Genomic DNA, 60,948 nt, shown 5'->3' with positions numbered 1-60,948 from the left:
TCAGATGGCACACTCAAGTACTCCAATGGCACAACCTGGATTATCTAGAGGCAATGCAGTTCATTGGAGATTGCGATACAGCAGAGGAGTACAGAAAGGGCTTTGAAACGTTCCAAATGTCCGGATATTTCAACACAGCCAACATTAAGGTACGTCTGGCAAAGAGGAGAAGCGGCAGCAGCCCAAAAGGCAACAGGACCCTTGCGCCAGCCGGGAATCGAACCCGGGTCGCAAGAATGGGAATCTTGCATGATACCCCTACACCACTGGCACACAGAGTGGCCATGGTTTATGCCTCCTAATAAAGGGATGAGTCTGAAAACCAGACCACAATCTGTTTTCAAAGGACAAGAGAGAATGACATGAAACATTCCCAGAAAGGGAATCCAGAGCTAACAATTGGGGAGAATGCACAGAAGCAAAACGACTTGACCATTATGGAAATAAGCAGCATGAAAAAGAACAGTCTATTTTCAAGTTGCAGATGGCACACTCAAGTAGTCCAATGGCATAACCTGGATTATGTGCAGGCAAAGCAGTTCAATGGAGATTGCGATAGAGCAGAGGAGTACAGAAAGGGCTTTGAAACGTTCCAAATGTCCGGATATTTCAACACAGCCAACATTAAGGTACGTCTGGCAAAGAGAAGAAGCGGCAGCAGCCCAAAAGGGAACCAGACCCTTGCGCCAGCCAGGAATCGAACGCGGGTCGCAAGAAGAGGAATCTAACATGATACCCCAACACCATTAGCACACACCAAGGGCAATTTTTATGTCTCCTAATAAAGGGATGAGCCTGAAAACCAGACCACAATCTGTTGACAAAGGACTAGAGAGAATGACATAAAACATTCCCAGAAAGGGAATCCATGGCTAACAATTGGGGAGAATGCACAGAAGCAAAACGACTTGACCATTATGGAAATAAGCAACATAAAAAAGAACAGTCTATTTTCAAGTTGCAGATGGCACACTTAAGTAATCCAATGGCACAACCTGGATTATGTACAGGCAAAGCAGTTCATTGGAGATTGCGATAGAGCAGAGGAGTACAGAAAGGGCTTTGAAACGTTCCAAATGTCCGGATATTTCAACACAGCCAACATTAAGGTACGTCTGGCAAAGAGAAGAAGCGGCAGCAGCCCAAAAGGGAACAGGACCCTTGCGCCAGCCCGGAATCGAACGCAGGTCGCAAGAAGGGGAATCTAACATGATACCCCAACACCACTAGCACACACCAGGGGCAATTTTTATGCCTCCTAATAATGGGATGAGCCTGAAAACCAGACCACAATCTGTTGACAAAGGACTAGAGAGAATGACATAAAACATTCCCAGAAAGGGAATCCATAGCTAACAATTGGGGAGAATGCACAGAAGCAAAACGACTTGACCATTATGGAAATAAGCAACATAAAAAAGAACAGTCTATTTTCAAGTTGCAGATGGCACACTCAAGTAATCCAATGGCACAACCTGGATTATGTCCAGGCAAAGCAGTTGATTGGAGATTGCGATAGAGCAGAGGAGTACAGAAAGGGCTTTGAAACGTTCCAAATGTCCGGATATTTCAACACAGCCAACATTAAGGTACGTCTGGCAAAGAGAAGAAGCGGCAGCAGCCCAAAAGGGAACAGGACCCTTGCGCCAGCCTGGAATCGAACGCAGGTCGCAAGAAGGGGAATCTAACATGATACCCCAACACCACTAGCACACACCAAGGGCAATTTTTATGCCTCCTAATAATGGGATGAGTCTGAAAACCAGACCACAATCTGTTGACAAAGGACTCGAGAGAATGACATAAAACATTCCCAGAAAGGGAATCCATAGCTAACAATTGGGGAAAATGCACAGAAGCAAAACGACTTGACCATTATGGAAATAAGCAGCATGAAAAAGAACAGTCTATTTTCAAGTTGCAGATGGCACACTCAAGTAGTCCAATGGCATAACCTGGATTATGTGCAGGCAAAGCAGTTCATTGGAGATTGCGATAGAGCAGAGAAGTACAGAAAGGGCTTTGAAACGTTCCAAATGTCCGGATATTTCAACACAGCCAACATTAAGGTACGTCTGGCAAAGAGAAGAAGCGGCAGCAGCCCAAAAGGGAACCAGACCCTTGCGCCAGCCAGGAATCGAACGCGGGTCGCAAGAAGAGGAATCTAACATGATACCCCAACACCATTAGCACACACCAAGGGCAATTTTTATGCCTCCTAATAAAGGGATGAGCCTGAAAACCAGACCACAATCTGTTGACAAAGGACTAGAGAGAATGACATAAAACATTCCCAGAAAGGGAATCCATGGCTAACAATTGGGGAGAATGCACAGAAGCAAAACGACTTGACCATTATGGAAATAAGCAACATAAAAAAGAACAGTCTATTTTCAAGTTGCAGATGGCACACTTAAGTAATCCAATGGCACAACCTGGATTATGTACAGGCAAAGCAGTTCATTGGAGATTGCGATAGAGCAGAGGAGTACAGAAAGGGCTTTGAAACGTTCCAAATGTCCGGATATTTCAACACAGCCAACATTAAGGTACGTCTGGCAAAGAGAAGAAGCGGCAGCAGCCCAAAAGGGAACAGGACCCTTGCGCCAGCCCGGAATCGAACGCAGGTCGCAAGAAGGGGAATCTAACATGATACCCCAACACCACTAGCACACACCAAGGGCAATTTTTATGCCTCCTAATAATGGGATGAGCCTGAAAACCAGACCACAATCTGTTGACAAAGGACTAGAGAGAATGACATAAAACATTCCCAGAAAGGGAATCCATAGCTAACAATTGGGGAGAATGCACAGAAGCAAAACGACTTGACCATTATGGAAATAAGCAACATAAAAAAGAACAGTCTATTTTCAAGTTGCAGATGGCACACTCAAGTAATCCAATGGCACAACCTGGATTATGTCCAGGCAAAGCAGTTGATTGGAGATTGCGATAGAGCAGAGGAGTACAGAAAGGGCTTTGAAACGTTCCAAATGTCCGGATATTTCAACACAGCCAACATTAAGGTACGTCTGGCAAAGAGAAGAAGCGGCAGCAGCCCAAAAGGGAACAGGACCCTTGCGCCAGCCCGGAATCGAACGCAGGTCGCAAGAAGGGGAATCTAACATGATACCCCAACACCACTAGCACACACCAAGGGCAATTTTTATGCCTCCTAATAATGGGATGAGCCTGAAAACCAGACCACAATCTGTTGACAAAGGACTAGAGAGAATGACATAAAACATTCCCAGAAAGGGAATCCAGAGCTAACAATTGGGGAAAATGCACAGAAGCAAAACGACTTGACCATTATGGAAATAAGCAGCATGAAAAAGAACAGTCTATTTTCAAGTTGCAGATGGCACACTCAAGTAGTCCAATGGCATAACCTGGATTATGTGCAGGCAAAGCAGTTCAATGGAGATTGCGATAGAGCAGAGGAGTACAGAAAGGGCTTTGAAACGTTCCAAATGTCCGGATATTTCAACACAGCCAACATTAAGGTACGTCTGGCAAAGAGAAGAAGCGGCAGCAGCCCAAAAGGGAACCAGACCCTTGCGCCAGCCAGGAATCGAACGCGGGTCGCAAGAAGAGGAATCTAACATGATACCCCAACACCATTAGCACACACCAAGGGCAATTTTTATGTCTCCTAATAAAGGGATGAGCCTGAAAACCAGACCACAATCTGTTGACAAAGGACTAGAGAGAATGACATAAAACATTCCCAGAAAGGGAATCCATGGCTAACAATTGGGGAGAATGCACAGAAGCAAAACGACTTGACCATTATGGAAATAAGCAACATAAAAAAGAACAGTCTATTTTCAAGTTGCAGATGGCACACTTAAGTAATCCAATGGCACAACCTGGATTATGTACAGGCAAAGCAGTTCATTGGAGATTGCGATAGAGCAGAGGAGTACAGAAAGGGCTTTGAAACGTTCCAAATGTCCGGATATTTCAACACAGCCAACATTAAGGTACGTCTGGCAAAGAGAAGAAGCGGCAGCAGCCCAAAAGGGAACAGGACCCTTGCGCCAGCCCGGAATCGAACGCAGGTCGCAAGAAGGGGAATCTAACATGATACCCCAACACCACTAGCACACACCAAGGGCAATTTTTATGCCTCCTAATAATGGGATGAGCCTGAAAACCAGACCACAATCTGTTGACAAAGGACTAGAGAGAATGACATAAAACATTCCCAGAAAGGGAATCCATAGCTAACAATTGGGGAGAATGCACAGAAGCAAAACGACTTGACCATTATGGAAATAAGCAACATAAAAAAGAACAGTCTATTTTCAAGTTGCAGATGGCACACTCAAGTAATCCAATGGCACAACCTGGATTATGTCCAGGCAAAGCAGTTGATTGGAGATTGCGATAGAGCAGAGGAGTACAGAAAGGGCTTTGAAACGTTCCAAATGTCCGGATATTTCAACACAGCCAACATTAAGGTACGTCTGGCAAAGAGAAGAAGCGGCAGCAGCCCAAAAGGGAACAGGACCCTTGCGCCAGCCTGGAATCGAACGCAGGTCGCAAGAAGGGGAATCTAACATGATACCCCAACACCACTAGCACACACCAAGGGCAATTTTTATGCCTCCTAATAATGGGATGAGTCTGAAAACCAGACCACAATCTGTTGACAAAGGACGAGAGAATGACATGAAACATTCCCAGAAAGGGAATCCATAGCTAACAATTGGGGAGAATGCACAAAACCAAACGACTTGACCATTAAGGAAAGAAGCAGCATAAAAAAGAACAGTCTATTTTCACATTTCAGATGGCACACTCAAGTACTCCAATGGCACAACCTGGATTATCTAGAGGCAATGCAGTTCATTGGAGATTGCGATACAGCAGAGGAGTACAGAAAGGGCTTTGAAACGTTCCAAATGTCCGGATATTTCAACACAGCCAACATTAAGGTACGTCTGGCAAAGAGGAGAAGCGGCAGCAGCCCAAAAGGCAACAGGACCCTTGCGCCAGCCGGGAATCGAACCCGGGTCGCAAGAATGGGAATCTTGCATGATACCCCTACACCACTGGCACACAGAGTGGCCATGGTTTATGCCTCCTAATAAAGGGATGAGTCTGAAAACCAGACCACAATCTGTTTTCAAAGGACAAGAGAGAATGACATGAAACATTCCCAGAAACGGAATCCATAGCTAACAATTAGGGAGAATGCACAGAAACAAAACGACTTGACCATTAAGGAAAGAAGCAGCATAAAAAAGAACAGTCTATTTTCACATTTCAGATGGCACACTCAAGTAATCCAATGGCACAACCTGGATTATCTAGAGGCAATCCAGTTCATTGGAGATTGCGATACAGCAGAGGAGTACAGAAAGGGCTTTGAAACGTTCCAAATGTCCGGATATTTCAACACAGCCAACATTAAGGTACGTCTGGCAAAGAGAAGAAGCGGCAGCAGCCCAAAAGGGAACCAGACCCTTGCGCCAGCCAGGAATCGAACGCGGTTCGCAAGAAGAGGAATCTAACATGATACCCCAACACCATTAGCACACACCAAGGGCAATTTTTATGTCTCCTAATAAAGGGATGAGCCTGAAAACCAGACCACAATCTGTTGACAAAGGACTAGAGAGAATGACATAAAACATTCCCAGAAAGGGAATCCATGGCTAACAATTGGGGAGAATGCACAGAAGCAAAACGACTTGACCATTATGGAAATAAGCAACATAAAAAAGAACAGTCTATTTTCAAGTTGCAGATGGCACACTTAAGTAATCCAATGGCACAACCTGGATTATGTACAGGCAAAGCAGTTCATTGGAGATTGCGATAGAGCAGAGGAGTACAGAAAGGGCTTTGAAACGTTCCAAATGTCCGGATATTTCAACACAGCCAACATTAAGGTACGTCTGGCAAAGAGAAGAAGCGGAAGAAGCCCAAAAGGGAACAGGACCCTTGCGCCAGCCCGGAATCGAACGCAGGTCGCAAGAAGGGGAATCTAACATGATACCCCAACACCACTAGCACACACCAAGGGCAATTTTTATGCCTCCTAATAATGGGATGAGCCTGAAAACCAGACCACAATCTGTTGACAAAGGACTAGAGAGAATGACATAAAACATTCCCAGAAAGGGAATCCATAGCTAACAATTGGGGAGAATGCACAGAAGCAAAACGACTTGACCATTATGGAAATAAGCAACATAAAAAAGAACAGTCTATTTTCAAGTTGCAGATGGCACACTCAAGTAGTCCAATGGCATAACCTGGATTATGTGCAGGCAAAGCAGTTCATTGGAGATTGCGATAGAGCAGAGGAGTACAGAAAGGGCTTTGAAACGTTCCAAATGTCCGGATATTTCAACACAGCCAACATTAAGGTACGTCTGGCAAAGAGAAGAAGCGGCAGCAGCCCAAAAGGGAACAGGACCCTTGCGCCAGCCCGGAATCGAACGCAGGTCGCAAGAAGGGGAATCTAACATGATACCCCAACACCACTAGCACACACCAAGGGCAATTTTTATGTCTCCTAATAAAGGGATGAGCCTGAAAACCAGACCACAATCTGTTGACAAAGGACTAGAGAGAATGACATAAAACATTCCCAGAAAGGGAATCCATGGCTAACAATTGGGGAGAATGCACAGAAGCAAAACGACTTGACCATTATGGAAATAAGCAACATAAAAAAGAACAGTCTATTTTCAAGTTGCAGATGGCACACTCAAGTAGTCCAATGGCATAACCTGGATTATGTGCAGGCAAAGCAGTTCATTGGAGATTGCGATAGAGCAGAGGAGTACAGAAAGGGCTTTGAAACGTTCCAAATGTCCGGATATTTCAACACAGCCAACATTAAGGTACGTCTGGCAAAGAGAAGAAGCGGCAGCAGCCCAAAAGGGAACAGGACCCTTGCGCCAGCCCGGAATCGAACGCAGGTCGCAAGAAGGGGAATCTAACATGATACCCCAACACCACTAGCACACACCAAGGGCAATTTTTATGTCTCCTAATAAAGGGATGAGCCTGAAAACCAGACCACAATCTGTTGACAAAGGACTAGAGAGAATGACATAAAACATTCCCTGAAAGGGAATCCATGGCTAACAATTGGGGAGAATGCACAGAAGCAAAACGACTTGACCATTATGGAAATAAGCAACATAAAAAAGAACAGTCTATTTTCAAGTTGCAGATGGCACACTCAAGTAATCCAATGGCACAACCTGGATTATGTCCAGGCAAAGCAGTTGATTGGAGATTGCGATAGAGCAGAGGAGTACAGAAAGGGCTTTGAAACGTTCCAAATGTCCGGATATTTCAACACAGCCAACATTAAGGTACGTCTGGCAAAGAGAAGAAGCGGCAGCAGCCCAAAAGGGAACAGGACCCTTGCGCCAGCCTGGAATCGAACGCAGGTCGCAAGAAGGGGAATCTAACATGATACCCCAACACCACTAGCACACACCAAGGGCAATTTTTATGCCTCCTAATAATGGGATGAGTCTGAAAACCAGACCACAATCTGTTGACAAAGGACGAGAGAATGACATGAAACATTCCCAGAAAGGGAATCCATAGCTAACAATTGGGGAGAATGCACAAAACCAAACGACTTGACCATTAAGGAAAGAAGCAGCATAAAAAAGAACAGTCTATTTTCACATTTCAGATGGCACACTCAAGTACTCCAATGGCACAACCTGGATTATCTAGAGGCAATGCAGTTCATTGGAGATTGCGATACAGCAGAGGAGTACAGAAAGGGCTTTGAAACGTTCCAAATGTCCGGATATTTCAACACAGCCAACATTAAGGTACGTCTGGCAAAGAGGAGAAGCGGCAGCAGCCCAAAAGGCAACAGGACCCTTGCGCCAGCCGGGAATCGAACCCGGGTCGCAAGAATGGGAATCTTGCATGATACCCCTACACCACTGGCACACAGAGTGGCCATGGTTTATGCCTCCTAATAAAGGGATGAGTCTGAAAACCAGACCACAATCTGTTTTCAAAGGACAAGAGAGAATGACATGAAACATTCCCAGAAAGGGAATCCAGAGCTAACAATTGGGGAAAATGCACAGAAGCAAAACGACTTGACCATTATGGAAATAAGCAGCATGAAAAAGAACAGTCTATTTTCAAGTTGCAGATGGCACACTCAAGTAGTCCAATGGCATAACCTGGATTATGTGCAGGCAAAGCAGTTCAATGGAGATTGCGATAGAGCAGAGGAGTACAGAAAGGGCTTTGAAACGTTCCAAATGTCCGGATATTTCAACACAGCCAACATTAAGGTACGTCTGGCAAAGAGAAGAAGCGGCAGCAGCCCAAAAGGGAACCAGACCCTTGCGCCAGCCAGGAATCGAACGCGGGTCGCAAGAAGAGGAATCTAACATGATACCCCAACACCATTAGCACACACCAAGGGCAATTTTTATGTCTCCTAATAAAGGGATGAGCCTGAAAACCAGACCACAATCTGTTGACAAAGGACTAGAGAGAATGACATAAAACATTCCCAGAAAGGGAATCCATGGCTAACAATTGGGGAGAATGCACAGAAGCAAAACGACTTGACCATTATGGAAATAAGCAACATAAAAAAGAACAGTCTATTTTCAAGTTGCAGATGGCACACTTAAGTAATCCAATGGCACAACCTGGATTATGTACAGGCAAAGCAGTTCATTGGAGATTGCGATAGAGCAGAGGAGTACAGAAAGGGCTTTGAAACGTTCCAAATGTCCGGATATTTCAACACAGCCAACATTAAGGTACGTCTGGCAAAGAGAAGAAGCGGCAGCAGCCCAAAAGGGAACAGGACCCTTGCGCCAGCCCGGAATCGAACGCAGGTCGCAAGAAGGGGAATCTAACATGATACCCCAACACCACTAGCACACACCAGGGGCAATTTTTATGCCTCCTAATAATGGGATGAGCCTGAAAACCAGACCACAATCTGTTGACAAAGGACTAGAGAGAATGACATAAAACATTCCCAGAAAGGGAATCCATAGCTAACAATTGGGGAGAATGCACAGAAGCAAAACGACTTGACCATTATGGAAATAAGCAACATAAAAAAGAACAGTCTATTTTCAAGTTGCAGATGGCACACTCAAGTAATCCAATGGCACAACCTGGATTATGTCCAGGCAAAGCAGTTGATTGGAGATTGCGATAGAGCAGAGGAGTACAGAAAGGGCTTTGAAACATTCCAAATGTCCGGATATTTCAACACAGCCAACATTAAGGTACGTCTGGCAAAGAGAAGAAGCGGCAGCAGCCCAAAAGGGAACAGGACCCTTGCGCCAGCCTGGAATCGAACGCAGGTCGCAAGAAGGGGAATCTAACATGATACCCCAACACCACTAGCACACACCAAGGGCAATTTTTATGCCTCCTAATAATGGGATGAGTCTGAAAACCAGACCACAATCTGTTGACAAAGGACGAGAGAATGACATGAAACATTCCCAGAAAGGGAATCCATAGCTAACAATTGGGGAGAATGCACAAAACCAAACGACTTGACCATTAAGGAAAGAAGCAGCATAAAAAAGAACAGTCTATTTTCACATTTCAGATGGCACACTCAAGTACTCCAATGGCACAACCTGGATTATCTAGAGGCAATGCAGTTCATTGGAGATTGCGATACAGCAGAGGAGTACAGAAAGGGCTTTGAAACGTTCCAAATGTCCGGATATTTCAACACAGCCAACATTAAGGTACGTCTGGCAAAGAGGAGAAGCGGCAGCAGCCCAAAAGGCAACAGGACCCTTGCGCCAGCCGGGAATCGAACCCGGGTCGCAAGAATGGGAATCTTGCATGATACCCCTACACCACTGGCACACAGAGTGGCCATGGTTTATGCCTCCTAATAAAGGGATGAGTCTGAAAACCAGACCACAATCTGTTTTCAAAGGACAAGAGAGAATGACATGAAACATTCCCAGAAACGGAATCCATAGCTAACAATTAGGGAGAATGCACAGAAACAAAACGACTTGACCATTAAGGAAAGAAGCAGCATAAAAAAGAACAGTCTATTTTCACATTTCAGATGGCACACTCAAGTAATCCAATGGCACAACCTGGATTATCTAGAGGCAATCCAGTTCATTGGAGATTGCGATACAGCAGAAGAGTACAGAAAGGGCTTTGAAACGTTCCAAATGTCCGGATATTTCAACACAGCCAACATAAAGGTACGTCTGGCAAAGAGAAGAAGCGGCAGCAGCCCAAAAGGGAACAGGACCCTTGCGCCAGCCTGGAATCGAACGCAGGTCGCAAGAAGGGGAATCTAACATGATACCCCAACACCACTAGCACACACCAAGGGCAATTTTTATGCCTCCTAATAATGGGATGAGTCTGAAAACCAGACCACAATCTGTTGACAAAGGACTCGAGAGAATGACATAAAACATTCCCAGAAAGGGAATCCATAGCTAACAATTGGGGAAAATGCACAGAAGCAAAACGACTTGACCATTATGGAAATAAGCAGCATGAAAAAGAACAGTCTATTTTCAAGTTGCAGATGGCACACTCAAGTAGTCCAATGGCATAACCTGGATTAGGTGCAGGCAAAGCAGTTCAATGGAGATTGCGATAGAGCAGAGGAGTACAGAAAGGGCTTTGAAACGTTCCAAATGTCCGGATATTTCAACACAGCCAACATTAAGGTACGTCTGGCAAAGAGAAGAAGCGGCAGCAGCCCAAAAGGGAACCAGACCCTTGCGCCAGCCAGGAATCGAACGCGGGTCGCAAGAAGAGGAATCTAACATGATACCCCAACACCATTAGCACACACCAAGGGCAATTTTTATGTCTCCTAATAAAGGGATGAGCCTGAAAACCAGACCACAATCTGTTGACAAAGGACTAGAGAGAATGACATAAAACATTCCCAGAAAGGGAATCCATGGCTAACAATTGGGGAGAATGCACAGAAGCAAAACGACTTGACCATTATGGAAATAAGCAACATAAAAAAGAACAGTCTATTTTCAAGTTGCAGATGGCACACTCAAGTAATCCAATGGCACAACCTGGATTATGTCCAGGCAAAGCAGTTGATTGGAGATTGCGATAGAGCAGAGGAGTACAGAAAGGGCTTTGAAACGTTCCAAATGTCCGGATATTTCAACACAGCCAACATTAAGGTACGTCTGGCAAAGAGAAGAAGCGGCAGCAGCCCAAAAGGGAACAGGACCCTTGCGCCAGCCTGGAATCGAACGCAGGTCGCAAGAAGGGGAATCTAACATGATACCCCAACACCACTAGCACACACCAAGGGCAATTTTTATGCCTCCTAATAATGGGATGAGTCTGAAAACCAGACCACAATCTGTTGACAAAGGACGAGAGAATGACATGAAACATTCCCAGAAAGGGAATCCATAGCTAACAATTGGGGAGAATGCACAAAACCAAACGACTTGACCATTAAGGAAAGAAGCAGCATAAAAAAGAACAGTCTATTTTCACATTTCAGATGGCACACTCAAGTACTCCAATGGCACAACCTGGATTATCTAGAGGCAATGCAGTTCATTGGAGATTGCGATACAGCAGAGGAGTACAGAAAGGGCTTTGAAACGTTCCAAATGTCCGGATATTTCAACACAGCCAACATTAAGGTACGTCTGGCAAAGAGGAGAAGCGGCAGCAGCCCAAAAGGCAACAGGACCCTTGCGCCAGCCGGGAATCGAACCCGGGTCGCAAGAATGGGAATCTTGCATGATACCCCTACACCACTGGCACACAGAGTGGCCATGGTTTATGCCTCCTAATAAAGGGATGAGTCTGAAAACCAGACCACAATCTGTTTTCAAAGGACAAGAGAGAATGACATGAAACATTCCCAGAAACGGAATCCATAGCTAACAATTAGGGAGAATGCACAGAAACAAAACGACTTGACCATTAAGGAAAGAAGCAGCATAAAAAAGAACAGTCTATTTTCACATTTCAGATGGCACACTCAAGTAATCCAATGGCACAACCTGGATTATCTAGAGGCAATCCAGTTTATTGGAGATTGCGATACAGCAGAAGAGTACAGAAAGGGCTTTGAAACGTTCCAAATGTCCGGATATTTCAACACAGCCAACATAAAGGTACGTCTGGCAAAGAGAAGAAGCGGCAGCAGCCCAAAAGGGAACAGGACCCTTGCGCCAGCCTGGAATCGAACGCAGGTCGCAAGAAGGGGAATCTAACATGATACCCCAACACCACTAGCACACACCAAGGGCAATTTTTATGCCTCCTAATAATGGGATGAGTCTGAAAACCAGACCACAATCTGTTGACAAAGGACTCGAGAGAATGACATAAAACATTCCCAGAAAGGGAATCCATAGCTAACAATTGGGGAAAATGCACAGAAGCAAAACGACTTGACCATTATGGAAATAAGCAGCATGAAAAAGAACAGTCTATTTTCAAGTTGCAGATGGCACACTCAAGTAGTCCAATGGCATAACCTGGATTAGGTGCAGGCAAAGCAGTTCAATGGAGATTGCGATAGAGCAGAGGAGTACAGAAAGGGCTTTGAAACGTTCCAAATGTCCGGATATTTCAACACAGCCAACATTAAGGTACGTCTGGCAAAGAGAAGAAGCGGCAGCAGCCCAAAAGGGAACCAGACCCTTGCGCCAGCCAGGAATCGAACGCGGGTCGCAAGAAGAGGAATCTAACATGATACCCCAACACCATTAGCACACACCAAGGGCAATTTTTATGTCTCCTAATAAAGGGATGAGCCTGAAAACCAGACCACAATCTGTTGACAAAGGACTAGAGAGAATGACATAAAACATTCCCAGAAAGGGAATCCATGGCTAACAATTGGGGAGAATGCACAGAAGCAAAACGACTTGACCATTATGGAAATAAGCAACATAAAAAAGAACAGTCTATTTTCAAGTTGCAGATGGCACACTTAAGTAATCCAATGGCACAACCTGGATTATGTACAGGCAAAGCAGTTCATTGGAGATTGCGATAGAGCAGAGGAGTACAGAAAGGGCTTTGAAACGTTCCAAATGTCCGGATATTTCAACACAGCCAACATTAAGGTACGTCTGGCAAAGAGGAGAAGCGGCAGCAGCCCAAAAGGCAACAGGACCCTTGCGCCAGCCGGGAATCTAACCCGGGTCGCAAGAATGGGAATCTTGCATGATACCCCTACACCACTGGCACACAGAGTGGCCATGGTTTATGCCTCCTAATAAAGGGATGAGTCTGAAAACCAGACCACAATCTGTTTTCAAAGGACAAGAGAGAATGACATGAAACATTCCCAGAAACGGAATCCATAGCTAACAATTAGGGAGAATGCACAGAAACAAAACGACTTGACCATTAAGGAAAGAAGCAGCATAAAAAAGAACAGTCTATTTTCACATTTCAGATGGCACACTCAAGTAATCCAATGGCACAACCTGGATTATCTAGAGGCAATCCAGTTCATTGGAGATTGCGATACAGCAGAAGAGTACAGAAAGGGCTTTGAAACGTTCCAAATGTCCGGATATTTCAACACAGCCAACATAAAGGTACGTCTGGCAAAGAGAAGAAGCGGCAGCAGCCCAAAAGGGAACAGGACCCTTGCGCCAGCCTGGAATCGAACGCAGGTCGCAAGAAGGGGAATCTAACATGATACCCCAACACCACTAGCACACACCAAGGGCAATTTTTATGCCTCCTAATAATGGGATGAGTCTGAAAACCAGACCACAATCTGTTGACAAAGGACTCGAGAGAATGACATAAAACATTCCCAGAAAGGGAATCCATAGCTAACAATTGGGGAAAATGCACAGAAGCAAAACGACTTGACCATTATGGAAATAAGCAGCATGAAAAAGAACAGTCTATTTTCAAGTTGCAGATGGCACACTCAAGTAGTCCAATGGCATAACCTGGATTAGGTGCAGGCAAAGCAGTTCAATGGAGATTGCGATAGAGCAGAGGAGTACAGAAAGGGCTTTGAAACGTTCCAAATGTCCGGATATTTCAACACAGCCAACATTAAGGTACGTCTGGCAAAGAGAAGAAGCGGCAGCAGCCCAAAAGGGAACCAGACCCTTGCGCCAGCCAGGAATCGAACGCGGGTCGCAAGAAGAGGAATCTAACATGATACCCCAACACCATTAGCACACACCAAGGGCAATTTTTATGTCTCCTAATAAAGGGATGAGCCTGAAAACCAGACCACAATCTGTTGACAAAGGACTAGAGAGAATGACATAAAACATTCCCAGAAAGGGAATCCATGGCTAACAATTGGGGAGAATGCACAGAAGCAAAACGACTTGACCATTATGGAAATAAGCAACATAAAAAAGAACAGTCTATTTTCAAGTTGCAGATGGCACACTTAAGTAATCCAATGGCACAACCTGGATTATGTACAGGCAAAGCAGTTCATTGGAGATTGCGATAGAGCAGAGGAGTACAGAAAGGGCTTTGAAACGTTCCAAATGTCCGGATATTTCAACACAGCCAACATTAAGGTACGTCTGGCAAAGAGAAGAAGCGGCAGCAGCCCAAAAGGGAACAGGACCCTTGCGCCAGCCCGGAATCGAACGCAGGTCGCAAGAAGGGGAATCTAACATGATACCCCAACACCACTAGCACACACCAAGGGCAATTTTTATGCCTCCTAATAATGGGATGAGCCTGAAAACCAGACCACAATCTGTTGACAAAGGACTAGAGAGAATGACATAAAACATTCCCAGAAAGGGAATCCATAGCTAACAATTGGGGAGAATGCACAGAAGCAAAACGACTTGACCATTATGGAAATAAGCAACATAAAAAAGAACAGTCTATTTTCAAGTTGCAGATGGCACACTCAAGTAATCCAATGGCACAACCTGGATTATGTCCAGGCAAAGCAGTTGATTGGAGATTGCGATAGAGCAGAGGAGTACAGAAAGGGCTTTGAAACGTTCCAAATGTCCGGATATTTCAACACAGCCAACATTAAGGTACGTCTGGCAAAGAGAAGAAGCGGCAGCAGCCCAAAAGGGAACAGGACCCTTGCGCCAGCCTGGAATCGAACGCAGGTCGCAAGAAGGGGAATCTAACATGATACCCCAACACCACTAGCACACACCAAGGGCAATTTTTATGCCTCCTAATAATGGGATGAGTCTGAAAACCAGACCACAATCTGTTGACAAAGGACGAGAGAATGACATGAAACATTCCCAGAAAGGGAATCCATAGCTAACAATTGGGGAGAATGCACAAAACCAAACGACTTGACCATTAAGGAAAGAAGCAGCATAAAAAAGAACAGTCTATTTTCACATTTCAGATGGCACACTCAAGTACTCCAATGGCACAACCTGGATTATCTAGAGGCAATGCAGTTCATTGGAGATTGCGATACAGCAGAGGAGTACAGAAAGGGCTTTGAAACGTTCCAAATGTCCGGATATTTCAACACAGCCAACATTAAGGTACGTCTGGCAAAGAGGAGAAGCGGCAGCAGCCCAAAAGGCAACAGGACCCTTGCGCCAGCCGGGAATCTAACCCGGGTCGCAAGAATGGGAATCTTGCATGATACCCCTACACCACTGGCACACAGAGTGGCCATGGTTTATGCCTCCTAATAAAGGGATGAGTCTGAAAACCAGACCACAATCTGTTTTCAAAGGACAAGAGAGAATGACATGAAACATTCCCAGAAACGGAATCCATAGCTAACAATTAGGGAGAATGCACAGAAACAAAACGACTTGACCATTAAGGAAAGAAGCAGCATAAAAAAGAACAGTCTATTTTCACATTTCAGATGGCACACTCAAGTAATCCAATGGCACAACCTGGATTATCTAGAGGCAATCCAGTTCATTGGAGATTGCGATACAGCAGAGGAGTACAGAAAGGGCTTTGAAACGTTCCAAATGTCCGGATATTTCAACACAGCCAACATTAAGGTACGTCTGGCAAAGAGAAGAAGCGGCAGCAGCCCAAAAGGGAACAGGACCCTTGCGCCAGCCTGGAATCGAACGCAGGTCGCAAGAAGGGGAATCTAACATGATACCCCAACACCACTAGCACACACCAAGGGCAATTTTTATGCCTCCTAATAATGGGATGAGCCTGAAAACCAGACCACAATCTGTTGACAAAGGACTAGAGAGAATGACATAAAACATTCCCAGAAAGGGAATCCATAGCTAACAATTGGGGAGAATGCACAGAAGCAAAACGACTTGACCATTATGGAAATAAGCAACATAAAAAAGAACAGTCTATTTTCAAGTTGCAGATGGCACACTCAAGTAATCCAATGGCACAACCTGGATTATGTCCAGGCAAAGCAGTTGATTGGAGATTGCGATAGAGCAGAGGAGTACAGAAAGGGCTTTGAAACGTTCCAAATGTCCGGATATTTCAACACAGCCAACAGTAAGGTAAGTCTGGCAAAGAGAAGAAGCGGCAGCAGCCCCAAATGGAACAAGACCCTTGCGCCAGCTGGGAATCGAACCCAGGTCGCAAGAATGGGAATCTTGCATGATACACCTACACCACTGGCACACAGAGTGGCCATGGTTTATGCCTCCTAATAAAGGGATGAGTCTGAAAACCAGACCACAATCTGTTGACAAAGGACGAGAGAATGACATGAAACATTCCCAGAAAGGGAATCCATAGCTAACAATTGGGGAGAATGCACAGAAGCAAAATGACTTGACCATTATGGAAATAAGCAACATAAAAAAGAACAGTCTATTTTCAAGTTGCAGATGGCACACTCAAGTAATCCAATGGCACAACCTGGATTATGTCCAGGCAAAGCAGTTGATTGGAGATTGCGATAGAGCAGAGGAGTACAGAAAGGGCTTTGAAACGTTCCAAATGTCCGGATATTTCAACACAGCCAACATTAAGGTACGTCTGGCAAAGAGAAGAAGCGGCAGCAGCCCAAAAGGGAACAGGACCCTTGCACCAGCCTGGAATCGAACGCAGGTCGCAAGAAGGGGAATCTAACATGATACCCCAACACCACTAGCACACACCAAGGGCAATTTTTATGCCTCCTAATAATGGGATGAGCCTGAAAACCAGACCACAATCTGTTGACAAAGGACTAGAGAGAATGACATAAAACATTCCCAGAAAGGGAATCCATAGCTAACAATTGGGGAGAATGCACAGAAGCAAAACGACTTGACCATTATGGAAATAAGCAGCATGAAAAAGAACAGTCTATTTTCAAGTTGCAGATGGCACACTCAAGTAGTCCAATGGCATAACCTGGATTATGTCCAGGCAAAGCAGTTGATTGGAGATTGCGATAGAGCAGAGGAGTACAGAAAGGGCTTTGAAACGTTCCAAATGTCCGGATATTTCAACACAGCCAACATTAAGGTACGTCTGGCAAAGAGGAGAAGCGGCAGCAGCCCAAAAGGCAACAGGACCCTTGCGCCAGCCGGGAATCTAACCCGGGTCGCAAGAATGGGAATCTTGCATGATACCCCTACACCACTGGCACACAGAGTGGCCATGGTTTATGCCTCCTAATAAAGGGATGAGTCTGAAAACCAGACCACAATCTGTTTTCAAAGGACAAGAGAGAATGACATGAAACATTCCCAGAAACGGAATCCATAGCTAACAATTAGGGAGAATGCACAGAAACAAAACGACTTGACCATTAAGGAAAGAAGCAGCATAAAAAAGAACAGTCTATTTTCACATTTCAGATGGCACACTCAAGTAATCCAATGGCACAACCTGGATTATCTAGAGGCAATCCAGTTCATTGGAGATTGCGATACAGCAGAAGAGTACAGAAAGGGCTTTGAAACGTTCCAAATGTCCGGATATTTCAACACAGCCAACATAAAGGTACGTCTGGCAAAGAGAAGAAGCGGCAGCAGCCCAAAAGGGAACAGGACCCTTGCGCCAGCCTGGAATCGAACGCAGGTCGCAAGAAGGGGAATCTAACATGATACCCCAACACCACTAGCACACACCAAGGGCAATTTTTATGCCTCCTAATAATGGGATGAGTCTGAAAACCAGACCACAATCTGTTGACAAAGGACTCGAGAGAATGACATAAAACATTCCCAGAAAGGGAATCCATAGCTAACAATTGGGGAAAATGCACAGAAGCAAAACGACTTGACCATTATGGAAATAAGCAGCATGAAAAAGAACAGTCTATTTTCAAGTTGCAGATGGCACACTCAAGTAGTCCAATGGCATAACCTGGATTAGGTGCAGGCAAAGCAGTTCAATGGAGATTGCGATAGAGCAGAGGAGTACAGAAAGGGCTTTGAAACGTTCCAAATGTCCGGATATTTCAACACAGCCAACATTAAGGTACGTCTGGCAAAGAGAAGAAGCGGCAGCAGCCCAAAAGGGAACAGGACCCTTGCGCCAGCCTGGAATCGAACGCAGGTCGCAAGAAGGGGAATCTAACATGATACCCCAACACCACTAGCACACACCAAGGGCAATTTTTATGCCTCCTAATAATGGGATGAGTCTGAAAACCAGACCACAATCTGTTGACAAAGGACTAGAGAGAATGACATAAAACATTCCCAGAAAGGGAATCCATGGCTAACAATTGGGGAGAATGCACAGAAGCAAAACGACTTGACCATTATGGAAATAAGCAACATAAAAAAGAACAGTCTATTTTCAAGTTGCAGATGGCACACTTAAGTAATCCAATGGCACAACCTGGATTATGTACAGGCAAAGCAGTTCATTGGAGATTGCGATAGAGCAGAGGAGTACAGAAAGGGCTTTGAAACGTTCCAAATGTCCGGATATTTCAACACAGCCAACATTAAGGTACGTCTGGCAAAGAGAAGAAGCGGCAGCAGCCCAAAAGGGAACAGGACCCTTGCGCCAGCCCGGAATCGAACGCAGGTCGCAAGAAGGGGAATCTAACATGATACCCCAACACCACTAGCACACACCAAGGGCAATTTTTATGCCTCCTAATAATGGGATGAGCCTGAAAACCAGACCACAATCTGTTGACAAAGGACTAGAGAGAATGACATAAAACATTCCCAGAAAGGGAATCCATAGCTAACAATTGGGGAGAATGCACAGAAGCAAAACGACTTGACCATTATGGAAATAAGCAACATAAAAAAGAACAGTCTATTTTCAAGTTGCAGATGGCACACTCAAGTAATCCAATGGCACAACCTGGATTATGTCCAGGCAAAGCAGTTGATTGGAGATTGCGATAGAGCAGAGGAGTACAGAAAGGGCTTTGAAACGTTCCAAATGTCCGGATATTTCAACACAGCCAACATTAAGGTACGTCTGGCAAAGAGAAGAAGCGGCAGCAGCCCAAAAGGGAACAGGACCCTTGCGCCAGCCTGGAATCGAACGCAGGTCGCAAGAAGGGGAATCTAACATGATACCCCAACACCACTAGCACACACCAAGGGCAATTTTTATGCCTCCTAATAATGGGATGAGTCTGAAAACCAGACCACAATCTGTTGACAAAGGACGAGAGAATGACATGAAACATTCCCAGAAAGGGAATCCATAGCTAACAATTGGGGAGAATGCACAAAACCAAACGACTTGACCATTAAGGAAAGAAGCAGCATAAAAAAGAACAGTCTATTTTCACATTTCAGATGGCACACTCAAGTACTCCAATGGCACAACCTGGATTATCTAGAGGCAATGCAGTTCATTGGAGATTGCGATACAGCAGAGGAGTACAGAAAGGGCTTTGAAACGTTCCAAATGTCCGGATATTTCAACACAGCCAACATTAAGGTACGTCTGGCAAAGAGGAGAAGCGGCAGCAGCCCAAAAGGCAACAGGACCCTTGCGCCAGCCGGGAATCTAACCCGGGTCGCAAGAATGGGAATCTTGCATGATACCCCTACACCACTGGCACACAGAGTGGCCATGGTTTATGCCTCCTAATAAAGGGATGAGTCTGAAAACCAGACCACAATCTGTTTTCAAAGGACAAGAGAGAATGACATGAAACATTCCCAGAAACGGAATCCATAGCTAACAATTAGGGAGAATGCACAGAAACAAAACGACTTGACCATTAAGGAAAGAAGCAGCATAAAAAAGAACAGTCTATTTTCACATTTCAGATGGCACACTCAAGTAATCCAATGGCACAACCTGGATTATCTAGAGGCAATCCAGTTCATTGGAGATTGCGATACAGCAGAGGAGTACAGAAAGGGCTTTGAAACGTTCCAAATGTCCGGATATTTCAACACAGCCAACATTAAGGTACGTCTGGCAAAGAGAAGAAGCGGCAGCAGCCCAAAAGGGAACAGGACCCTTGCGCCAGCCTGGAATCGAACGCAGGTCGCAAGAAGGGGAATCTAACATGATACCCCAACACCACTAGCACACACCAAGGGCAATTTTTATGCCTCCTAATAATGGGATGAGCCTGAAAACCAGACCACAATCTGTTGACAAAGGACTAGAGAGAATGACATAAAACATTCCCAGAAAGGGAATCCATAGCTAACAATTGGGGAGAATGCACAGAAGCAAAACGACTTGACCATTATGGAAATAAGCAACATAAAAAAGAACAGTCTATTTTCAAGTTGCAGATGGCACACTCAAGTAATCCAATGGCACAACCTGGATTATGTCCAGGCAAAGCAGTTGATTGGAGATTGCGATAGAGCAGAGGAGTACAGAAAGGGCTTTGAAACGTTCCAAATGTCCGGATATTTCAACACAGCCAACAGTAAGGTAAGTCTGGCAAAGAGAAGAAGCGGCAGCAGCCCCAAATGGAACAAGACCCTTGCGCCAGCTGGGAATCGAACCCAGGTCGCAAGAATGGGAATCTTGCATGATACACCTACACCACTGGCACACAGAGTGGCCATGGTTTATGCCTCCTAATAAAGGGATGAGTCTGAAAACCAGACCACAATCTGTTGACAAAGGACGAGAGAATGACATGAAACATTCCCAGAAAGGGAATCCATAGCTAACAATTGGGGAGAATGCACAGAAGCAAAATGACTTGACCATTATGGAAATAAGCAACATAAAAAAGAACAGTCTATTTTCAAGTTGCAGATGGCACACTCAAGTAATCCAATGGCACAACCTGGATTATGTCCAGGCAAAGCAGTTGATTGGAGATTGCGATAGAGCAGAGGAGTACAGAAAGGGCTTTGAAACGTTCCAAATGTCCGGATATTTCAACACAGCCAACATTAAGGTACGTCTGGCAAAGAGAAGAAGCGGCAGCAGCCCAAAAGGGAACAGGACCCTTGCACCAGCCTGGAATCGAACGCAGGTCGCAAGAAGGGGAATCTAACATGATACCCCAACACCACTAGCACACACCAAGGGCAATTTTTATGCCTCCTAATAATGGGATGAGCCTGAAAACCAGACCACAATCTGTTGACAAAGGACTAGAGAGAATGACATAAAACATTCCCAGAAAGGGAATCCATAGCTAACAATTGGGGAGAATGCACAGAAGCAAAACGACTTGACCATTATGGAAATAAGCAGCATGAAAAAGAACAGTCTATTTTCAAGTTGCAGATGGCACACTCAAGTAGTCCAATGGCATAACCTGGATTATGTCCAGGCAAAGCAGTTGATTGGAGATTGCGATAGAGCAGAGGAGTACAGAAAGGGCTTTGAAACGTTCCAAATGTCCGGATATTTCAACACAGCCAACATTAAGGTACGTCTGGCAAAGAGAAGAAGCGGCAGCAGCCCAAAAGGGAACAGGACCCTTGCGCCAGCCTGGAATCGAACGCAGGTCGCAAGAAGGGGAATCTAACATGATACCCCAACACCACTAGCACACACCAAGGGCAATTTTTATGCCTCCTAATAATGGGATGAGCCTGAAAACCAGACCACAATCTGTTGACAAAGGACTAGAGAGAATGACATAAAACATTCCCTGAAAGGGAATCCATAGCTAACAATTGGGGAGAATGCACAGAAGCAAAACGACTTGACCATTATGGAAATAAGCAGCATGAAAAAGAACAGTCTATTTTCAAGTTGCAGATGGCACACTCAAGTAGTCCAATGGCATAACCTGGATTATGTCCAGGCAAAGCAGTTCATTGGAGATTGCGATAGAGCAGAGGAGTACAGAAAGGGCTTTGAAACGTTCCAAATGTCCGGATATTTCAACACAGCCAACATTAAGGTACGTCTGGCAAAGAGAAGAAGCGGCAGCAGCCCAAAAGGGAACAGGACCCTTGCGCCAGCCTGGAATCGAACGCAGGTCGCAAGAAGGGGAATCTAACATGATACCCCAACACCACTAGCACACACCAAGGGCAATTTTTATGCCTCCTAATAATGGGATGAGCCTGAAAACCAGACCACAATCTGTTGACAAAGGACTAGAGAGAATGACATAAAACATTCCCAGAAAGGGAATCCATAGCTAACAATTGGGGAGAATGCACAGAAGCAAAACGACTTGACCATTATGGAAATAAGCAACATAAAAAAGAACAGTCTATTTTCAAGTTGCAGATGGCACACTTAAGTAATCCAATGGCACAACCTGGATTATGTACAGGCAAAGCAGTTGATTGGAGATTGCGATAGAGCAGAGGAGTACAGAAAGGGCTTTGAAACGTTCCAAATGTCCGGATATTTCAACACAGCCAACATTAAGGTACGTCTGGCAAAGAGAAGAAGCGGCAGCAGCCCAAAAGGGAACAGGACCCTTGCGCCAGCCTGGAATCGAACGCAGGTCGCAAGAAGGGGAATCTAACATGATACCCCAACACCACTAGCACACACCAAGGGCAATTTTTATGCCTCCTAATAATGGGATGAGCCTGAAAACCAGACCACAATCTGTTGACAAAGGACTAGAGAGAATGACATAAAACATTCCCAGAAAGGGAATCCATAGCTACCAATTGGGGAGAATGCACAGAAGCAAAACGACTTGACCATTATGGAAATAAGCAACATAAAAAAGAACAGTCTATTTTCAAGTTGCAGATGGCACACTCAAGTAATCCAATGGCACAACCTGGATTATGTCCAGGCAAAGCAGTTGATTGGAGATTGCGATAGAGCAGAGGAGTACAGAAAGGGCTTTGAAACGTTCCAAATGTCCGGATATTTCAACACAGCCAACATTAAGGTACGTCTGGCAAAGAGAAGAAGCGGCAGCAGCCCAAAAGGGAACAGGACCCTTGCGCCAGCCTGGAATCGAACGCAGGTCGCAAGAAGGGGAATCTAACATGATACCCCAACACCACTAGCACACACCAAGGGCAATTTTTATGCCTCCTAATAATGGGATGAGCCTGAAAACCAGACCACAATCTGTTGACAAAGGACTAGAGAGAATGACATAAAACATTCCCAGAAAGGGAATCCATAGCTAACAATTGGGGAGAATGCACAGAAGCAAAACGACTTGACCATTATGGAAATAAGCAGCATGAAAAAGAACAGTCTATTTTCAAGTTGCAGATGGCACACTCAAGTAGTCCAATGGCATAACCTGGATTATGTCCAGGCAAAGCAGTTCATTGGAGATTGCGATAGAGCAGAGGAGTACAGAAAGGGCTTTGAAACGTTCCAAATGTCCGGATATTTCAACACAGCCAACATTAAGGTACGTCTGGCAAAGAGAAGAAGCGGCAGCAGCCCAAAAGGGAACAGGACCCTTGCGCCAGCCTGGAATCGAACGCAGGTCGCAAGAAGGGGAATCTAACATGATACCCCAACACCACTAGCACACACCAAGGGCAATTTTTATGCCTCCTAATAATGGGATGAGCCTGAAAACCAGACCACAATCTGTTGACAAAGGACTAGAGAGAATGACATAAAACATTCCCAGAAAGGGAATCCATAGCTAACAATTGGGGAGAATGCACAGAAGCAAAACGACTTGACCATTATGGAAATAAGCAACATAAAAAAGAACAGTCTATTTTCAAGTTGCAGATGGCACACTTAAGTAATCCAATGGCACAACCTGGATTATGTACAGGCAAAGCAGTTGATTGGAGATTGCGATAGAGCAGAGGAGTACAGAAAGGGCTTTGAAACGTTCCAAATGTCCGGATATTTCAACACAGCCAACATTAAGGTACGTCTGGCAAAGAGAAGAAGCGGCAGCAGCCCAAAAGGGAATCGCCAGCCTGGAATCGAACGCAGCCTGGAATCGAACGCAGGTCGCAAGAAGGGGAATCTAACATGATACCCCAACACCACTAGCACACACCAAGGGCAATTTTTATGCCTCCTAATAATGGGATGAGCCTGAAAACCAGACCACAATCTGTTGACAAAGGACTAGAGAGAATGACATAAAACATTCCCAGAAAGGGAATCCATAGCTAACAATTGGGGAGAATGCACAGAAGCAAAACGACTTGACCATTATGGAAATAAGCAACATAAAAAAGAACAGTCTATTTTCAAGTTGCAGATGGCACACTCAAGTAATCCAATGGCACAACCTGGATTATGTCCAGGCAAAGCAGTTGATTGGAGATTGCGATAGAGCAGAGGAGTACAGAAAGGGCTTTGAAACGTTCCAAATGTCCGGATATTTCAACACAGCCAACATTAAGGTACGTCTGGCAAAGAGAAGAAGCGGCAGCAGCCCAAAAGGGAACCAGACCCTTGCGCCAGCCAGGAATCGAACGCGGGTCGCAAGAAGAGGAATCTAACATGATACCCCAACACCATTAGCACACACCAAGGGCAATTTTTATGCCTCCTAATAAAGGGATGAGCCTGAAAACCAGACCACAATCTGTTGACAAAGGACTAGAGAGAATGACATGAAACATTCCCAGAAAGGGAATCCATAGCTAACAATTGGGGAGAATGCACAGAAGCAAAACGACTTGACCATTATGGAAATAAGCAACATAAAAAAGAACAGTCTATTTTCAAGTTGCAGATGGCACACTCAAGTAATCCAATGGCACAACCTGGATTATGTCCAGGCAAAGCAGTTGATTGGAGATTGCGATAGAGCAGAGGAGTACAGAAAGGGCTTTGAAACGTTCCAAATGTCCGGATATTTCAACACAGCCAACAGTAAGGTAAGTCTGGCAAAGAGAAGAAGCGGCAGCAGCCCCAAATGGAACAAGACCCTTGCGCCAGCTGGGAATCGAACCCAGGTCGCAAGAATGGGAATCTTGCATGATACCCCTACACCACTGGCACACAGAGTGGCCATGGTTTATGCCTCCTAATAAAGGGATGAGTCTGAAAACCAGACCACAATCTGTTGACAAAGGACGAGAGAATGACATGAAACATTCCCAGAAACGGAATCCATAGCTAACAATTAGGGAGAATGCACAGAAACAAAACGACTTGACCATTAAGGAAAGAAGCAGCATAAAAAAGAACAGTCTATTTTCACATTTCAGATGGCACACTCAAGTACTCCAATGGCACAACCTGGATTATCTAGAGGCAATGCAGTTCATTGGAGATTGCGATACAGCAGAGGAGTACAGAAAGGGCTTTGAAACGTTCCAAATGTCCGGATATTTCAACACAGCCAACATTAAGGTACGTCTGGCAAAGAGAAGAAGCGGCAGCAGCCCAAAAGGCAACAGGACCCTTGCGCCAGCTGGGAATCGAACCCAGGTCGCAAGAATGGGAATCTTGCATGATACCCGTACACCACTGGCACACAGAGTGGCCATGGTTTATGCCTCCTAATAAAGGGATGAGTCTGAAAACCAGACCACAATCTGTTGACAAAGGACGAGAGAATGACATGAAACATTCCCAGAAAGGGAATCCATAGCTAACAATTGGGGAGAATGCACAAAAACAAAACGACTTGACCATTAAGGAAATAAGCAACATAAAAAAGAACAGTCTATTTTCAAGTTGCAGATGGCACACTCAAGTAATCCAATGGCACAACCTGGATTATGTCCAGGCAAAGCAGTTGATTGGAGATTGCGATAGAGCAGAGGAGTACAGAAAGGGCTTTGAAACGTTCCAAATGTCCGGATATTTCAACACAGCCAACATTAAGGTACGTCTGGCAAAGAGAAGAAGCGGCAGCAGCCCAAAAGGGAATCGCCAGCCTGGAATCGAACGCAGCCAGGAATCGAACGCGGGTCGCAAGAAGGGGAATCTAACATGATACCCCAACACCATTAGCACACACCAAGGGCAATTTTTATGCCTCCTAATAAAGGGATGAGCCTGAAAACCAGACCACAATCTGTTGACAAAGGACTAGAGAGAATGACATAAAACATTCCCAGAAAGGGAATCCATGGCTAACAATTGGGGAGAATGCACAGAAGCAAAACGACTTGACCATTATGGAAATAAGCAACATAAAAAAGAACAGTCTATTTTCAAGTTGCAGATGGCACACTTAAGTAATCCAATGGCACAACCTGGATTATGTACAGGCAAAGCAGTTCATTGGAGATTGCGATAGAGCAGAGGAGTACAGAAAGGGCTTTGAAACGTTCCAAATGTCCGGATATTTCAACACAGCCAACATTAAGGTACGTCTGGCAAAGAGAAGAAGCGGCAGCAGCCCAAAAGGGAACAGGACCCTTGCGCCAGCCTGGAATCGAACGCAGGTCGCAAGAAGGGGAATCTAACATGATACCCCAACACCACTAGCACACACCAAGGGCAATTTTTATGCCTCCTAATAATGGGATGAGTCTGAAAACCAGACCACAATCTGTTGACAAAGGACGAGAGAATGACATGAAACATTCCCAGAAAGGGAATCCATAGCTAACAATTGGGGAGAATGCACAAAACCAAACGACTTGACCATTAAGGAAAGTAGCAGCATAAAAAAGAACAGTCTATTTTCACATTTCAGATGGCACACTCAAGTACTCCAATGGCACAACCTGGATTATCTAGAGGCAATGCAGTTCATTGGAGATTGCGATACAGCAGAGGAGTACAGAAAGGGCTTTGAAACGTTCCAAATGTCCGGATATTTCAACACAGCCAACATTAAGGTACGTCTGGCAAAGAGAAGAAGCGGCAGCAGCCCAAAAGGCAACAGGACCCTTGCGCCAGCCTGGAATCGAACGCAGGTCGCAAGAAGGGGAATCTAACATGATACCCCAACACCACTAGCACACACCAAGGGCAATTTTTATGCCTCCTAATAATGGGATGAGCCTGAAAACCAGACCACAATCTGTTGACAAAGGACTAGAGAGAATGACATAAAACATTCCCAGAAAGGGAATCCATAGCTAACAATTGGGGAGAATGCACAGAAGCAAAACGACTTGACCATTATGGAAATAAGCAACATAAAAAAGAACAGTCTATTTTCAAGTTGCAGATGGCACACTTAAGTAATCCAATGGCACAACCTGGATTATGTACAGGCAAAGCAGTTGATTGGAGATTGCGATAGAGCAGAGGAGTACAGAAAGGGCTTTGAAACGTTCCAAATGTCCGGATATTTCAACACAGCCAACATTAAGGTACGTCTGGCAAAGAGAAGAAGCGGCAGCAGCCCAAAAGGGAATCGCCAGCCTGGAATCGAACGCAGCCTGGAATCGAACGCAGGTCGCAAGAAAGGGAATCTAACATGATACCCCAACACCACTAGCACACACCAAGGGCAATTTTTATGCCTCCTAATAATGGGATGAGCCTGAAAACCAGACCACAATCTGTTGACAAAGGACTAGAGAGAATGACATAAAACATTCCCAGAAAGGGAATCCATAGCTAACAATTGGGGAGAATGCACAGAAGCAAAACGACTTGACCATTATGGAAATAAGCAACATAAAAAAGAACAGTCTATTTTCAAGTTGCAGATGGCACACTCAAGTAATCCAATGGCACAACCTGGATTATGTCCAGGCAAAGCAGTTGATTGGAGATTGCGATAGAGCAGAGGAGTACAGAAAGGGCTTTGAAACGTTCCAAATGTCCGGATATTTCAACACAGCCAACATTAAGGTACGTCTGGCAAAGAGAAGAAGCGGCAGCAGCCCAAAAGGGAACCAGACCCTTGCGCCAGCCAGGAATCGAACGCGGGTCGCAAGAAGAGGAATCTAACATGATACCCCAACACCATTAGCACACACCAAGGGCAATTTTTATGCCTCCTAATAAAGGGATGAGCCTGAAAACCAGACCACAATCTGTTGACAAAGGACTAGAGAGAATGACATGAAACATTCCCAGAAAGGGAATCCATAGCTAACAATTGGGGAGAATGCACAGAAGCAAAACGACTTGACCATTATGGAAATAAGCAACATAAAAAAGAACAGTCTATTTTCAAGTTGCAGATGGCACACTCAAGTAATCCAATGGCACAACCTGGATTATGTCCAGGCAAAGCAGTTGATTGGAGATTGCGATAGAGCAGAGGAGTACAGAAAGGGCTTTGAAACATTCCAAATGTCCGGATATTTCAACACAGCCAACAGTAAGGTAAGTCTGGCAAAGAGAAGAAGCGGCAGCAGCCCCAAATGGAACAAGACCCTTGCGCCAGCTGGGAATCGAACCCAGGTCGCAAGAATGGGAATCTTGCATGATACCCCTACACCACTGGCACACAGAGTGGCCATGGTTTATGCCTCCTAATAAAGGGATGAGTCTGAAAACCAGACCACAATCTGTTGACAAAGGACGAGAGAATGACATGAAACATTCCCAGAAACGGAATCCATAGCTAACAATTAGGGAGAATGCACAGAAACAAAACGACTTGACCATTAAGGAAAGAAGCAGCATAAAAAAGAACAGTCTATTTTCACATTTCAGATGGCACACTCAAGTACTCCAATGGCACAACCTGGATTATCTAGAGGCAATGCAGTTCATTGGAGATTGCGATACAGCAGAGGAGTACAGAAAGGGCTTTGAAACGTTCCAAATGTCCGGATATTTCAACACAGCCAACATTAAGGTACGTCTGGCAAAGAGAAGAAGCGGCAGCAGCCCAAAAGGCAACAGGACCCTTGCGCCAGCTGGGAATCGAACCCAGGTCGCAAGAATGGGAATCTTGCATGATACCCCTACACCACTGGCACACAGAGTGGCCATGGTTTATGCCTCCTAATAAAGGGATGAGTCTGAAAACCAGACCACAATCTGTTGACAAAGGACGAGAGAATGACATGAAACATTCCCAGAAAGGGAATCCATAGCTAACAATTGGGGAGAATGCACAAAAACAAAACGACTTGACCATTAAGGAAATAAGCAACATAAAAAAGAACAGTCTATTTTCAAGTTGCAGATGGCACACTCAAGTAATCCAATGGCACAACCTGGATTATGTCCAGGCAAAGCAGTTGATTGGAGATTGCGATAGAGCAGAGGAGTACAGAAAGGGCTTTGAAACGTTCCAAATGTCCGGATATTTCAACACAGCCAACATTAAGGTACGTCTGGCAAAGAGAAGAAGCGGCAGCAGCCCAAAAGGGAACCAGACCCTTGCGCCAGCCAGGAATCGAACGCGGGTCGCAAGAAGGGGAATCTAACATGATACCCCAACACCATTAGCACACACCAAGGGCAATTTTTATGCCTCCTAATAAAGGGATGAGCCTGAAAACCAGACCACAATCTGTTGACAAAGGACTAGAGAGAATGACATAAAACATTCCCAGAAAGGGAATCCATGGCTAACAATTGGGGAGAATGCACAGAAGCAAAACGACTTGACCATTATGGAAATAAGCAACATAAAAAAGAACAGTCTATTTTCAAGTTGCAGATGGCACACTTAAGTAATCCAATGGCACAACCTGGATTATGTACAGGCAAAGCAGTTCATTGGAGATTGCGATAGAGCAGAGGAGTACAGAAAGGGCTTTGAAACGTTCCAAATGTCCGGATATTTCAACACAGCCAACATTAAGGTACGTCTGGCAAAGAGAAGAAGCGGCAGCAGCCCAAAAGGGAACAGGACCCTTGCGCCAGCCTGGAATCGAACGCAGGTCGCAAGAAGGGGAATCTAACATGATACCCCAACACCACTAGCACACACCAAGGGCAATTTTTATGCCTCCTAATAATGGGATGAGTCTGAAAACCAGACCACAATCTGTTGACAAAGGACGAGAGAATGACATGAAACATTCCCAGAAAGGGAATCCATAGCTAACAATTGGGGAGAATGCACAAAACCAAACGACTTGACCATTAAGGAAAGAAGCAGCATAAAAAAGAACAGTCTATTTTCACATTTCAGATGGCACACTCAAGTACTCCAATGGCACAACCTGGATTATCTAGAGGCAATGCAGTTCATTGGAGATTGCGATACAGCAGAGGAGTACAGAAAGGGCTTTGAAACGTTCCAAATGTCCGGATATTTCAACACAGCCAACATTAAGGTACGTCTGGCAAAGAGAAGAAGCGGCAGCAGCCCAAAAGGGAACAGGACCCTTGCGCCAGCCTGGAATCGAACGCAGGTCGCAAGAAGGGGAATCTAACATGATACCCCAACACCACTAGCACACACCAAGGGCAATTTTTATGCCTCCTAATAATGGGATGAGCCTGAAAACCAGACCACAATCTGTTGACAAAGGACTAGAGAGAATGACATAAAACATTCCCAGAAAGGGAATCCATAGCTAACAATTGGGGAGAATGCACAGAAGCAAAACGACTTGACCATTATGGAAATAAGCAACATAAAAAAGAACAGTCTATTTTCAAGTTGCAGATGGCACACTTAAGTAATCCAATGGCACAACCTGGATTATGTACAGGCAAAGCAGTTCATTGGAGATTGCGATAGAGCAGAGGAGTACAGAAAGGGCTTTGAAACGTTCCAAATGTCCGGATATTTCAACACAGCCAACATTAAGGTACGTCTGGCAAAGAGAAGAAGCGGCAGCAGCCCAAAAGGGAATCGCCAGCCTGGAATCGAACGCAGCCTGGAATCGAACGCAGGTCGCAAGAAGGGGAATCTAACATGATACCCCAACACCACTAGCACACACCAAGGGCAATTTTTATGCCTCCTAATAATGGGATGAGCCTGAAAACCAGACCACAATCTGTTGACAAAGGACTAGAGAGAATGACATAAAACATTCCCAGAAAGGGAATCCATAGCTAACAATTGGGGAGAATGCACAGAAGCAAAACGACTTGACCATTATGGAAATAAGCAACATAAAAAAGAACAGTCTATTTTCAAGTTGCAGATGGCACACTCAAGTAATCCAATGGCACAACCTGGATTATGTACAGGCAAAGCAGTTGATTGGAGATTGCGATAGAGCAGAGGAGTACAGAAAGGGCTTTGAAACGTTCCAAATGTCCGGATATTTCAACACAGCCAACATTAAGGTACGTCTGGCAAAGAGAAGAAGCGGCAGCAGCCCAAAAGGGAATCGCCAGCCTGGAATCGAACGCAGCCTGGAATCGAACGCAGGTCGCAAGAAGGGGAATCTAACATGATACCCCAACACCACTAGCACACACCAAGGGCAATTTTTATGCCTCCTAATAATGGGATGAGTCTGAAAACCAGACCACAATCTGTTGACAAAGGACGAGAGAATGACATGAAACATTCCCAGAAAGGGAATCCATAGCTAACAATTGGGGAGAATGCACAAAACCAAACGACTTGACCATTAAGGAAAGAAGCAGCATAAAAAAGAACAGTCTATTTTCACATTTCAGATGGCACACTCAAGTACTCCAATGGCACAACCTGGATTATCTAGAGGCAATGCAGTTCATTGGAGATTGCGATACAGCAGAGGAGTACAGAAAGGGCTTTGAAACGTTCCAAATGTCCGGATATTTCAACACAGCCAACATTAAGGTACGTCTGGCAAAGAGAAGAAGCGGCAGCAGCCCAAAAGGGAACAGGACCCTTGCGCCAGCCTGGAATCGAACGCAGGTCGCAAGAAGGGGAATCTAACATGATACCCCAACACCACTAGCACACACCAAGGGCAATTTTTATGCCTCCTAATAATGGGATGAGCCTGAAAACCAGACCACAATCTGTTGACAAAGGACTAGAGAGAATGACATAAAACATTCCCAGAAAGGGAATCCATAGCTAACAATTGGGGAGAATGCACAGAAGCAAAACGACTTGACCATTATGGAAATAAGCAACATAAAAAAGAACAGTCTATTTTCAAGTTGCAGATGGCACACTCAAGTAATCCAATGGCACAACCTGGATTATGTACAGGCAAAGCAGTTGATTGGAGATTGCGATAGAGCAGAGGAGTACAGAAAGGGCTTTGAAACGTTCCAAATGTCCGGATATTTCAACACAGCCAACATTAAGGTACGTCTGGCAAAGAGAAGAAGCGGCAGCAGCCCAAAAGGGAATCGCCAGCCTGGAATCGAACGCAGCCTGGAATCGAACGCAGGTCGCAAGAAGGGGAATCTAACATGATACCCCAACACCACTAGCACACACCAAGGGCAATTTTTATGCCTCCTAATAATGGGATGAGTCTGAAAACCAGACCACAATCTGTTGACAAAGGACGAGAGAATGACATGAAACATTCCCAGAAAGGGAATCCATAGCTAACAATTGGGGAGAATGCACAAAACCAAACGACTTGACCATTAAGGAAAGAAGCAGCATAAAAAAGAACAGTCTATTTTCACATTTCAGATGGCACACTCAAGTACTCCAATGGCACAACCTGGATTATCTAGAGGCAATGCAGTTCATTGGAGATTGCGATACAGCAGAGGAGTACAGAAAGGGCTTTGAAACGTTCCAAATGTCCGGATATTTCAACACAGCCAACATTAAGGTACGTCTGGCAAAGAGAAGAAGCGGCAGCAGCCCAAAAGGGAACAGGACCCTTGCGCCAGCCTGGAATCGAACGCAGGTCGCAAGAAGGGGAATCTAACATGATACCCCAACACCACTAGCACACACCAAGGGCAATTTTTATGCCTCCTAATAATGGGATGAGCCTGAAAACCAGACCACAATCTGTTGACAAAGGACTAGAGAGAATGACATAAAACATTCCCAGAAAGGGAATCCATAGCTAACAATTGGGGAGAATGCACAGAAGCAAAACGACTTGACCATTATGGAAATAAGCAACATAAAAAAGAACAGTCTATTTTCAAGTTGCAGATGGCACACTCAAGTAATCCAATGGCACAACCTGGATTATGTACAGGCAAAGCAGTTGATTGGAGATTGCGATAGAGCAGAGGAGTACAGAAAGGGCTTTGAAACGTTCCAAATGTCCGGATATTTCAACACAGCCAACATTAAGGTACGTCTGGCAAAGAGAAGAAGCGGCAGCAGCCCAAAAGGGAATCGCCAGCCTGGAATCGAACGCAGCCTGGAATCGAACGCAGGTCGCAAGAAGGGGAAGCTAACATGATACCCCAACACCACTAGCACACACCAAGGGCAATTTTTATGCCTCCTAATAATGGGATGAGCCTGAAAACCAGACCACAATCTGTTGACAAAGGACTAGAGAGAATGACATAAAACATTCCCAGAAAGGGAATCCATAGCTAACAATTGGGGAGAATGCACAGAAGCAAAACGACTTGACCATTATGGAAATAAGCAACATAAAAAAGAACAGTCTATTTTCAAGTTGCAGATGGCACACTCAAGTAATCCAATGGCACAACCTGGATTATGTCCAGGCAAAGCAGTTGATTGGAGATTGCGATAGAGCAGAGGAGTACAGAAAGGGCTTTGAAACGTTCCAAATGTCCGGATATTTCAACACAGCCAACATTAAGGTACGTCTGGCAAAGAGAAGAAGCGGCAGCAGCCCAAAAGGGAACCAGACCCTTGCGCCAGCCAGGAATCGAACGCGGGTCGCAAGAAGAGGAATCTAACATGATACCCCAACACCATTAGCACACACCAAGGGCAATTTTTATGCCTCCTAATAAAGGGATGAGCCTGAAAACCAGACCACAATCTGTTGACAAAGGACTAGAGAGAATGACATAAAACATTCCCAGAAAGGGAATCCATAGCTAACAATTGGGGAGAATGCACAGAAGCAAAACGACTTGACCATTATGGAAATAAGCAACATAAAAAAGAACAGTCTATTTTCAAGTTGCAGATGGCACACTCAAGTAATCCAATGGCACAACCTGGATTATGTCCAGGCAAAGCAGTTGATTGGAGATTGCGATAGAGCAGAGGAGTACAGAAAGGGCTTTGAAACGTTCCAAATGTCCGGATATTTCAACACAGCCAACAGTAAGGTAAGTCTGGCAAAGAGAAGAAGCGGCAGCAGCCCCAAATGGAACAAGACCCTTGCGCCAGCTGGGAATCGAACCCAGGTCGCAAGAATGGGAATCTTGCATGATACCCCTACACCACTGGCACACAGAGTGGCCATGGTTTATGCCTCCTAATAAAGGGATGAGTCTGAAAACCAGACCACAATCTGTTGACAAAGGACGAGAGAATGACATGAAACATTCCCAGAAACGGAATCCATAGCTAACAATTAGGGAGAATGCACAGAAACAAAACGACTTGACCATTAAGGAAAGAAGCAGCATAAAAAAGAACAGTCTATTTTCACATTTCAGATGGCACACTCAAGTACTCCAATGGCACAACCTGGATTATCTAGAGGCAATGCAGTTCATTGGAGATTGCGATACAGCAGAGGAGTACAGAAAGGGCTTTGAAACGTTCCAAATGTCCGGATATTTCAACACAGCCAACATTAAGGTACGTCTGGCAAAGAGAAGAAGCGGCAGCAGCCCAAAAGGCAACAGGACCCTTGCGCCAGCCGGGAATCGAACCCGGGTTGCAAGAATGGGAATCTTGCATGATACCCCTACACCACTGGCACACACCAAGGGCAATTTTTATGCCTCCTAATAATGGGATGAGCCTGAAAACCAGACCACAATCTGTTGACAAAGGACTAGAGAGAATGACATAAAACATTCCCAGAAAGGGAATCCATAGCTAACAATTGGGGAGAATGCACAGAAGCAAAACGACTTGACCATTATGGAAATAAGCAACATAAAAAAGAACAGTCTATTTTCAAGTTGCAGATGGCACACTCAAGTAATCCAATGGCACAACCTGGATTATGTCCAGGCAAAGCAGTTGATTGGAGATTGCGATAGAGCAGAGGAGTACAGAAAGGGCTTTGAAACGTTCCAAATGTCCGGATATTTCAACACAGCCAACAGTAAGGTAAGTCTGGCAAAGAGAAGAAGCGGCAGCAGCCCCAAATGGAACAAGACCCTTGCGCCAGCTGGGAATCGAACCCAGGTCGCAAGAATGGGAATCTTGCATGATACCCCTACACCACTGGCACACAGAGTGGCCATGGTTCATGCCTCCTAATAAAGGGATGAGTCTGAAAACCAGACCACAATCTGTTGACAAAGGACGAGAGAATGACATGAAACATTCCCAGAAAGGGAATCCATAGCTAACAATTGGGGAGAATGCACAAAAACAAAACGACTTGACCATTAAGGAAATAAGCAACATAAAAAAGAACAGTCTATTTTCAAGTTGCAGATGGCACACTCAAGTAATCCAATGGCACAACCTGGATTATGTCCAGGCAAAGCAGTTGATTGGAGATTGCGATAGAGCAGAGGAGTACAGAAAGGGCTTTGAAACGTTCCAAATGTCCGGATATTTCAACACAGCCAACATTAAGGTACGTCTGGCAAAGAGAAGAAGCGGCAGCAGCCCAAAAGGGAACCAGACCCTTGCGCCAGCCAGGAATCGAACGCGGGTCGCAAGAAGAGGAATCTAACATGATACCCCAACACCATTAGCACACACCAAGGGCAATTTTTATGCCTCCTAATAAAGGGATGAGCCTGAAAACCAGACCACAATCTGTTGACAAAGGACTAGAGAGAATGACATAAAACATTCCCAGAAAGGGAATTCATGGCTAACAATTGGGGAGAATGCACAGAAGCAAAACGACTTGACCATTATGGAAATAAGCAACATAAAAAAGAACAGTCTATTTTCAAGTTGCAGATGGCACACTTAAGTAATCCAATGGCACAACCTGGATTATGTACAGGCAAAGCAGTTCATTGGAGATTGCGATAGAGCAGAGGAGTACAGAAAGGGCTTTGAAACGTTCCAAATGTCCGGATATTTCAACACAGCCAACATTAAGGTACGTCTGGCAAAGAGAAGAAGCGGCAGCAGCCCAAAAGAGAACAGGACCCTTGCGCCAGCCTGGAATCGAACGCAGGTCGCAAGAAGGGGAATCTAACATGATACCCCAACACCACTAGCACACACCAAGGGCAATTTTTATGCCTCCTAATAATGGGATGAGCCTGAAAACCAGACCACAATCTGTTGACAAAGGACTAGAGAGAATGACATAAAACATTCCCAGAAAGGGAATCCATAGCTAACAATTGGGGAAAATGCACAGAAGCAAAACGACTTGACCATTATGGAAATAAGCAGCATGAAAAAGAACAGTCTATTTTCAAGTTGCAGATGGCACACTCAAGTAGTCCAATGGCATAACCTGGATTATGTGCAGGCAAAGCAGTTCATTGGAGATTGCGATAGAGCAGAGGAGTACAGAAAGGGCTTTGAAACGTTCCAAATGTCCGGATATTTCAACACAGCCAACATTAAGGTACGTCTGGCAAAGAGAAGAAGCGGCAGCAGCCCAAAAGGGAACCAGACCCTTGCGCCAGCCAGGAATCGAACGCGGGTCGCAAGAAGAGGAATCTAACATGATACCCCAACACCATTAGCACACACCAAGGGCAATTTTTATGCCTCCTAATAAAGGGATGAGCCTGAAAACCAGACCACAATCTGTTGACAAAGGACTAGAGAGAATGACATAAAACATTCCCAGAAAGGGAATTCATGGCTAACAATTGGGGAGAATGCACAGAAGCAAAACGACTTGACCATTATGGAAATAAGCAACATAAAAAAGAACAGTCTATTTTCAAGTTGCAGATGGCACACTTAAGTAATCCAATGGCACAACCTGGATTATGTACAGGCAAAGCAGTTCATTGGAGATTGCGATAGAGCAGAGGAGTACAGAAAGGGCTTTGAAACGTTCCAAATGTCCGGATATTTCAACACAGCCAACATTAAGGTACGTCTGGCAAAGAGAAGAAGCGGCAGCAGCCCAAAAGGGAACAGGACCCTTGCGCCAGCCTGGAATCGAACGCAGGTCGCAAGAAGGGGAATCTAACATGATACCCCAACACCACTAGCACACACCAAGGGCAATTTTTATGCCTCCTAATAATGGGATGAGCCTGAAAACCAGACCACAATCTGTTGACAAAGGACTAGAGAGAATGACATAAAACATTCCCAGAAAGGGAATCCATAGCTAACAATTGGGGAGAATGCACAGAAGCAAAACGACTTGACCATTATGGAAATAAGCAACATAAAAAAGAACAGTCTATTTTCAAGTTGCAGATGGCACACTCAAGTAATCCAGTGACACAACCTGGATTATCTAGAGGCAAAGCAGTTCATTGGAGATTGCGATAGAGCAGAGGAGTACAGAAAGGGCTTTGAAACATTCCAAATGTCCGGATATTTCAACACAGCCAACAGTAAGGTAAGTCTGGCAAAGAGAAGAAGCGGCAGCAGCCCCAAATGGAACAAGACCCTTGCGCCAGCTGGGAATCGAACCCAGGTCGCAAGAATGGGAATCTTGCATGATACCCCTACACCACTGGCACAAACTTTGGTTTTTGTTTATGCCTTCTAATAAAGGGATGAGTCTGAAAACCAGACCACAATCTGTTGACAAAGGACGAGAGAATGACATGAAACATTCCCAGAAAGGGAATCCATAGCTAACAATTGGAGAGAATGCACAAAAACAAAACGACTTGACCATTATGGAAATAAGCAGCATGAAAAAGAACAGTCTATTTTCACATTTCTGATGGCACACTCAAGTAATCCAGTGACACAACCTGGATTATCTAGAGGCAAAGCAGTTCATTGGAGATTGCGATAGAGCAGAGGAGTACAGAAAGGGCTTTGAAACATTCCAAATGTCCGGATATTTCAACACAGCCAACATTAAGGTACGTCTGGCAAAGAGAAGAAGCGGCAGCAGCCCAAAAGGGAACAGGACCCTTGCGCCAGCCCGGAATCGAACGCAGGTCGCACGAAGGGGAATCTAACATGATACCCCAACACCACTAGCACACACCAAGGGCAATTTTTATGCCTCCTAATAATGGGATGAGCCTGAAAACCAGACCACAATCTGTTGACAAAGGACTAGAGAGAATTACATAAAACATTCCCAGAAAGGGAATCCATAGCTAACAATTGGGGAAAATGCACAGAAGCAAAACGACTTGACCATTATGGAAATAAGCAGCATGAAAAAGAACAGTCTATTTTCACATTTCTGATGGCACACTCAAGTAATCCAGTGACACAACCTGGATTATCTAGAGGCAATGCAGTTCATTGGAGATTGCGATACAGCAGAGGAGTACAGAAAGGGCTTTGAAACGTTCCAAATGTCCGGATATTTCAACACAGCCAACATTAAGGTACGTCTGGCAAAGAGAAGAAGCGGCAGCAGCCCAAAAGGGAACCAGACCCTTGCGCCAGCCAGGAATCGAACGCGGGTCGCAAGAAGAGGAATCTAACATGATACCCCAACACCATTAGCACACACCAAGGGCAATTTTTATGCCTCCTAATAATGGGATGAGCCTGAAAACCAGACCACAATCTGTTGACAAAGGACTAGAGAGAATGACATAAAACATTCCCAGAAAGGGAATCCATAGCTAACAATTGGGGAAAATGCACAGAAGCAAAACGACTTGACCATTATGGAAATAAGCAGCATGAAAAAGAACAGTCTATTTTCAAGTTGCAGATGGCACACTCAAGTAGTCCAATGGCATAACCTGGATTATGTGCAGGCAAAGCAGTTCATTGGAGATTGCGATAGAGCAGAGGAGTACAGAAAGGGCTTTGAAACGTTCCAAATGTCCGGATATTTCAACACAGCCAACATTAAGGTACGTCTGGCAAAGAGAAGAAGCGGCAGCAGCCCAAAAGGGAACCAGACCCTTGCGCCAGCCAGGAATCGAACGCGGGTCGCAAGAAGAGGAATCTAACATGATACCCCAACACCATTAGCACACACCAAGGGCAATTTTTATGCCTCCTAATAAAGGGATGAGCCTGAAAACCAGACCACAATCTGTTGACAAAGGACTAGAGAGAATGACATAAAACATTCCCAGAAAGGGAATTCATGGCTAACAATTGGGGAGAATGCACAGAAGCAAAACGACTTGACCATTATGGAAATAAGCAACATAAAAAAGAACAGTCTATTTTCAAGTTGCAGATGGCACACTTAAGTAATCCAATGGCACAACCTGGATTATGTACAGGCAAAGCAGTTCATTGGAGATTGCGATAGAGCAGAGGAGTACAGAAAGGGCTTTGAAACGTTCCAAATGTCCGGATATTTCAACACAGCCAACATTAAGGTACGTCTGGCAAAGAGAAGAAGCGGCAGCAGCCCAAAAGGGAACAGGACCCTTGCGCCAGCCTGGAATCGAACGCAGGTCGCAAGAAGGGGAATCTAACATGATACCCCAACACCACTAGCACACACCAAGGGCAATTTTTATGCCTCCTAATAATGGGATGAGCCTGAAAACCAGACCACAATCTGTTGACAAAGGACTAGAGAGAATGACATAAAACATTCCCAGAAAGGGAATCCATAGCTAACAATTGGGGAGAATGCACAGAAGCAAAACGACTTGACCATTATGGAAATAAGCAACATAAAAAAGAACAGTCTATTTTCAAGTTGCAGATGGCACACTCAAGTAATCCAGTGACACAACCTGGATTATCTAGAGGCAAAGCAGTTCATTGGAGATTGCGATAGAGCAGAGGAGTACAGAAAGGGCTTTGAAACATTCCAAATGTCCGGATATTTCAACACAGCCAACAGTAAGGTAAGTCTGGCAAAGAGAAGAAGCGGCAGCAGCCCCAAATGGAACAAGACCCTTGCGCCAGCTGGGAATCGAACCCAGGTCGCAAGAAGAGGAATCTTGCATGATACCCCTACACCACTGGCACAAACTTTGGTTTTTGTTTATGCCTTCTAATAAAGGGATGAGTCTGAAAACCAGACCACAATCTGTTGACAAAGGACGAGAGAATGACATGAAACATTCCCAGAAAGGGAATCCATAGCTAACAATTGGAGAGAATGCACAAAAACAAAACGACTTGACCATTATGGAAATAAGCAGCATGAAAAAGAACAGTCTATTTTCACATTTCTGATGGCACACTCAAGTAATCCAGTGACACAACCTGGATTATCTAGAGGCAAAGCAGTTCATTGGAGATTGCGATAGAGCAGAGGAGTACAGAAAGGGCTTTGAAACATTCCAAATGTCCGGATATTTCAACACAGCCAACATTAAGGTACGTCTGGCAAAGAGAAGAAGCGGCAGCAGCCCAAAAGGGAACAGGACCCTTGCGCCAGCCCGGAATCGAACGCAGGTCGCAAGAAGGGGAATCTAACATGATACCCCAACACCACTAGCACACACCAAGGGCAATTTTTATGCCTCCTAATAATGGGATGAGCCTGAAAACCAGACCACAATCTGTTGACAAAGGACTAGAGAGAATGACATAAAACATTCCCAGAAAGGGAATCCATAGCTAACAATTGGGGAAAATGCACAGAAGCAAAACGACTTGACCATTATGGAAATAAGCACCATGAAAAAGAACAGTCTATTTTCACATTTCTGATGGCACACTCAAGTAATCCAGTGACACAACCTGGATTATCTAGAGGCAATGCAGTTCATTGGAGATTGCGATACAGCAGAGGAGTACAGAAAGGGCTTTGAAACGTTCCAAATGTCCGGATATTTCAACACAGCCAACATTAAGGTACGTCTGGCAAAGAGAAGAAGCGGCAGCAGCCCAAAAGGCAACAGGACCCTTGCGCCAGCTGGGAATCGAACCCAGGTCGCAAGAATGGGAATCTTGCATGATACCCCTACACCACTGGCACACTGAGTGGCCATGGTTTATGCCTCCTAATAAAGGGATGAGTCTGAAAACCAGACCACAATCTGTTGACAAAGGACGAGAGAATGACATGAAACATTCCCAGAAAGGGAATCCATAGCTAACAATTGGGGAGAATGCACAAAAACAAAACGACTTGACCATTAAGGAAAGAAGCAGCATAAAAAAGAACAGTCTATTTTCACATTTCAGATGGCACACTCAAGTACTCCAATGGCACAACCTGGATTATCTAGAGGCAATGCAGTTCATTGGAGATTGCGATACAGCAGAGGAGTACAGAAAGGGCTTTGAAACGTTCCAAATGTCCGGATATTTCAACACAGCCAACATTAAGGTACGTCTGGCAAAGAGAAGAAGCGGCAGCAGCCCAAAAGGCAACAGGACCCTTGCGCCAGCCGGGAATCGAACCCGGGTCCCGCGCGGGAGCCGTGTATTGTTTAGCTAAAACTCCCTAAACCGAAACCCATTCATTCTCAATGGTAGTCCTAAACCACTACGGATGTAATATATTTTCCGCCACCGCGTTGAACCCGACGGAGCCCTGGCGCTATTTCCCTTTTTCCGCCGCAGCCAATGAGAAGACGGAATGAGAGAGAGCGAGAGCCGGCCACAGAGAGAGAGAGAGAGAGAGAGAGAGCGAGAGAGAGCGACGAGTTTGATCGGATTTTATTGATATTTTATTCGCGTTTACATTTTTAAACCGACCGAACCGAAGATTTCTTTTGACCATTGCCATCGTCAGGACGAAAGAATCGCCACTTAAATCATCTGGATCGCCGATCCTGTCGTCGGTCAGTCTACTTATTAAGGTAAGTTACCTCATCCGATAGCAACACGACGTTAATTTATTGTGAACGTAATTTATTGGTAACCTTTCGTCGCGCAAATGTAAAGTGGCACAACGTTTATGAAAAGCTACTTTTGAATAATGTCGATGGGAAAAGTTTTTGGTAGCTGTCTGGATAGCTAGTAGTGGGAGTCATTTGTAAAGTTAACTTTTACGGTATCTAGGGACGCTGTTCACAGCAGCCGTGGTATCTAGGGACGCTGTTCACAGCAGCTGTGGGTGTAACGTTACTACGAAGTTAGATTACTACGAGGGGGTAGCGATTATTATTATTATTATTATTATTATTATTATTATTATTATTATTATTATTTTTGTTGTTGTTGTTATTACTATTGGCACTTTTTGTACACCTGTTTCATTCTACAGATGTAATAGTGCATACATACAAATATCACACATTTACAGTTCAGCTTGTGTGGTCTAAGCTGCTCTGACTTTTGTTAAAATTTAAATAATCTTTTTGTCCAAAAGATTTTTTACCTGTCAAATATGGTTATTTCTCATGAACAATTACATGTCCTCTGAGCAATGTCTTGTCTATTTCTTCAGCTTCAGCACCTGCTGCAGTCACCAGAGCGCCAATTAAGTCTACAGACAGAGGTATGGAGAGGCTATCCTCTCATAACAAATATTTTATTACTTTGGTTTGTTTTTTTGGCCGTGTTCTGCCTGTCTTCTTTACTTCTTTACGTTCTATGAAGAGAGAACCTTGCAGTGTCAAACATCTTTTAATGGATTGGCGAGTTTACAATTGTATTCTCTGAAATATAGCATTTATAAAAAGGGATAAAAATGGTTTCAGAATGTGAGTTTGACTCTTTCCAATGTGACTTTTTCCTTCAGAGCTGAGTGGTCCCACATCAACAGTGTCCAGAGGCAGTCCTGTATATGTGCATGCCTCCTCCTTGCGTGGTAAATATATTCATAACCATTACATCACTTTAGTTGTTTATGCTGAAATTAGATCCTAACATAGATTTTTCTTTGCCTGAATAGCTTCTCCTGCACCATGTACAGCCTCCAAAAATCAGCCCGCAGCCATTTGTCAAGATGTACCTTCAGTGCCAGTGAAGGCCCCCATTCCAGTCCCAGTGGAACTTCTGCGCGTGTTCGTGGCGCTCACTGAAGCAGTAGCGCAAAGTATGGCATTGAATCTTACCCAATAGTAAATACTCTGTGAAGAGCCATCATTCATTATATTTACTTTTTATTTCTTACTTCCTTTGTGATAATATACTACAATTGTGGAAATTATACAATAGTTTGACTGATGACCCTTTGTCTCAAAGTTCACAGTGGAGTTGCTACAACAGCGCCACATCTCTCTGTCTCTGACAATATGTCCTGTTTTACATCCTCCAGCCCCTGCCACACATGAGCCAGAGACACGACTGGATGAAGGTGAGCCTCACTCCGTAAAAACACAACTGAAGTGATTGTTGAGTGTTATTGTGTCAGCTCTTAGATACTTTGTTAATTTAGTGTTTTAAGTCAGTAACCCCATACTTTGTGTTTTGTAGCAGTAATACAGCCAGCAACAACTTCTCCTGCCCAGCTAAGGTATTTTCCAATACCAAGCACAAGGCATGGCAAGGGAGATGACCTGGAGTGAGTTTCAGACCACTGCCTTTTATGAAAAGGATAACAAAGAAAACAAAGATCAATTATCTTGATCAACTGAGAGAGGAAAATGAAGCACACACGTGTGCACACAGACACGAGCATGTACACACACACACAAACGCACACGCATACACACACGCACGCACACACACACACTCGCACGCACGAACGCACAGACATGCGCATGTACACACACACACGCACACACACAGATACACACAGTGCTTCCAGGCCCCCACCCCCCAACATTGAACATTGGAACATTGTAAAATGCCTTTTTTTGGGAAAGGTTTATATATTCGTTCCCTTTGTTTAAGTGTATGTTTGTGCTGTTGCCGCACAGTTTTTTTTACATAGATGTTGCATACCTAGTAATTAAAGAGTTTGTATTGTATAAGGGTGTCTTAATATGTGTGTGTATTGGGTACTGTATCAGGATGTGTATGTGTGTCTGTTAATATCACTGAAATTAAAAAATTATGTTTGTATTAAAGCAATGACTCCAGTGTTGATATGTGTAGGAATTTGGTCCTTTGTGAAGTAAAACTTGTAGTCCAAAATTCAGATCAATAACAATTTATTAATTCAGCAAAAATAGTCTTAATTACAGAATGAAGCGTATCATTTCAATCACAAAATCATGTTGTATGAGAATGAGCTTTTATGCCCCAAACCTCCTGAAGTAAAATGCTGAAATAAAATCCAGGTCCCGTCCCTGATGAGGTGACAGGCAGACGAATATGCATTATTTTGTACGCATGTGATGTGGAAGGAAAACAAATGGTTGTTCCTAACCCCCTTTGATCATCGAGTAGGGTTGAGGTGTTAGGTGACCATCAAAGAACACTGAAGCAGGAAATGTATTCTTCTTGATGATATTCATTTTTATGATTATTTTACTGAAATGTCAAGAAACTAAACTTTTTTTCTTGAACCACTTTGTGTAATATAACCAATCAACTGAGAACATTTGATTTAAATTATCAAAAGATCAAAATAAAATGACCTTGAAGAGAGTCATGCTCTTTGTGCAGTTGAAGGTGGTTTTATCAATGAAATAATTGTTAGGCCTATTTATCTCTTAGGCCCCTGTATAAAATCACTGAATCAAAAATCATTATGCTCACGATCGCAAAGCATTCAAATATCAAATATCTAATGAGTGTCAGGACCTCAAAGGAATGAATCTTTCTTTGTTGATGAGCAAATTATGGAATTATACAAAACAAATATTAAATGATTTTTTTAAATTATGAAAAGTTTTTTATTGAAAATCTGCTAGAACAGCATTTGTCACAGATACAGGCCAATGCACTCTGGATTCAGTGGACTTTATCTTAATCCCGCTATTAGGAATGGCTTTGAATACCCTTTTCAGGCTGTTATCTGAGGGGGGAAACAAATGTACATTCCAAAAACAGGAATCGTACTCACAACTAGAATTGAGTATTACACCCATCAGCATTGTCACTTTATATTTATATATTTTCCTTTTTATGAGTTGCTATAAAAGGTTATTGTACAACATCACTTGAGTGGATCACATTAACTTAAAAAGGTGAGGTTTATAATGTTTAAATAACAGCCGGAGCTGGATTCGAACCCTTATTTCAAGAGAGGGGTCACCTTCGGTCAAAAAATCTGTTACGGCAATCCGCGACTGGCCCCCGCGTGGGAATCTTGTATGATACCCCTACACCACTGGCACACAGAGCGGCTATGGTTTATGCCTCCTAATAAAGGGATGAGTCTGAAAACCAGACCACAATCTGTTTATAAAGGACTATAAAGAATAAAAGGCCCCAGAAAGGGAATCCATAGCTGGCAATTTGGGAGAATGCAAAGAAAAGAAACGACTTGACCATTTTGGAAATATGCAGCATAATAAAGGACAATCTATTTTCTAATTTCAGGTGGCATAATGCAGCAATACAATGGAAGAAGGTGGATTATTTTGTGGCAAAGCAGGTAATTGGAGATTGCAATTTGGCAGAGGAACTCAGAAAGGCCTTTGAAACATTTTCCAAATGCCCGGATATTTCAACATTAAGGCACTTATGGCAAAGAGAAGAAGCAACATCAGCCCAATGAGAAACAGGACCCTTGCGCAAGCCGGGAATCTTGCATGATACCCCTACACTACTGGCGCACAGTTTGGGGATTGTTTATGCCTCCTAATGAAGGGATGAGCCTGAAAACCAGACCACAATCTGTTGACAAAAGATTATAAAGATTAAAAAGAAACGTTCCCAGACAGGGAATCGATTGCTGGCAATTGTTGAGCATGAAAAGAAACAAAACTACCTGACCATTATGGAAATTAGCAGCATAAAAAAGAACAGTCTATTTTCAAGTTTCAGATGGCACACTCAAGTAATCCAATGGCACAACCTGGATTATCTAGAGGCGAAGCAGTTAATTGTAGATAGCGATACGGCAGAGGAGTACAGAAAGGGCTTTGAAACATGTTCAAAATGTCTGGATATTTCAACACACCCAACATTAAGGTACTTCTGGCAAAGAGAAGAAGGAGCAGCCCGACAAGGAACAGGACCCGTACGCCAGCCGGGAATCAAACCGGGGTCGCAAGAAGGCAAAACTTGCATGACACCCCTACACTACAGGCACACTGAAAAGGGCTTGTTTATCCTTCCAAATAAAGGGATGATCCTGAAAACCAGACCACAATCTGTTGACAAAGAACTACAAAGAATAACATGAAACATTCCCAGACAGGGAATCCATAGCTGGCAATTGGGGGGAATGCAAGGAAACAAAAAAAAATGCAGCATAATAAAGGACAGTCTATTTTCTAATTTCAGATGGCATAATGCAGCTATCCAAAGGTAGAACGCAGATGATTTTGTGGCAAAGCAGGTAATTAGTGATCGCGATTCGGCAGAGGAGTACAGAAAGGCATGTTCCAAATGGCCGGATATTTCAACATAGCCAACATTAAGGCACTTATGGCAAAGAGAAGAAGCAGCAACAGCCAGACAAGAAACAGGACCCTTGCGCCAGCCGGGAAGCGAACCCCGGTCGCAAGAATGGGAATCTTGCATGATACCCATACAGTACTGGCGCACTGCTTGCAAATATTTAATCAGCGAATCATGTTGCAGCAACTAAATGTCAGAATGGGGAAGAAATGGGATCTAAGTGACTTTGACTGTAGAATAATTGTTGGGGCCAGACAGGGTGGTTTCAGTATCTGAGAAACTGCTGATCTATTGGGATTTTCACGCACAACAGTCTCTAGAGTTTGCAGAGAATGGTGCAAAAAAAACAAAGAACATCCAGTGAGCAGCCGTTCAGTTCACATTGCGTTGTTATGAGAGGTCAGAGCAGAAGGGTCAGACTGGTCAAAGCACACACTGCAACAGTGGTATGCAGAAGAGCATCTCCGATCACAAAACGCGTCAAACCTAAGTGGATAAGCTACAGCAACAGAAGACCAATAAGTCTAAAAAATAAGTCTAATAAACACCTAATAAAGTGCTCACTGAGTGTATAAGGTACATCCTCTGTCAAGCTGTAAAAGTTCATTAATCTTATAAATTTGTTGTATTTATATAATTATATCAGACTTTCCAGCACTGCTGATGGCCAGCCTCATGAATCATGGCTGATGGGCAGGGGGGAGATTAATTTGAATACACTGTGTGCTCACCTTCCTGCATCAAGAAAGGGAAATGGTGGGGGGTTGAGGGGCTGCTCCAGATACATGTAATGATGACATCTGTTTCTTTTCACACCAGCTCTCTGTAAGTGCAAAACCTACAAAGGAATAACAGGTTTAAATGTGAGGTGACACCAGGATCGCATGTATAATTTCAATATGGCATAGTGTGATAAAGATAAAATTAGGCCTTAATAAACCTGTCTGGCACTTGGTGTAATTGAAGCCTGGCAGTAAGCAAGTTTTGAAAAGGTACTTTTGCTCTATTAATATGCACTGTTATTTACATTACTGTGGGTTCATCTGATCTCTTGCTTCAGCTGATGTTAACATTCCCGTTCTTCTAGTCACAATATGTAAATATTTTAATTGAATTGTCACGTTGTTGCTTTTCAGTGGAAAAATATTATTTTATTCTATATTTAGTTCATTTCATTTCTAATCATGACAATCATACCTACCTCTCAGTAAGTATTCTGATTATGAGCTCAGTTCAAGTTACAACTGAATATTCAGCTCAAATGCAAATAAAAAGCCACACGATTATAAATAAAAATAGATTTGTAATTTCCCCGAAGTAGAACAGTAGCATTGTCAGAGTGCAAGGCAGAAGAACCAATAGCAACCCAGAAGTTTGCAGAATAAAGGTTTCTTTATTCCCACAGACAGTCCAGACCATCCATCCATCCATCCATCGTCACCCGCTTATCCGGAGTCGGGTCGCGGGGGCAGTAGGCAAAGCCGGGTATCCCAGGCATCCCTCTCCCCAGCAACGCATTCTAGCTCCTCCTGGGGGATCCCGAGGCGTTCCCTGGCCAGGAGAGATATATAATCTCTCCAGCGGGCTCTGGGTCTCCCTCGGGGTCTCCGCCCAGTTGGACGAGCCCGGAAAACCTCCAAAGGGAGGCGCCCGGGAGGCATCCTGATGAGATGCCCGAACCACCTCAATTGGCTCCTTTCGATGCGAAGGAGCAGCGGCTCTACTCCGAGCTCCCTCCGGATGTCCGAGCTCCTCACCCTATCTCTAAGGCTGAGCCCGGCCACCCTACGGAGGAAGCTCATTTCGGCCGCTTGTATACGCGATCTCGTTCTTTCGGTCACTACCCAAAGCTCGTGACCATAGGTGAGGGTTGGGACGTAGATCGACCAGTAAATCGAGAGCTTCGCCTTCCGGCTCAGCTCCTTCTTCACCACAACGGTCCGGTGCAACGCCCGCATTACTGCTGACGCTGCACCGATCCGCCTGTCGATCTCACGCTCCCTTCTACCCTCACTCGTGAACAAGACCCCGAGATACTTGAACTCCTTCACTTGGGGCAAAGACTCGTTCCCAACCCGGAGGGAGCAATCCACCGTTTTCCGGCAGAGAACCATGGCCTCGGACTTGGAGGTGCTGACTCTCATCCCGGCCGCTTCACACTCGGCTGCAAACCGCTCCAGTGCGTGCTGAAGGTCACGGTCCGATGAAGCCAGCAGAACCACATCATCCGCAAAAAGCAGAGATGCGATTCTGAGGTCACCAAACCGGACACTCTCCTCACCTCGGCTGCGCCTTGAGATCCTGTCCATGAATACCACAAACAGGACCGGTGACAAGGGGCAACCTTGGCGGAGTCCAACACCAACCGGAAACGTGCTTGACTTTGTGCCGAGAATGCCGACACAGCTCTCACTTTGGTTATACAGGGACCTGATGGCTCGTAACAACGGCCCCGGTACCCCATACTCCCGCAGTACACCCCACAGGGTTCCCCGGGGGACCCGGTCGAAAGCCTTCTCCAAGTCCACAAAGCACATGTGGACTGGATGGGCAAACTCCCATGACCCCGCCAGCAACCCTGCCAAGGTAAAGAGCTGGTCCACTGTTCCACGGCCAGGACGGAAGCCACATTGCTCCTCCTGAATCCGAGGTTCGACCGTCGGTCGGAGCCTCCTTTCCAGTACCCTAGAGTAAGCTTTCCCAGGGAGGCTGAGGAGTGTGATACCCCGGTAATTGGAGCACACCCTCCGGTCCCCCTTCTTGAAAATGGGGACCACCACCCCGGTCTGCCACTCTACAGGTACTGTCCCCGATCTCCACACGACACTGAAGAGGCGTGTCAGCCAAGACAGCCCAACAATGTCCAGAGCCTTCAGCATCTCAGGGCGAATCTCATCTACACCCGGCGACTTGCCACTGAGGAGCTTTTTGACTACCTCAGCAACTTCCGCCAGGGATATAGGTGCAGATTCCCCCGAGTCTTCAGGCTCTGCCTCTTCCACAGAGGACGTGTTGTTCGGGTTCAGGAGCTCCTCGAAGTGCTCTTTCCACCGCCCGACAATATCCCCAGTCCGGGTCAGCAGTTCTCCTCCCCTGCTGAAAACAGCCTGAGACAAGCCCTGCTTTCCCTTTCTGAGTCGTCGGATGGTTTGCCAGAACTTCCTCGAGGCCAACCGAAAGTCCTTCTCCATAGCCTCCCCGAACTCCTCCCATACCCGGGTTTTTGCTTCAGCGACTGCCGAAGCTGCAGCCCTTCTGGCCACCCGGTACCTGTCTGCTGCTTCAGGGGACCCCCGGGCCAGCCAAGCCCGAAAGGCCTCCTTCTTCAGCTTGACGGCCTCCCTCACCGCCGGTGTCCACCAGCGGGTTCTTGGGTTGCCGCCCCGACAGGCACCGATGACCTTCTGGCCACAGCTCCTGCTTGCCGCCTCTGCAATGGAGGCTTTGAACATGGCCCACTCGGACTCCATGTCCCCAGCTTCCCCCGGGATGCGTGAGAAGTTCTTCCGGAGGTGGGAGTTGAAGACCTCGCGAACAGGGGCCTCCGCCAGACGTTCCCAGTTCACCCTCACTACACGTTTGGGTTTACCGGGTCTGTCAGGCAGCCTCCCCGGCCACTTGATCCAACTCACCGCCAGGTGGTGATCAGTTGACAGCTCTGCTCCTCTCTTCACCCGAGTGTCCAAGACATACGGCCGCAGGTCTGATGATACGACCACAAAGTCGATCATCGATCTTTGGCCTAAGGTGCTCTGGTACCAAGTACACTTATGAGCTACCCTATGCTCGAACATGGTGTTTGTTATCGACAATCCATGGCCAGCACAGAAGTCCAATAACAAAACACCGCTTGGGTTCAGATCAGGCAGGCCGTTCCTCCCAATCACCCCCCTCCAGGTTTCTCCGTCATTGCCCACGTGAGCGTTGAAGTCGCCCAGCAGAACTATGGAGTCTCCGGGTGGCACCCTTTCCAGGATGCCACCCAGTGACTCCAAGAAGGCCGGATACTCTGAACTGCCATTTGGTGCATACGCACAAATGACAGTCAGAGCCTTCCCCCCAGCGACACGTAGTCGCAGAGAAGCGACCCTCTCGTTCCCCGGGTGGAACTCCAACACAGTGGCGCTCAGCCGGTGGCTTGTGAGTATCCCCACACCCGCCCGGCGCCTCTCACCTTGAGCAACTCCAGAAAAGAACAGAGTCCAGCCCCTCTCCAGGAGTTTGGTTCCGGAACCAGTACTGTGCGTGGAGGTGAGCCCAACTATATCTAGTTGGTACCGCTCCGCCTCCCGCACTAGCTCCGGTTCCTTCCCCACCAGAGAGGTGACGTTCCACGTCCCCAGAACCAGTCTGCGATGCCGAGGATCAGCACGCCCAGATCCCCGCCTTTGCCTACTGCCCGTTGGGCAAAGACCGAAATTGGTAAATCGGCAGCAGACAGTTGTGATAAGGGTAATCCAAGATGGTGTTGAAGTCGAAGTCAGAAGTTTGTTAATCAGCAGGCAGTCCGACCAGGCAGAGGTACAAAAGGAGATCAGGGAATCTTAAAAACAGAATGCAGTCCAAAGTAGAAAACAAAATATCCAAACAAAATCAATAATCAGAAAACAAAAGTCGGGGTACATGAAAATGGTCAATACACAGGTAAAGCAATCAAATAAACACTGGAGAGTCAGAGGTATTTACATATCAATGTATGTGTATGTATTTACATATCAATCTAGCAACGGGACAAAGGAAATAGAGAGTAAATGAATGAAAATGACAAACAGCTGAAACGAATGAATGACTGGCATAACTACAAAAAGCAACAAGGGACAAAACATGAAAACACCAAGGACATAGACATCTACTGGAACGAGAGGAATAACACAGATTAGTGCAGAACAGCCCGGAGTCTGACAAGCATTTTGTAGCCATTATCATTGTCAGACACCTCATGTTCCGTTGACCCAGCACACCTGTGTTTACACCAGCGTCTCCACCAGTACCAATGCAGGTCAACCGAACCCACCTCAGTCTCCAGGAAGGACAACAGCTGATTGTTGAACACCTCGGTTTGTACTGTGGGGGTTGGGGACATTTCACCTCCAAGTGCCCAGCAAAAGATGATGCTCGTCCATGAAAGAGGAGATCCTGACCTTAACCCCAGCATCCTCCACTACTCGCCCAAAGATACACGTCCTGCTCACCAGGAGAGGTGTCCAATTCCCTGTCCAAACAGTGGTGGACCCTGTGGCTGACATCAATTTTATCTGTCCGTCCCTGGGTGAACCCATAGAGGTTCCTACCTCCCAGCTATCGACAGCCCCACAGACCAATCAGCTCACTGCCTCCCCCTTGGCTGAGATACAAAGTCACATACCCCATTCTGGTAACCATACAAATAAGCACACATTGCAACAGTGGCATGCAGAAGAGCATCTCCGAACACACAGTGCACCAAACCTAAGTGGATAAGCTACAGCAGCAGAAGACCAATAAGTCTAAAAAATAAGTCTAATAAATACCTAATAAAGTGCTCACTGAGTATATGAAGTTACTTCCTCTGTCAAGCTGTAAAAGTTAATTCATCTTATAAATTTGTTGAATTAATATAATTATATCAGAATTTCCAGCACTGCTGATGACCATCGGGAGGAGGTGGTTTTTTATGTGCTGAAGTCACCTCAAGTATCGGTGGTTCTAGGTCACCACTGGTTACTTTTGCACAATCCACGGATATATTAGGTCAAGAGAATCATTCTGGAGTGGAGCCCCAAGTGTCTAAAATCTGTGATTGGCCCTGGAGGTCCCACATCTGCCTGTGACGTGCGTGCGTGCGTGTGCGCGTGTGCGTGCGTGCGCGCGCATGCCTGCGCGCGTGTGCGTGCGTGCGTGCGTGCGTGCACGTGTGCGTGCGTGCGTGTGTGCGCGTGCGTGCGTGCGTGCGTGTGCGCGTGCGTGTGTGTGCGTGTGTGTGTGTGTGCGCATGTGTGTGTGCATGTGTGTGTGCATGTGTGTGTGTGTGTGTGTGTGTGTGCATGTGTGCGTGTGTGCGTGTGTGTGTGCGTGTGTGCGTGTGTGTGTGTGTGTGCATGTGTGTGTGTGCATGTGTGTGTGTGTGTGTGTGCATGTGTGTGTGTGCATGTGTGTGTGTGTGTGTGTGTGTGTGTGCGCATGTGTGTGTGTGTGTGCATGTGTGTGCGTATGCGCGTGCGCGTGTGTGGAAAAAAAAAAGGAGAAGCATTAATCATACAGCACTGGATTTGGATAAAGGCCAACCATTTACCTGGTCCTGTGACAGGTTTTCAGCCACTCATGCCTGTTCTCTCCCTGCCCATCAATCCTATGATTGTGTAAACAACCGGCTCTCTGGCACCATGCCTCCCAGAGGAAGGAATCAAGTACAGATACGCTCAACCTCCCAACTCCTCTGCCTTTGCCACACTACAAAGTAGTAAAGTCTTCACTAAATTGGATTTGTGCAATGCTTATCACCTGGTTCGCATCCGTGAGGGGGATGAGTGGGAGACTGTGTTTAGCGCACACACACAGGACACTATGAGTATTGGGTGATGTCTTTCAGGTTATAGTTAACAATGTGCTTTGAGACTTCATTGGTCAGTGAACCTTCGTCTTGCCAGTCCCTTGAGAAGCATCTTGATCAGGTCCGTCAGGTTCTGCAGCGCCTGCTTGAAAATAAACTGTTTGTCAAGGCAGAAAAGTGAGTTCCACAAATCCTCCATCCAGTCCCTGGGTTTTTGTTATCTCGGGAGGGAGATCCGAAATGGGCCCTCAGAAGGTTGAAGCAGTTTGAGAATGGCCCGAACTAATATGTTGTGAACAGATGCAATGGTTCTTGGGATTTTCCAACTTCTATTGTAGATTCATCAGGAACTACAGCTATGTTGCTGCCCCTTTCTCCATGCTCACCTCCACTACGATTCCCTTCACCTGGGGTCCTACCGCTAGTTCTGCATTTCATAATCTTAAGGAACAATTCACCTCTGCACCAGTACTTCTCCTGCCTGACCCTGAAAAGCAATTTATTGTGTCATTTGATGCCTTGGATATAGGATCAGGCACCTGTGCTGCTGTCAGATATGCAGTAAATACTACAAGAATTGTTTATCCAGAATATGTTTTCCATTGAGCTCAACAGGAAGATCTACTGTATCTACTGTATATCTGGTAGCAGCACAATCGTTTCAGGCTCATTTAATGCCTTGGACCTGTAGCCCCTTTAACCCCCATAAAGGTCGAGGGCAGGGCCCTAGGTTCATTTAACTATTATGTACTTTACTTTTATTTAACTTGAGTACCCCAATGTGCTTATTTTCACAGAACCTGTTAAGCTGTATTAAGCTAATCATTTACCCGATAGAACTTCGTAATCAGACCAAACAAACACAATTCAGAACTCCACTTCTAACCCCCGGAAACTGTTCTCCATTTTCTCCTCTCTCCTCAGTGCACCGCCTCCTCCACCTCAGTCCCCCTTCGCTGCTGATGACTTTGTTGATTTTTTCAATGAGAAGGTCACCGACATCCGCAGATCCTTTACAACCACCGCCCCCCTCTCTGTGCCCTTCCCCCCTCTAGGCCCATCCCTTCCTTTTCCACTTTCTCCCCCCTTACAGACTCTGATGTTTCTCAATTCCTGCTCTACAACCTGTGCCCTTGACCCTATCCCCTCTTCTCTTCTCCAGACTATCACACCTGACATTCTCCCATTTGTCACCTCCCTTGTTAACTCCTCCCTGTCTTCTAGCATCCTCCAAGAGGGCACACATCACCCCGCTGCTAAAAAAGCCAACTCTGGATCCCTCATCCAGAACTACCGCCCGGTATCTCTTCTTCCTTTTCTATCTAAAACCATAGAACGAGCCGCTTCTAGTCAACTTTCTTCTTTCTTTTCCAACAACAACCTGCTAGACCCCCATCAGTCCGGCTTCAGATCTGGCCACTCGACAGAGACCGCGCTCCTCTCCGTCAGTGAATCACTCCATGCTGCACGAGCAGCCTCCCTCTCCTCTGTCCTCATTCTTCTAGATCTCTCTGCTGCCTTCGACACTGTGGATCACATTACATCACTCCATCCTCCTGTCTGCCCTGTCAGCAACGGGCATCTGTGGCACGGCCCTGGACTGGATTGAGTCCAACCTCTCTGGTCGCCCCTTCCAGGTTGCCTGGGCTGGTACGGTATCAACACCACAGCCCCTTGCCACAGGAGTTCCCCAGGGCTCAGTCCTAGGCCCGCTTCTTTTTTCTCTTTACACTCGTTCCCTTGGCCCTGTTATCACTGCACATGGTCTATCCTACCAGTGCTATGCGGACAATACCCAACTCTTCATCTCATTCCCACCATTTGATACACAGGTTTCAGCCCGTATCTCTGCTTGCCTGAGTGACATCCAGAGCAGGATGGACAACCACCATCTAAAACTCAACCCAGGTAAGACTGAAATGATATTCATCCCTGCTATTACCTCTCCCAATCTGGATCTCTCCATTTCCCAAGGGGATACCACACTTACGCCATCACCCAGTGCCTCGGTGTGGTGATGGACAGCAGACTGTCCCTCTCCGAGAACATCGCGGCAGTGACCCGGTCATGCAGGTTCTTCCTATACAACATACAGAGAATCCACCCCTTTCTCAGTCCCTACTCGACCCAGCTCCTGGTTCAAGTGATGGTTCTGTCCCTCTTGGCTGGCCTCCCAGCGTCCATCATCAGACCCCTCCAACTTACCCAGAATGCAGCAGCTTGTCTGGTCTTCAACCTTCCCAAATACTCGCATGTCACCCCCCTGCTTACTTCCCTCCACTGGCTGCCTGTCATGGCTCACATCAAATTCAAAACATTGGTGCTAGCCTTCCAAGCAGTAAAAGGGTCTTCCCCAGCTTACCTACAAAAAATCATCAGACCCTACACCCCTGCCAGACCTCTTCGTTCAGCCTCCATAGGCCGCTTGGCACCTCCCCCGCTCCGAGCTTCCACCTCACGCTCACGACTACTGTCTGTTGTCGAGGACCCGGCCCTAGGCCCCCCTGATGAGAGATTGACGGGGGATGGGTTAGAAAGGAATGCATTGTTAACCCCTCGCACACGCCATCGAGGTGGTAGTAAGAACGCCCGTAAGAAGAAAAATATGTGGTTCAGAGAATGAGCAGCCATACTTGTCAGTAGAGGAGTCTGAAGTCGGGGGACTTAGATTTAGGGTTTTAAGGAGCAAGGTTAAAGTTCTGACTGAGAATACCCCAACCCTACAGGGGAGGGGCACAATGCCTGGCTAAAGAAAAACAAAAATAAGGAAAACGGAAGGGACGTCAATACCGAAAGAAAATTAAGAGGCTTCAAGGGCCTTCCTGAGGATAACACAAATAACTTATCGAATAGATTTAAAGGACTGACTATAGAGGAGTTAAATGATGAATTACACTCAGCTATTAGCTGGATGTCCTTTGTAGATCCCTTAAGGCGCCGCGGAGAGGGGCACCTGAAGAGTGTGTTGAGATGGTGGCAGGCTTTAACGTCTGGCTTACATGAAATCAAAGTTTGGAGGAAGCCAAGGAGAGATTATGAAACTGACACAGACACCAGTGATGAATAGGTTCATTAAAAACAACATAAGGGCTAGTGTTTTTCCACTCATATATTAAGTTGGGGGAAATTCCCAAACCAGAGGGGCCCATGAAATAAAATATTGGGGACAGTTCTTTTGAGGTATGAGAAAATGACAATTGGAAAAACAGAAATAATTAATATGGTCATTAAAAAACAGGTTATATAAAAGATAAATGTCTTCCCGCTTGACATAATGGGGGCATTTCTTGTCAAAAAAGGTACACTTTTGTATGCAAAAAAGATATATAAGGGATAAGTTTTTAGACCTTAGAGCAGGATCCCAGAATTTGGCTTCAGAAGATATCTACGAGCTGTTGAAGAGAGAGCAACGCAAGACAGTCAAGCTGGAGTGGCGCGCTCCCTCTGCGCGCCACTCCAGGATATGGATATGGAGAGAGGAGTGACGTACGTGGTGCGGACTCAGCTGAAGAAAGAGCCACGCAGAACAATTATAACCAAGCTGGAGTGGTAATTATAATCTATATTACTTGTAGAAGTAGGAAAAGTAACATATTATAAGTTTACTTTTAAATATCTTTTATTTCTTATTAGGATACTATATAAAGTAGAAAAATGTAGAGAAATTATCATATTTAGATAAATATAATATTATAGGAATAGTTTCTTTTTAAACGTCAAGAAGGGGGAGCTATAGGATAAGGCTAAGGCCAAAGAGGATGGATATAGGAAGGGTGTACCTTGATTTTTAAACATCGTGGTGGAAAGGTAATTTAGAAAGAGCTAAGAGGGGTATATGTAACTTGCATGTGATTAGCAAACTGCAAAAGATGATATGTACACTGTAATCTGTACAACTCTATTCTTTTGATTGATTATAATAAAGTATATCTTACTATAATCATATGTGATAAAGAGTCTTTAGAGGAATACATTGAATACAGGACATCGATTACCAGATTTGCATCACACCCTTCACTTCGAGACTGGGCTGGAAGTTCAGTAGAACTTACCAGGGCTCCAGGACGTTCGGAGTACTTGAGTTCGTCCCCAAGACACCTCATTGTGAGGTACTGCTCGTGGGAACGTGAGGTCTGAGCTCGGCAAGGGGTCCGTGGCTCACGACACTGTTCTGGCTCCACGGTGGTGGAACGAACTCCCCGTTGAGGTCAGAACTGTAGAATCTCTTCCTACCTTCAAGCGCAAACTGAAGACGCACCTCTTCATTACATTATTGGCATTTGGCAGACGCTCTTATCCAGAGCGACGTACAGTTGATTAGACTAAGCAGGAGACAATCCTCCCCTGGAGCAATGCAGGGTTAAGGGCCTTGCTCAAGGGCCCAACGGCTGTGCGGATCTTATTGTGGCTACACCGGGATTAGAACCACTGACCTTGCGTGTCCCAGTCATTTATCCTAACCACTACGCTACAGGCCGCCCCCAAGCAGCACCTCTCCCCGTCCCTCCCTACCTTCCTGTGAACCTTAATTGATGTCTTTCTGTGATTTACTTTTTTTGTGTATCAGTATTTTTAGTTTGGTTAGGTAAGCAGTGTTTGGCTAGTTAAGGGGTTTGGTCATACTTTTGCGTTGTTTGTTTGCTTGTTTGAAAAATAAGAAAATAAAAAAATAAAATGGGCCCTGGTCCTTATCTTTGTTGTGCAGGTAGCAGTTGAAATTGTACTTCCCTCTAGGGTCTTTCAGCGCACTTATCCCTGGTTATGGGTATGCACTTTGTTGTACGTCACTCTGGATAAGAGCGTCTGCCAAATGCCATTAATGCAATGTAATGTAACAAGCAGATAAGTAATTGAAATATTGACTCACTGTTCAAACAAAATAAAAGGAAATGTCCCAAAACGTAATTAGTATTTACAATTCACTTATTAGTAATTAGTACATTTGAATGTTGTAGCGCAATACAACTTCGACTCACCTTCAAATACACTTTTCAGTAGAATACCAATGACCATAGAGTAGATGTATAGGAGCAGGAGAATCCAGCGTGCCAAGAGGAAGTTTCAGCATTACCGGTAGTTCAAACTGCTATCTGGGATGTCTGTGCGAAGTGCAGAATCTTCTTCACCGGGGTGTAACTCAGTACGTTTGCTGCTTTAACTAACGACGTGGCTCATGTAGTCCCAGTAATACAATACACAATCGAGCTAGCCTAGCTAGCCTATCCAGCTAGCTTGATGCACAATTACAATGGAACTGGAAAGTGATTAACAGCAAATTCTTGCCGAGTTTACCTTTCCAAACAGTCTCACAACTTGTAGTTTACACGTTCGATTAATACGTTTTTTAATCTTTGTTCTTAGTTACAAGATGCGAACTAACCGTGTATTTCTCTCTCTCTCTCTCTCTCTCTCTCTCTCTCTCTCTCTCTCTCTCTCTCGATTTTCCCAATCACTTCCTGTTTCTCCACACTGACCCTTCACGCTTACTGCTGATTGGCCATGCACTTACAACTTACAAGTGAAATAAAACATTTCTAATAATATACATTTCAAATAACCGTACATATTTCAACAATATTTCAACAGTGTTGCAATATAATTGTGCTAAAATAATAATTTTTTATTTAAACCAAACCCCATTTTTCTAACCAGGTTACAGACCCTTGAAGGTTTAGAGCCATTTAGGCAACAAATATGTCCCATACTGTATCATCATAATTTACAGCTGAATCTAATCCCACCCCCCAATTCCCATGGAGATCCATTCAAATGCAAATTCAAACATTGAAATGGGGGACATATAAAAAGTGCTGTAATTACTACATGGTGAAACCATCCATCCATCCATTATCTGAACCCGCTTATCCTCAACAGGGTCGCAGGGGGGCTGGAGCCTATCCCAGCATACATTGGGCAAAAGGCAGGAATACATCCTGGACAGGTCGCCAGTCCATCGCAGGGCTCACACACCGTTCACTCACACACTCATACCTACAGGCAATTTAGACTCTCCAATCAGCCTAACCTGCATGTCTTTGGACTGTGGGAGGGAACTGGAGTACCCAGAGGAAACCCACACAGACACGGGGGGAACATGCAAACTCCGCACAGAGAGGCCCCGGCCAACGGGGATTCGAACCCAGGACCTCCTGCCGCCTCACAGCATTTATTCTGAATCTGCACTTTGACCACATATGAATTGTTTCATTACAAACAGAGAAATAAAATATAAAATCTGAAATAGAAAAAAAAGACAAGGTAACTCCAAACTTTTGAACGGTAGTGCAGTTCACATGCCTCTCAAATCAGGAATTCATATGAGGCATAAAATAATAAAAATAGAAAAATAATTTCCATGACTAAGAAAGATATATACATTTAAGTAATAATAGTATTCTTAGATTAACTTTTTTACAAAGCTCCTTTCTAGACTGAGTTAGCATAACATTACACTGGAACAAGCTATGCTGGTACATGTATATATAATGTGTACTATGCAATATTTCTTGTGTAACAGTGTTACTCATGTGTGTTCTGTCATGATAAGGAGGTGGTGGTGTTGTGGGGCTGTTACACACAATATGTTGAATAGACAAGAGACTATTGTATGTAATAAAATGTTAGCAGATGTTTTTAAGTGGAGAGGAGGGCATCGCCCCATTTTTAACATTAAAAAGGCAGCTGAAACATTTATCTTGTTTTTGTTGATGTCAGGAACAGGCGTTTCCAGACTTAGCTGAGAGGCATTCTCTTTGGGTTGGGGTATGCGGAGGAGTCCATTAAAGCTGCGAACCAGCTCTTGATTGGAGGTGATAAATCATGTGTGGCTGCCTCTGCCTGAATATGTCTGTCTTCCAATGACATACAACTGCTGTGGAATCTCTAGTAGAACACATACGCTAGCCTTCTTTGTCTCTACCCAGTCCTGTAAAATGTTCAGAATTTGATCCCACTCACAAATAGACTGTAAAAGTTTATTTGTACCTGACACAAATGTTAACATTTAACACACTTTTGCAGAGAATGACTTATCTGCGTGTCCAGCATAACTCATAACTCACCCACCCCCCACTCCAATGTTCCCACGCAGCATAAAACTTTCATTGGTGTCTGAACGAGTGAGTAGTTACTGTGTTTTGGCCAGGTCTGGCCTTTTAAGTGGCCCCTGGTGTTCCCATGTGCCTTCCCATTTCCCTGCAATAGCACAACTAATTAAAGGAATCTTTGTGGAATTCTATGTTTGTGCCAAAATTCTGCAACCCAGAACAAATATTTTCAGCACACAAAGATGTTTGCACATGCACAAACTTAATTTAAAACTTTCAATTTCAAATTTTGAACATCACTGAGGCAATTAATTGTATCGGGGAGATAATTCAATTAATTTAAAAAATGAGTTGTAATCGTTCAAATAAAATAAATAATAAAAATAACAAGTTTATTTTATGTAGGCCTATAATTGTAATGTAATCTCACTGCAAGATACATTTTTCTCGTATGATACAAAACCGAAATATGGCAGTCAGATGAGAATGATAGCCGATTTACTTATTGCCTACATTTACAAACAATATGTTTTTAATGAGAGGTGGCTAATGTTTGCTAGCAACTCGCCAATAGCTTGGCCAATTTTGTAGTCACCATCTGGTTAAATTCAGTTATATTTATCATACCATACCATATCTGTAGGAAATCTGTCTCTGATGCCAATATGTCTGCTGCCCACACATTTCTTATCAGTTGGTACAATCAGTTGGTACAATGGTAGAATAGTGGCCGGGAGGGAGAGATCAGGAGCTGCTTGAGTCAACTGACATAATTCAGTCATAGCAGGATGGGCAGTACGTGACCACCTGACTGACAGGTGTCACAAATGTGTTTGCATCCTCCGATAATGTGCATTGAACTTTCCTGA

General features: G+C 44.9%; 1 long non-coding RNA gene and 21 other non-coding genes across 22 annotated transcripts; 1 reads left to right on the top strand and 21 right to left on the bottom strand.

Annotated features, from left to right (window-relative positions):
* Positions 1 to 202: 202 nt before the first annotated feature.
* Positions 203 to 273, bottom strand: trnag-ccc (transfer RNA glycine (anticodon CCC)). The gene has a single exon. It is a non-coding gene; the product is annotated as a tRNA-Gly (tRNA).
* Positions 274 to 4,999: 4,726 nt separating this feature from the next.
* trnag-ccc (transfer RNA glycine (anticodon CCC)) lies at positions 5,000 to 5,070 on the bottom strand. Its single transcript has one exon. It is a non-coding gene; the product is annotated as a tRNA-Gly (tRNA).
* A 2,806-nt stretch (positions 5,071 to 7,876) lies between these two features.
* Positions 7,877 to 7,947, bottom strand: trnag-ccc (transfer RNA glycine (anticodon CCC)). Its single transcript has one exon. It is a non-coding gene; the product is annotated as a tRNA-Gly (tRNA).
* A 1,846-nt stretch (positions 7,948 to 9,793) lies between these two features.
* On the bottom strand, positions 9,794 to 9,864 carry trnag-ccc (transfer RNA glycine (anticodon CCC)). The gene has a single exon. It is a non-coding gene; the product is annotated as a tRNA-Gly (tRNA).
* Positions 9,865 to 11,710: 1,846 nt separating this feature from the next.
* trnag-ccc (transfer RNA glycine (anticodon CCC)) lies at positions 11,711 to 11,781 on the bottom strand. Its single transcript has one exon. It is a non-coding gene; the product is annotated as a tRNA-Gly (tRNA).
* A 1,369-nt stretch (positions 11,782 to 13,150) lies between these two features.
* Positions 13,151 to 13,221, bottom strand: trnag-ccc (transfer RNA glycine (anticodon CCC)). The gene has a single exon. It is a non-coding gene; the product is annotated as a tRNA-Gly (tRNA).
* Positions 13,222 to 15,547: 2,326 nt separating this feature from the next.
* On the bottom strand, positions 15,548 to 15,618 carry trnag-ccc (transfer RNA glycine (anticodon CCC)). Its single transcript has one exon. It is a non-coding gene; the product is annotated as a tRNA-Gly (tRNA).
* Positions 15,619 to 16,507: 889 nt separating this feature from the next.
* On the bottom strand, positions 16,508 to 16,578 carry trnag-ccc (transfer RNA glycine (anticodon CCC)). The gene has a single exon. It is a non-coding gene; the product is annotated as a tRNA-Gly (tRNA).
* An 887-nt stretch (positions 16,579 to 17,465) lies between these two features.
* Positions 17,466 to 17,536, bottom strand: trnag-ccc (transfer RNA glycine (anticodon CCC)). Its single transcript has one exon. It is a non-coding gene; the product is annotated as a tRNA-Gly (tRNA).
* A 2,326-nt stretch (positions 17,537 to 19,862) lies between these two features.
* On the bottom strand, positions 19,863 to 19,933 carry trnag-ccc (transfer RNA glycine (anticodon CCC)). The gene has a single exon. It is a non-coding gene; the product is annotated as a tRNA-Gly (tRNA).
* Positions 19,934 to 20,822: 889 nt separating this feature from the next.
* On the bottom strand, positions 20,823 to 20,893 carry trnag-ccc (transfer RNA glycine (anticodon CCC)). Its single transcript has one exon. It is a non-coding gene; the product is annotated as a tRNA-Gly (tRNA).
* A 4,254-nt stretch (positions 20,894 to 25,147) lies between these two features.
* On the bottom strand, positions 25,148 to 25,218 carry trnag-ccc (transfer RNA glycine (anticodon CCC)). The gene has a single exon. It is a non-coding gene; the product is annotated as a tRNA-Gly (tRNA).
* A 407-nt stretch (positions 25,219 to 25,625) lies between these two features.
* On the bottom strand, positions 25,626 to 25,696 carry trnag-ccc (transfer RNA glycine (anticodon CCC)). Its single transcript has one exon. It is a non-coding gene; the product is annotated as a tRNA-Gly (tRNA).
* A 2,818-nt stretch (positions 25,697 to 28,514) lies between these two features.
* On the bottom strand, positions 28,515 to 28,585 carry trnag-ccc (transfer RNA glycine (anticodon CCC)). Its single transcript has one exon. It is a non-coding gene; the product is annotated as a tRNA-Gly (tRNA).
* Positions 28,586 to 28,992: 407 nt separating this feature from the next.
* Positions 28,993 to 29,063, bottom strand: trnag-ccc (transfer RNA glycine (anticodon CCC)). Its single transcript has one exon. It is a non-coding gene; the product is annotated as a tRNA-Gly (tRNA).
* Positions 29,064 to 34,289: 5,226 nt separating this feature from the next.
* On the bottom strand, positions 34,290 to 34,360 carry trnag-ccc (transfer RNA glycine (anticodon CCC)). Its single transcript has one exon. It is a non-coding gene; the product is annotated as a tRNA-Gly (tRNA).
* A 407-nt stretch (positions 34,361 to 34,767) lies between these two features.
* trnag-ccc (transfer RNA glycine (anticodon CCC)) lies at positions 34,768 to 34,838 on the bottom strand. The gene has a single exon. It is a non-coding gene; the product is annotated as a tRNA-Gly (tRNA).
* A 409-nt stretch (positions 34,839 to 35,247) lies between these two features.
* Positions 35,248 to 35,318, bottom strand: trnag-ccc (transfer RNA glycine (anticodon CCC)). Its single transcript has one exon. It is a non-coding gene; the product is annotated as a tRNA-Gly (tRNA).
* A 2,327-nt stretch (positions 35,319 to 37,645) lies between these two features.
* On the bottom strand, positions 37,646 to 37,716 carry trnag-ccc (transfer RNA glycine (anticodon CCC)). Its single transcript has one exon. It is a non-coding gene; the product is annotated as a tRNA-Gly (tRNA).
* Positions 37,717 to 40,043: 2,327 nt separating this feature from the next.
* Positions 40,044 to 40,114, bottom strand: trnar-ccu (transfer RNA arginine (anticodon CCU)). The gene has a single exon. It is a non-coding gene; the product is annotated as a tRNA-Arg (tRNA).
* An 887-nt stretch (positions 40,115 to 41,001) lies between these two features.
* trnag-ccc (transfer RNA glycine (anticodon CCC)) lies at positions 41,002 to 41,072 on the bottom strand. Its single transcript has one exon. It is a non-coding gene; the product is annotated as a tRNA-Gly (tRNA).
* Positions 41,073 to 41,738: 666 nt separating this feature from the next.
* On the top strand, positions 41,739 to 43,985 carry LOC133131723 (uncharacterized). The gene is made up of 6 exons (XR_009709041.1): positions 41,739 to 41,901; positions 42,492 to 42,542; positions 42,786 to 42,854; positions 42,939 to 43,082; positions 43,305 to 43,343; positions 43,463 to 43,985. It is a non-coding gene; the product is annotated as an uncharacterized LOC133131723 (long non-coding RNA).
* The last annotated feature ends 16,963 nt before the right edge of the window (positions 43,986 to 60,948 follow it).

This window comes from Conger conger, chromosome 6, assembly GCF_963514075.1.
Source record: "Conger conger chromosome 6, fConCon1.1, whole genome shotgun sequence".
NCBI lineage: Eukaryota > Metazoa > Chordata > Actinopteri > Anguilliformes > Congridae > Conger > Conger conger.
The sequence above is the reverse complement of the archived record's forward strand: the minus strand, read 5'-3'. Positions and strand labels throughout refer to the sequence as shown.